We start from the raw sequence: 67,393 nt of genomic DNA, 5'->3' as shown, positions 1-67,393 counted from the left end.
GATTTTTTTTTCTTGTACTGTAGTTTATAATACACAGTTGTTACGGTTCTTTTTTATTCCTGTTTTACTGTTTCTTTGGATGACTGGCATACACAGTGGATAGACATCAATGATTTTTTAAAATGGATTTTTAAAATTTAAAATTGCCTTTTTAATTTAAATCAAAATTTTAATAGAATGCTTTTGAGAAAAAATCTATCACAATCACAGAACCTTTATTGGCATCTAAAGATAGTTTTCTATTATAGTCTAAAGGCTATTGATCATGAAATATGGATTAGTTTTTAATTATGTAAAATGAGGCTGCATATTTATGCAGTGCTGATATTTTGGTAAATGAATTCCATTAATCCATTCACAATGTCATGCTCTCCCAGGGATTTCTGTAAGTTTATTTTGGGCAACTTTTCTATCTAGAAGATATTATCACAGATACTTGGTTTTGTAGTTCTTGAAACTGTGAATTTGTGTCTGCAGAGATAACATGCCTCTTCTTCACAGCAAAAATGTAATAAAAGAAACATATAGACATCTCTCCCTCTGCAAATACATATCTCCCTCTGCAAATCTATACATACAGAATCAATCTTTTATCTCTTAAGTGCTAAGTTTCAAGAAGTTCAATTAATATGATTGTTTGGGATGGAATAAGAGCCCTGTGGCGCAGAGTGATAAAACTGCAGTACTGCAGTCGGAGCCCTCTACTCACAACCTGAGTTTGATTCCAGCGGAAGCTGGTTCAGGTAGCTGGTTCGAGGTTGACTCTGCCTTCCATCCTTCCAAGGTCAGTAAAGTGAGTACCCAGCTTGCTGGAGGAAGTGTAATGACCGGGGAAGGCAATGGCAAACCACCCCATAAAAAGGTCTGCTGTGAAAACGCTGTGAAAGCAGCGTCACCCCAGAGTCGGAAAGGACTGGTACTTGCACAGGGGACCATTCCTTTCCTTTGGGGTGGAATAGGTCTGAATAAGGAGTAGATGTAAAGAGCAAAGTGTGAGGAAGGAGGGGTAAGCAGTACACATGAAAGTGAAACCTTTTGAGCAGAATACTCCAAAAATCTTGAGATCTTTGTGAGCGTACCCTCATGGATGTTTAAGCAAATACAAGAATTCATATGCTATATAATGCTATTGTTTTAGTTAAATAAAACAATTTGAATAGTTATTGTTAATTTATTTTTCTCCCTCCAATAAAGTACAGCAGAAAAGTTATCAAAATATGAATGATTTAACCTATTAAACTGGGGATAGTTCACCGGCAATGATTTCATAATTATTTATTTCAACTAGTAAATAATGAATAATTATTTTTCTGTGATAGCTAAAACGAACCTGAAAAGGTAGTAAGTATACTAAAATGAAATCTTCTTCTGAGTTGTCAATATTAAGGCCAGCAAGAATAAGCCTTTATGTAGAACATCATGATTTAAATAGTCTTTCTAATTCTATTTAAACCAGGGGTGTCAAACTCATTTGTTATGAGAACCAGATCTGACATAAATTAGACCTTATCAGGCCGGGCCATTTTGAGCCGGGTCATGTGTGTACCTATTTAAGATTATGTAGCAGAGATATAAACTCTATAAAGGACAAAGATTTTTTTTTAAAAAAAAAAACCCTAAAACATCCTAAAAATATTAGCACTTATTGGTCTTAAAGGTGATTTCATTGTATTTCTCTCATGGGATCCAGGGAACTGGGCAAAGGAAGCGCTGGCTCTTTCCTTCCTTCCCTGGGGACCAGGAGGAGGAGGAGCCTCAGCCAGTAGAAGGAAGAGAGGCTTGGCTCAGTAGCTCTGCTGTGTGATTGAGAGAGCCTAGCAAAGCAAGCTCTGCCTCCCCCCCTCCTCCCCAAGGGAGGAGCCTCAGCCAATGGAGGAAATAGAGGCTGCTCTGTAGCTCCTGTGTGATTGAGCAAGCCTGGCAAAGCAAGCTGCTATGCAGAAGGAAGCAAGAAAGAGGGAGAAAGAAGTAGATGACAGCCAGTTGCTCGTGGGCCTAATAGGAGCCCTCCAGGGGCCTGATTCAGCCACCAGGCTGCATGTTTGACACCCCTGATTTAAACCATTACTTACTCAAAATCTAATTCATCCTGTTGGCACACATTGCTAAGTTTCACTCACCTCTGCTAAATGGTGCTTCATTTGAGCTGGGTCATTCCCCATTTTTTTTTTAAAAACTTTTTCAAAAATCTACAGCACATCTAATGCAAGTTTCGATTCATGAGCGAAGAAGCCAATAGGAAAGCATTTGAAGAGAAATGGGAAATCTGAAGGACCTGTCGTGTTCATGTTACAAGTCACAGGGTTGGTTCTAGCCAGGTTTTATACTCAGTCTCACTCAGTTCCTCTCCTTACTTACCAATTCCATCATACATAGATTTTTTGCACTCAGGTCCCATGATCCTCAGCATAGCCATTTTGTTTTTCATAGAAGACCTATCCTTCCTTTCTCACCACCAGAATAGCTGGTTGAATCCAACCCTTTGAAATATATGAAAATGTTACCCGATAAACCTTTGCTTTCACCAACAGGCAGACACAAGTTTTTTGGCATGATTTTCACTTTTTAAAACATCAGCATTAGCTTTACACATGCTTGAAAAAGAAATTTACTCCAAATGAAGAGGTCCATTTCATCACTGTGCAAAACCAAGAAATCTCCTGTTCTTACACATTTCGCTTTTCAGCCTCTAGGTGGCAATGTTGCACCATCCCTATGCCTGAGGAGGCATAGAGCGTCCATTAATGCTTTGTTTGTTTGTTCTTTTGAGGGATTTATTTCTTAATAAGAAACTGATCCTGCCAGGGTTTCTGCACGTGAGCGCTTTTATGCACATGAGCAACCTCACTGGGCTTGACAGAGCTACTCACGTGCCTGTGTTTTGACAGGATCCGAGTTGAAAGTTCTGGACTGGCAATCACGGAGGACTAAATCCTCTGTTTGCGCCTGGAGCAGGTGCAGAGGCAGCAAGAGCAGATGCAGCACAAGCGTCGTCTTCATTCTCCAGCAAGCCAAATACCGAGATTGCGGCTATTATTGTTTCGGAGTTTGGAAAGCACCCGAATGGAGGGATTACATGGCAAGAAAGGCAGGGAGTGAATGGCTAGGGTTGTGTGGGAGCCGTTCAGAGCACAGGGAGCTGAAATAGCCCAACTTTGAACAAGGTTAGAAAATAAAAATTGAGAAAAGAAGGCATAAAACACCAATGTGTTACTGATTGCTAAAGTGAGCAGGAGAAAGAGATGGAAAATTCTAAAGAATCTTCAGAAGAGCTGATAGAACAGAAACAAATCAAAGTATTTCAATTAGAACTGAACCAGAAGTCTAAAAAGTGGAAACTTCACAAGTTGACAGAATGTTGACAGAATGAATTCAAAACCAGTCCTGGTCCCCCCTGCCCAAGTTCTATCTACCTACCCAGCCACCCACCTCCGTAACACACACATACAAACAGATGAGTGCAAGGGGAGCTGCTGTCCAGCTTTCTGTGTCCTGTTACATGGGCTAACACAGAAGCGGTGGAGGGGAGAATTTAGATGGCTGCCGCATTTCACTTGCTTTCTCTCATACCAGAATTTCAGCTGTTTTCAGGCTGGTTATGAGAGGCCCACCTACGTCCTTTTACAGCCCCTCTTCTAGAACTAGCCCCATAGGCAAAGTATCAGTTTTACAGGTTAATGGCACAAAGCACTAAGGAGTCAATTAGCCCACCCCCTGAGAATTGGGTGGGAGAGGTTATTCATTTGGTGGTGGTGCAAGAAAGACCATCTGGCTGAAAATAGAGGTGAGCCTGTGAACAGAGTGTAAAGCTTGGACCTGAGGGACACTGCTCGACCCTGAATTCAACAGGTTAGCTACAAAGCCATTTTATTTTTACCCTAGTCCTTCATCTGTAGGAAAGGAATATTATTGTTTACTTTGGAAAATTGTTGTGAGAGGGAGGGAATAGTTTACGGTCCATATCTGTGTGCTGCCAATCGCTTTAACTGGTAAATAATGAAAACAATTATGGCAGCTTGGTATTCGATATGAAGTTGGAAGACAGGAGAAGAGAACCCAGGAGAAGTCAGATGCTGCAGTCCAGTGAGAAGGTACATTCTGGAGCGTATGGACAATCATTCCAAATTCAGACCAATGCTTTATATTAACTGCGCTGCTGGTCTGATGGCCATCACAAGTCTTGAAAATAAAATGCATTCAATATGAAATTGCTCAGTTCAGCTGCCTGTGGTGTAAGGTGACTAATTAATAAGTGAGGGCTGGACCAATGTAGTTGCACACAAAGAGAATTAATGTCCTGGAGATGTCTCCAGATGAGATGCAAACACTAACAAATGACAACCATCGTAAGAAAGAGTGTGTCATTTATGATCTGTATCATGATATGGCTATTAGCCCTTGTATTCTTCATGGCACTTTTTGCTAGACCAAGGATGTTAGATCAAGAGCCTTATTGAATTCTCCATGCCCTTTCAGTTGACTCTGGTTACCTACAGTACTACAACCATGAATTCGGGCTAAATTTCTCTGGAGTTGTGCTTTCCTTGTGGATGATTTGCTGCAAGCTTTTTGGATTAAAGCTATAATTAAGGTTTTGCTTGAAATATTTTCAGGATAAAATAATAGTATTTTGTAAGCCTATGAAATGCCATCCCTAGTACCTCTCAAAGATTTTCAAGGGTTAGGTCCCACTGATCATTTCCTCCAACAGAAATAACAGAAGGTGAGCAGTTTTTACCAGTTCCCCCCTCCTATGGCAGACTTCCAATTCTATCCTCATATTGTTTTTTTTGGGGGGGGGTCCTGTCACCCATGAGCAGCATTGCGGGGGGGGGGGATTGGGCCTGCAATAGGAGGGGAAAGCACAGAGAAGTTTTGTTCTACTGGTGGAAATCTTTCTGTCACTGGGAATGTTTGGCAGGAAGAGATCTAAGCCACTGTGCCCCCCTCCACTCCTTCAGCTTTTTCTTTCATACTCCCTAATTCCAACCAATTAGGGGAAAGGAGAGTGCTTTTTTGTGGAGGGGGGTCACAAAAGCCCATTTTGACTCAACTTTACTAAAGATTCGTGTCATTGTCTAATCAGCAGTCCTCCAGTGGTTTGACAGTGCATAAAATAAATGGCAAAAAACTGAATGAAGGGTGCCAATCTGTATGTCAGTGGGAAGCAACCCTCCCACATTCAATAGATGCTGTGTCAACTGCATTGGCTGCCAATAAAATTCTGGATCTGTTTCAAGGTGTTGGTTTTAAAATTTAGGGCTCTTGGCAGCCAGGGACCAACATACCTCTCCCCATATGATAGGATCCCTCCGGGGGCCTTGTGCTCTTTGGACCATCACTTACTGGAAGTCCCTAGCCCAAAAGACATCTGGCTAGCCTCAACCAAGGTCAGAGCATTCCTGGCCCTGGCCCCAACCTGGTGGTATCAGCTCCTAGTAGAGATCAGGGGCCTGAGGAATTTTTTACAGTTCCATAGGACTGTACAATGGAGCTGTTCCACCAGGCTTTTGGGTGAGGCTGCAGACTTCAGTCACCATCTGGCCCCTTCTCCCACAATCTGCTGTAAATTGTTGAGTCACTGGACTATAATGAAGAAGAAGATACTGGATTTATATTCCACCCTCCACTCCAAATCTCAGAGTGGCTCACAATCTCCTTTATCTTCCTCCCCCACAACAGACACCTTGTGAGGTGGGTGGGGCTGAGAGAGCTCTCACAGAAGTTGCCCTTTGAAGGACAACTCTGTGAGAGCTATGGCTGACCCAAGGCCATTCCAGCAGCTGCAAGTGGAGGAGTGGGGAATCAAACCCGGTTCTCCCAGATAAGAGTCCACACATCTGTTGGGCAAGGAAGGGGCCTGGTCCTTCTCAAACTGTCAGTACATACAGATGTTTTGGATAAAGATATGGAGCAGAGATCCATCAGTGGCTATTAGCCACAGGGTATAGATGTAACTCTCTGTCTGGGGCAGTGATGCTCTGTATTTTTGGTGCTTGGGGGAGGGAGCAACAGTGGAAGGGCTTCTAGTGTCCTGGCCCCACTGGTGAACCTCCCGATGGTACCTGGGTTTTTTGCTACTGTGTGACAGAGTGTTGGACTGGATGGGCCAACATGGTTTCTCATATGTTCTTATGTAGTTTTAGGGTTGCCAACTCCAGGTGTGGCCTGGAGATCTCTCAGAATCAGTTTCCCTGGCTGCTTTGGAAGGAAGACTCTATGGCAGGGATGTGAAACATGCAGCCTGGGGGCGATTCAGGCCACCAAAGGGCTCATATCAAGCCCCCGAACAACTGGTTGTCATCTGCTTCCTTCTTCCTCACTCTTGCTTCCTTCTGCATAACAGCTTGCTTTGCAAGGCTTGCTCAATTGCACAGGAACTACAGAGCAATACCTCTATTTTCTCCATTGGCTGAGGCTCCTTCCTTGGGGAGGAGGGATAGTTTGCTTTGCCAGGCTCTCTCAATTGCACAGCAGAGCTACTGAGCCAAGCCTCTCTTCCTTCTATTTGCTGAGACTCCTCCCCCTCCTCATCCCCTGGAGAAGGAAGGAAAGAGCCCGAGCTTCCTTTGCCCAGGTCTCTGGATCCCATGGGAGAAATACAAAGAAAGCACCTTTATGACCAATGAGTGCTAATGCTTTATGCATGTTTTAAAGGTTTTTTTTTTTAATTGTGTTTGTGTCCTTTATAAAGTTTATATCTCTGCTACCTAATCTTAAATAGATACACACATGGCCCGGTCTGACATGACCCGACCCAACATGGCCTAGCCTGACAAGATCTCATGTCATATTCAACCCTCATAACAAATGAGTTTGACACTCCTGCTCTTTGGCATTATATCCCACTAAGCTCCCGTCCCTCCCCAAATCCTGCCATCCCCAGGATTTTCCCAACCCAGAAGTTGGCAACCCAAGTGATTTTGAAGATACTTCTACATGGTGACCCAACACGTTCTTAGTCATCATTGAAAACTGTACATTCATAGGTTGAAGCATTTATAAAAGTAGTTCAGCTTCCTAAAAGTTTTCTTAAAATCAGTTTATCTTCAGCAGATAAAAAATACCATATATTTGCCTGAGCAGAGCCTTCATTTAGTAGAAAAGAACTTTAGAAAACACTCATTATATTTTGCCCTCTGCAAACTGTCCAGCATGACTACTTACTAAAATGACTATAAATCCCTGTTATCCTCAGAAGGTCAGTCTTTATATAAATTAATGAATTGTCCAGTAGTATGTTGTTAAATGAACTATTCCCCCTCACTTGTTGCTTTCCTATGCATAATTGATGTATAAATATATTAAATATATTTAAATTTTGTACAGTACAATTTCTGAATTGGTACTTAGAAGTGAAGCTGGTGTGACTGCTTCTTTCTCTCAGGAGCAGGGTGACCTTGTTGGCAGGGGGTGAGGATAGTTTCTGCCTGCTTATAAAAATTCTTCCTCATGATAACAGTGGGCTTTCACAAGACACAATGAGCATTGGTTGATAGGCCTATGCGTGGTCTCACAAGAGAACAGTGTTCAATAGGCTTCAAAGTGATTCAGCTGTGCCATAACTGCAGCCGTGGCCACATGCAACATAGCCTGTAGCTCTTTAAAGAGGATTAGCTTCAGATCAGGGGGAGTATTCATCCCTGAGTTTCATGTAAAGCAGAATATGCTAATGAAATGGAAATGTCTACTGCAAACATTGCATGATAACATAAACCCTTGAAACTGAGCTTAGTGCCTTGATAGTCCACTCTTAGAGACAAATTTCTTTCTCTTAATGTTAATCAGACAGGAGGGGGAAAGAGCAGAGAGGTTGTGGATTTTTTACAACAATACTTCTTTAGGGATAAATTACAGTAGCCCCCCCCGCCATCTTAAGAAAAGTAACTTATTGAATTTTTTGTTCTGTTTTACCTTGTAGTCAGTATAAAACCAGCAAGCTGTTCCTGTCTTGAAATAGCATTATTTTGGAAGTTCCTAGAGAGAGAAAAATAGCATGCCACAGTTTAAACAGTTGTATCCTTTACTTATCCATCTGAGCCAGGAAAGCCCCAGTTCGAACTGTACTTCAGTCATGATCAGAGTGCAATCCTGAACACAGTTACCTCTGACTGAGTCCGCTGAAGTCAATAGGTTTAGAAGAATGTAACTCTTTTCAGGACTGCACTGCATGCTACCACTTCAGCTCCGTAAGCAGATATCGCTGTGAGGATTCTGTGAGGATGTGTCAAGTGTTTGCATTACTCTGAAGTGCAATGTTGTTGCTTCCAATTGTACAGCCAGTTTTCAGCCAAGATGAAATGGAAAGAATCCCACACCAAGGGGAATGTCACAAAGTCAGATATAAAACTGACCATTATTCTCTCAAGCTCAATATTGTCTACTCTACTTGGCAGTGACTGAGGTCCCAGGTAGATGAAGGTTGCACATGTCCCCTGAGATGCTTTAACTGGCGATGTCAGGGGCTGAACATGGGACCATCTGCATGCAAAGCAGACTGGTCTCCATGGGGTATAATGGAGCATTAATCCATGGGTATCTGGGGCTGTGGGCGGGGGCTGTTGTTTGAGGTAGAAGCACCAAATTTTCAGCATAGCATCTAGTGCCTCTCCTAAAAAACCCCACCCAAGTTTCAAAAATATTGGACCAGGGGGTCCAATTGTACAAGCCCCAAAATAAGGTGTCCCTATCCTTCATTATTTCCAATTAAGGGAAGGTATTTAAAAGGAGCACAGATCCTTTAAATATGATGGCCAGAATCCCCTTCAGAATTCAATTGTGCTTGTCACAACCTTGCTCCTGACTCCACCCCCGAAGTCCCCAGATATTTTCTGGCAACCCTACCATCTCCTCCTGGAAGAGCATTACACTCTACTGGTAACAATGCTCTGGTGATCCCTGGCCATAGAGAGGTTTGGCTGTTCTCAACCAGGGCCTTTTTGGTCCTGGCCCTGATAGGGTGAATTCTCTGCCAGATGACATCAGGGCCCCATGGGGGATGTTCCTCCACCCTTGGAAAGGAAGTTTTTCCCAAATGCTAGATCGTTCTCCCCATGACATGCCCAGTGCAATAACGTCACTTCCAGGTGATGTCATCGCACCAGGCTCATTGCGGTACACTGGAGCTCTTCAAGGGCAGGGCTCCCCCCACTGGCCAGCTCTGTGCTGCCAGGTTGGGAGCCCTGAAATCAGGGGAAATGTCGCCCCTGGCAGGAGGCAGGAAACCCTAAATTGAGGGCAGCTGTGGTTTGTTCTTCAGCTGGCACCTTCCTTTCCTACACCTACCCCCAGACATTTTGTATGGTTTCCTTCCCCCTCTCCCAACATGATGCCCTGGCAGCCTAGAATGTAAAAAGAAATGTATAGGGAGCCATCTGAAATCTCTAAGAATTTTAATTGATCTGTTGTCTACTTTTAACATGTACATGTTATTTTAATCCATGTTGTACATCGTCCAGAGCCTGGTACAGGCCAGGATGGGGCAATTCAACAACAACAGCAATAATGTATGTTCTGTGTTGGCCATCTTGGTGGCCCCTGTGAGGGCAGAAAGGATATAAATGCTGTAAAATCTAAATAAATAAAGAATCCCAAAATACAGACTACATCTGATGGCTCTTTTTCATCTTATACCACTATAATACGCAGGGCTTTTTTTGAGCAGGAACGCAGTTCCAGGCGGCTTGGTGCCAGGGGGTGTGGCCTAATATGAGTTCTCACTGGGCTTTTTCTACAAAAAAAAAACCCTGTGCAAAACAATGGTGACATCAGGGGGGTGTGGCCTAATTTGCAATTGAGTTCCTGCTTGGCTTTTTCTGCAAAAAAAGCCCTGATGATATGTATAATATAATATCAATTATATTAAACACCACTCATTGTTTGCAATGCTCTTGCCTCTTATTATGAGACTGAGTGGGTATTTTGCTGTGCCAACAGACTTTAGTCACATGAGTAGCCCTATCCAATTAGATCTGCTGCTTAAGTGCACAAATTTGGTTTCTGTAACTTATAGCTTGGAAAATAATACCCTGTTCACCTTCATAAATGCAACTCAGTACTGGCTACATGTGCACTGAGTCTGGAGAGGCGTTTGGTACACATGCATGATGCTAGACCAATAGAATGCATAATAATCTCTCTTCCCCTGAGAGGTCATTGCAGGTTTTAGACATTTGCACATGAAGAGTTAAAGTGCTCTGTGGGCTTCATCAAATCCTAAGAAAGGTTCAGAACAGAGGGTTCCTCTGGTTCATTTTGAAAGCGTGAGCTCACATTACTTACTAGCATTTCATCTCTCTCAACCCAATAGGTGAGGATTTTGGTGGTTGGTTGGTGAGGGTTTTTTTTTTTTTAATTGCAGTGTTGAAGGGTTTGTCTCTGTAGACATGGAGGGCTGATGATACATATTCATGAAAGGCAAGTCTTCCCAGACCTTGTTAACATTGACAAAGACTAAGCTGTTTCACACAGCCAGTGGAAGGGACTTGCGGGTGAGGATGGCTGCAGGACCAGATTAGCACAAACAACAATCTTATTCCTTGTGTCACGTGGCCTTGCCTTCCTAATGATTCCCTCCAATTGTTGTTTTGTTACAAGGCTGTTATTCAGAGATAGCTTCTTCTGACCATATCCAGATAACAACAATTTCCTTAACTTCTGTTTTATTGGACACCACCAAGTAAGATCAGAACAGAAAGGAAGCAGTTTCTGCTTCTTCATAAATTAGAGTTTGGTCACTTCAAAGGTATCTTTGATCTAGAAATATGTGGTGTACCGAATTCATTATGTCTTTTTAACGAGCTTTCTAAAATTTATTGCTCTTTATGTCAACGATATTCCGTTTTTTATTAAGCCATGGCTTGTGAGTTGGGTCATATTTTAAAAGAGTCCAAAACTTGTACTTTTAGAAGAAGACAACAGGTGCTTTTGTTCCCTAAATTGTGACTCTCTCTCAAGATCCTGCCTTTGGCCACATATTTCTTACTTAGTAAAACTATCCTTCCCTAATAGAATTGCATTCTGAGGGGAGGTGAAGATGTGGAGCTTGTGGTGGAGTTAAGAGAATGAATAGAAGAATTCATCAGAATAGACATTGTAGGACAAGTGGGGTTTTCACATCAGGCTTGTGTACATAAATTCTTTCCACAAATTTGCCCCCTCCTTCTGTAGTCCACTGAGCCCCTCCCCCAAATTTTATGCCTGGGGGTCAGCGGAAACTCAGGTACAGCACAGGGGTCAAGCGGCGGGTTGCACTGGGACTGGGGGATCTTAAAAACACTTAAGTGCATGTACATCTTTAGAACTGTGCAGCTGGATACCAGGCTCTGCATCCCATGGCCAAATAGTGAACCTGCTGATTCATCTTCCTGTCTATTTGAAAACACCCTCCTTGGACTGAAGTGGAGCTATAGGCTTTGCTTCATAATACTAAGGGGGGATTTGAAGGGGACAGTCAATGGCAGATAGTAATGCCCCCACTGTTGCCACTTTTAAACCATTTCCCCCAGTTCAGCTTCAGGAACAGAAGTTGCCAACTGCCTAGCAGAAAGCATATGAAGAAGACACACTGCTTCCCATCTGCCAGGTTTCTCCTCCAAATGCTGCATCTTTTATTTGTGTTACCCTAACATTGCCTGGGTAATTAGTACTTCTGACTAGCGAGTGGCATACTACCACTTTGTTTTTGGTTGGGTACTGATTTTCCTTAAGTACTGAAAGCATACTTTGGGATGAAATAGAGTGAGGGAATTTGTCAGTAGGGATGGGCACAAACCAGCTCACAAACAGATAAATTTTGGGCAGTTCAGGCTTCACGAAGTCAAGTTTGTGGCAGATCATCTGGCACAAACTTTCCAGGAACATTCCAGCTGTTCATAAAGATGTGTGCCAGTTAGTGAATAGATACATTTCCAGATAGACTGTTTCCTCTCAATCAAAATGTTTACAGAACTTCAAAGCAACAGCTTGGAGGGCATGTAGAGGAGCATCTGGGGGAAATTCCCTATGACTTGTATGTCTCTCCCTTGCACAGAATCTGCTCTATACACTTCTGAAGCTCAGTCATTTTGATAGGTGCAGGTTTGGAAAGCTAAGGAGTTTATAGAATGGATACCTTGCAAACCAGAGGCACCAAACTTGCAGGAGACCTGCCCCAGATGCTCTTCTATATGCCTTCCAAGTTTAGTGAGGATTGGATTTACAGGTTATGCCCCCCCCCCAAGAAGTTGCCCCCATGAAAGTGTTTTCTGGAGAAATGAAATGGGGAAATGAGTTTGGTGTCTCTAGCATGTCAGGGCCCATTCTACCACCTCATGAACCTCAAAAACTGAACCAGTTTGTGAGGCAGCTAGACATTCATGACAATTCATGGTCTGTGAATGGGGCACATCACAAAACACAGACCAAACTGCATTTTCCTGGTTCGTGCCCACCCCTAGTCACTAACAGGAACTATAACTCTAGCTTATATTTTCCTGGCTTAGGAAAAGCTGAGGTTCACTTCACAATTCTTTATTTTGGTATTTAGTTTACCCTATATTGCATCTGACCACCTCTGTATGCAGCGCTCATTAAGAGCAGGTGATCATTATTCCCAATTCTTATTTGCAAAATTGTCGTCATCTCTTTGAATCTGCTCTATACCTTCTGTATTCTACTCTTCCTTTTTAAAAAGTAAAGTATGCAGTTTCCTTTCATGGTCAATAAGGTAAGCTGTGCAAAGTCACTGTGTTTCTTTTGGGGGAGGAAGGATTTTATCCCTTTCTAGATCTTGTGTGAGAACCTGTGGCTTCAAAGGACAGATGCCACCAGGAATGCTTTCTGCATTTGTTTGCTTGTGGAGAAAACAAGACTTGTGTAAAATCTTTCAGATGTATCTGTTCCTTTTGATGGGAAGTATATAGAAGATATTCTTGGTGAATGGTGTATAAAATGTAGAGAATGTGTAAGTATATACAATTTAATAAGGGTTTTTTTGTAGGGGAAGATCCCCTATTAAACCTCTAGTATTTAATTTAATCCATGAAAGGGCTATGGGAAAAAGAATAGGATGAGTTCTTAGGGGGGAAATACAAAGTAATGGTGCTGATTAATTAAAAATCTATAATCATATTGAAATTCCCTCCTGCTCCTCCATATATATTTAAGAATGTAATTACCTTCCCAATAGCATATGTAAGATGTGATTCAAGTGTACTTTATTCTTTCAAAAATTAACTCTATAATTCTGTTCATAATTACCCCTGTCCATAGTTCTCCTGCATATTACTCTCATAACAACCTTATTGGGGAGATTAAACTAAAAAACAGGGTTAACTAGTCAAAGGCCATCCAATGAGCTTCATGACTGAGTGAGGATTTGGTTCCAGGCTACCCCATACCTAGTCCAAAACAGGGTCCCTGAAGGAAAATGCCCCATCTTTTTTAGACAGGCTTTACGCAATGATATTTACCAGTTGATGTTTATGTACCCCTGCAATGGCTCTCTGGAAAACTATGCTAGAATGGATAAGTGTTCTGCAGGTGTGTCCATAAGCAGGACTGTACATTCCTGTTAGGGAAATTATAAGTCATTTGGGGACAAAACTTTTCTAATACTTCTAATATTTGCAAAAACTATTGCAAGAATATAAAGTATTGTTCCAAAATTTAGGAATCTTGAAGATTTTGCTTTTTATGTTCCCACGATCATACAAGGCAATCTAGATTCCATTCTTTATCACTTGTCTGTAAATCCAGAATAAGACTGTCAATGTACTGATATTATTTTTCCCTGCACAATTGCAGGGAATCTGCTTTCTAAAGGATATATTGTTTACCATGTGTACAGTGCTTTACTAATATCTAATACAACCCAAGTTCTTCCATAAAGCTTATCTCTATAGTTTCTAAAAACAATCTTCTCGCTGCTCCAGGCTATTCTTGATCTCATTTCTAAACACAAGCACTTCTGCTTCAGCTTTTGCCCGGGGTGGGGGGAGCTGCGCAGGGACTGGCCCTCCTCACCCCCTCACCCTTTTTCCCATTTTGCCTGTTAATTGGCTGAGACCACCAGAATTTGGAGGACGCAGATGTCACTGGTAGTTTGCCTAGGGAGCACATTCATGCCCATCTGTTGCAGTCTAGAAGGCTGTTCATATATCCACAAGGCCTTCATTTAATTCTTGTCAGAAAGTAATGTAAATCCCGTTTACCTCAGAGGTCGCAGCCGAGATTTATGCCAATGAGCCCCCTGCAATTTACACACACACACTGTAGTTGTATAGGAGAAAAGAGCCCCTTTCATGTGGGTGCATATTAACAAGAGAGCTTGCCTTAGGAGAGGCTTGCCTTGAGTAAGGGCTTTCCTGATTTTAATACAACCCTCTGCCATTTGGTATACTGAGCTTTACAAAAGAGAGAGAGAGAGCTTAATCTTTAAACCAGAAAAGTAAGGTGGAAATTGAGCCTCTTGCAAATAGTCACTTCTGTTCCCTTATTGTTATAAACCAGTATAATCTTTTGCACACAAATATAGATATTAACACTGATAGGATTTTTTTTTGGGGGGGGGGTGTATTTTGGCTTTAATTTGAGATAGCATTAACACCAGTAAATTTTTTTAGATGACTTGTACTAGACAATTCTCCCCACCCAACTCCAAGTGCTTGGCAGGTATAAAAAGACAGACAGTTCAGATAGCTGGGGCTATTGACAGGCCTGGAGAAAAATGTCCTGTCCCTTTAATAGAAGCTTAATACGTGGAGATGTTCATGGCATGAAGGTAAATAACATCACCCAGTAAATAACTTCCCTTAAAGCCTCTATTAAAGGGGCACGGTGTTTTTTTACATACGCTTTTGGCAGCCATAACCTAAGCAATAATAGTAGTCCTAACCAGGGCTTTTTTAAAAAGCAGGAATGCACAGGAACGCATTTCCAGCTGGCTTGGTGTCAGAGGGTGTGGCATAATATGCAAATGAGTTCCTTCTGGGCTTTTTCTACAAAAAAGCCCTGATTCTACCTAATGCCCCCACACCCCACAAGTTTTAAAAACCAGTAACTTGTTTTATTTTCTGGAATATATTTTCTAATATTTTCCCCAATAAATTAGAAACATACCAATTAATATAGCAAATTCATCTCTTTTCATTTTGAGACAGGAAAAAAATACCTCTATTATCTTGGCTCTAATCTGACCTTTTAAAAAAACATGCATTTGGTGTTCAGCCTTGCTGCTTTGTGTGAGGCCATTGGAGTCTTGCTACAGAATCCTAAAGGAAGCAAAACAGACACTTATAAAATCTGTACATGCAAAAGGTCACATTGCCTAATGACATGTCTCCAAAAGCACTGTAGAAAAGTACTACAAAATACTGTAGAGAAAAAGTTTTTTTGCATTTGACTGTACATTCAGGAGATAATCTTAAAATCCTTCTCTGATGCAATTCTAAGGACTTATTTGGTAGCACACCCCATTGAACACAGGGCAGTGCATCTAGAGATACTTGGTGATGGAAAGTTCTGTCAAGTCACAGCCGACTTATGGTAACCTCATAGGGTTTTCAAGACAAAAGATACCCAGTGATGGCTTGCCATTGCCTGCCTCCACTTCATGACCCTGGTATTCCTTGGAGATCTCTCATCTAAATACAAGCCAGGGCTGACTCTGCTTAGCTTCCAAGATCCAACAAGACTGGGCTAGTCTGAGCTATCCAGGTCATATACCTACAAAATTCTAGTTACTCTAGACATGGACTACTTGTTACTTATGGCATCCCTTTATCAAGTTCTCCGTCCTATCATGATAACATCCCTTGATTTTGCTGTTATAATACTGCAAATGATGCCAGTTTTACACAGCCATATGACCAATCAATCCACAGCTGTCTGAGTATTGCACTGTTGTGTCTGTCTACAGTACCCATGCAAGACTGGATCCAGCCAGCTTTTTCACTAGTTAAAAGATAGAGTGCATTCCCTTTGACCATTCAACAGCCTATGCTGGGGATCATGGGACCTGCATGGGCAAAAGCCATTTGGGTTGAGGCAGTAATAAAAAAGGGGGGGTTGGGCGAATTTGAGCAGGAAAGCTGGCTGGGTCTAATCCATACTGTCTCCTCAATGCTATTGTAGCATCATGGCTTGCATCATTGTGCTGGCACAGCAGGCAATATGTCCCCACCATTGCTCGCATGCTCTCTACGGATGCAAAGGTAAGAATTAGGATAAAGTTTGCCTTTGCCATGGAGATGCTTCTTGTTTCTCTGCAGTCTGGCAGTGAGGGAGTTCCAATGTGAGGCCACTGTTTTGGAATCACTACCCTTATAATTTGTGTCCTGGAACATGATAAAAGCATTAGATGAGAGAAAAGTGAGAAGGGGAGCTAGCAGCTGTTTGACAAGACTTCTGGGAAGTGCATGGATTCCCTGTGTGGGTAGCCACTGTGTTTATTTATTTATTTTATTGCATTTATATCCCGCCCTCCCCTAACAGGCTCAGGACAGCTAACAACAGTTAAAACAACATAATGTTAAGATCGAGGTACAATAAAATCATTAAAACATTTCAACAGTTCACACAATTCAATATATGTAGTACAGTTTCAGGTTCACTCGCCAAGATCCAGATGGCAGGTTTTAATTCTTATTGAGCATTGCATATAATGGTATTATAAGATGTTATTTGGCACTCTGGATTTGTACTGGGATGGTTCAGGTCAATGCTGTGGGATGATGGAATAGTGGTCACCTCCTCATTTATTAAATGCTAGTTTAAACAATTCTGTCTTACAGGCCCTGCGGAATTGTGGCAGGTCCATACATAGTACATAGGAGCTGATCTGGCCATATGAAAAGCACATGTTCAGATACCAATGCATGTTCTGTAGAATTGTCGTGTTGCTAGCGTCTGACCATACCCCAGTGCTTTCCACAAGTATGCTCTCTCTCCCTCCCCCACACCCGTTCCTGGATAGTGTGTCACAAGCAGACGACCAGGCAGGGCCTCTACAAGCTGCCACTACCCTGGTATGGATCTGTCTGGGAGGGCCCAGAGCACATACCTGACCTCTGTGTCTTCCTTCTGAGCAATTACCTTATATCCATGACCGAAGAGGTGCCAGGATCCAGGCAGTATAACAAGTTTATTGTAAGTGCTCAAGAAGAAACAAGTGGGTTGTAAAATTATTAGTGCAATAGTGGAAAAGGCAATAGAAGAAGGTAGTAAAAAAGAAAGATAGAGGCCCTGACACAACTGACTATACGTTCCCTCCTTCTGGTTCCAAACTAACTCACCCTCTCCCAGCTCAGTGTTTCTAGAGAGAACACTCCTCCCTCTCTAGCTAGGCCTTTTCTTGCTTCCTACCAAGTCCCACCCCCCTGTTCTCCACTGGGGAAGTTTTCCCTCCAAAATTTCTGCCCACTCAATCAGAGGGATAGAAGGGATCCTGGGAGATGTAGCCTACTAGTAACTTCTCCAGGCCCTCTAGGCCTTATGGCCTAGTTTCAGGGCATGCATGACAGTATGTATGACACACTCTTTTTTAAAATGTCTATATTGACATTTGCTCCTTGGAAGGACAGCTATGGTGTACCTAGACAGTATAATAAAAAGTAGAGACATCATCCTGCCAGCAGAAGTCTGTATAGTCAAAGCTATGGTATCCCCAGTAGTAATGTATGGTTGTGAGAGTTGGACCATAAGGAAGGCCAAGCGCAGAAGAATAGATGCTTTTGAGATGTGGTGCTGGAGAAGAATCTTGAGAGTCCCTTGGACTGTAAGAAGAACAAATCAGACAGTCCTAAGGGAAATCAACCCTGACTGTTCCCTAGAAGGTCAGATGCTGAAGCTGAAGCTCAAATACTTTAGCCACCAAATGAGAAGGGAGAACTTACTGGAGAAGACCCTGATGCTGGGAAAGACAGAAGGCAAAAGAAAAAGGGGACAGCAAAAGATGAGATGGCTGGACAGTGTTACTGATGTAACTAACACGAATTTGAGCAGACTTCGGAGGATGGTAGAAGACAGGAGGGCCTGGCATGACTTTGTCTATGGGGTTACAAAGAGTCGGACTCAACTGTGCGACTGAACAACAACAACAACAAATTGATGGGAATGCATTGAGGTATTGCTTTATGGAAGCAGATGACTGTTGAATATTCATGGTGGTCAAAGCAGGATGTCACACATTCCTGACCAAGCAAAGGAGCCTGTCACACCTTCCCTGCCATTTGTAATAAAAGACAGTCAACTAACTAAAATTGGCTAAGTGCAAGTTACCTATATCCTGGAATTACCACTGATCTCCAAACTGCAGAGATCACTTCTGCCTCTATGGCATTCTACCTCATTGACATCCTTCCTCTCCCCAAATCTCGCCCTCTTCAAGCTCCACTCCCAAATCTCCAGCAATTTTTCAACCCCGTTGTTAGCCATATGTAACAACTCTGTTTTGAAAATTAGGCTGACAGAGAGAGACTATCCCCACATCCCCCAGCAAACTTCTGTGGCAGGGTAAAGGTTTGAATCTGGATATGTCCCAGATCTGCCCAAGCCTTCACATTCCTGTGTTGTAATGCTTATATTCATGATCCATCTTCCTATGGATCTTTTCAGGAAGTGAGTCCAATGGAACATACCTCCTAAATCAGGGCTGAATGATAATCTTAGAAATAATAGCTCTATATTGTTCTTTGAATAACTGTTCCAATGTCTCCTTGGCATTTCTTACAGTAATCTTAATATAGCAAAATCCAAGCGGGCAGCCGTGTTGGTCTGAAGCAGATGAACAAAGCAGGAGTCAAGTTGCACCTTTAAGACCAATCAATTTTTATTTAGAACATAAGCTTTCGTGGCTTTTAAGCACACTTCATCAGATGAGGAATCCAGCACAGTGAGCAAAGCCATACTTAGCTGAGCAGAGCCATACATAGCTGGTAGGCAGTGGCCAAGAATGCAACATGGTACAGATTTAAGAATCAATGACAGTGAAGTAAAATTATCTGGTAGGCAGTGGTTTAGAATGTAAAATGATACAATGACATGCTACTCAGATCAAAGGTTTGCTCAATTTGTTAATCTTTCTATTCTGTCATTGTACCATTTTACATCCTCGTCTGATCCTCGTCTGATGAAGTGTGCTTAAGAGCACACGAAAGCTTAAGTTCTAAATAAAAATTGATTGGTCTTAAGGTGCACTTGACTCCTGCTTTGTTTAATATAGCAAAAGATACATAAGACATGGATTTACATAGAGTGCATGTGGCATAGCAGAACTGTGAAAAGATTTATGAACTTAGTTGATGAGTGCAGGTATAGATGCATAATGCAGGACTCTAGATTTTGTATCATTACTAGAGAGTAGGCAAAAAATACTGGTGAATCCAGAAAAACAACTCAGTGTGGTAAAGCCTGTGTACCTCAGTCTTTAAATTATTTGTTTTTGGAGGCTTATGATGTAAGGGTTTTTTTCTGGCATTCGTTTTTCTCATGTACTTTAAGGGGAGCTCCAATGGGAAATAAGGGGAATTCTTAATGAGGTTCAAGCTTTCTGTTAGCCCTCAAGGTAATTCAAACCTCCCTCATTCCCCACTCAGCTTTCCAAATGGTTCCTAACATGAAAAAATATATATTCGTATAATGCCCACTGCATCGATTCAATATCCACCATGGATTTCCACCCAGAGAAGGGCAAACTTTCAACATAGCACTTAAAATAATTAAAATGTTTATTTGAAAGTCAAAACAGGTCTACCCATAAATAACAATTTTTCTTTCAATTGACTGTGCTAAGTCCCCATGGAACACTCCTGGGATGAGCTTTATTTGTTCCCTGTTGGGATTAATCCATAAATGGCACTTCCACATGGAACTCATCCAGTCTTTGCTTCCCCTTCATTGGTCTCCCTGGAATTGTAGCATAGCCTGAAGATCAAAATTAGAATAATACCGTCCTTTGAGGGAAACGGCTTAGGGGTTTTAATTGGTTGTTCAGAATTTTATATTGTGAGCATTGCTCTGATTATGCATCCAGTTACTCAGATTTATGAAAGATATAAAAGCAAATGTGTATACTTGTTGCTTTTAAAATAAGAAAGAAAAAGGAGAAGGAGAAGTATGAATTCCTCAGAACCAAATACAGCAACCCATGTAACATGATTCAGCCGGAATCAGCTTCATTAAGGTTTCTAATTAACTTTTGCTGATCCTTCATCTAGTTCAGAATAGATAACGTCTGACTGGAAAAGTGAGAGCCTGAATGGTATAGTGGTTAGAGTGTTGGAGTAGGATTTGGGAAGCCCAGGTTTGAATTCATAATCTGCCATGGAAGCTTGCTGGGTGACCCTGGGACAGTCACAGACTCTCAGCCTAACCTCCTCACAGGGTTCTTGTGAGGATAAAATGGATGAGAAGAGAATGATGTAAGCCACTTTGGGTCCCCATTGAGGAGAACAGCATGTTACAAATTAAATAAATGCAGTTGCCTGTCTGACAGCGAAGTCAATGCAGTGACAATTTCATGCACATATCAACTGCAGCTATTGTTTTGCATGGTGGTTGCATTTATCTTATTTGTTCGTTTTAGGAATCTAAAGACAGATGCATCTCACAACAATTAAAAGAATACAAGTAACAGGAAGCAATCAACAGTCTCCACTCATCAGCTACCATAAGCTTGTCAGAAATGCTCTGCTTTACAGGGCCTCCAATATCTGTGCAAGATGAGGGGCTTCCTTCCATTTTTGAGAAGTCCCTTCCATAGCATATATACAACTCTCAAGAGAGCACAAGCCTGAGCAGAAGCAGTTCTCACTGGCCTTGGTGAAGGACCTGCACAGAATCCTTGGGTGTGATTCTTAGAGCTACCTTGCAGGCATCTATGAATGGAGGTGGTCCTGCAGGTATGAGGGGACCAAGTGCACCGCACACGGAGAACAGAAGCCATTTGGCAGCCCATATTGCAATCTTAAACCCAGAGTCATCTGTTCAGCACCCTGATCTGGATGGCTCAGGTTAGCCTGATCTCATCAGATCTCAGAAGCTAAGCAGGGTCCCCCCTGGCCAGTATTTGGATGGAAGTTGTACTACAGAGGAAGGCAATAGCAAACTAGCTCTGAATGTCTTGTGCCTTGGGAACCTTACTGGGTCATCATAAGTCAGCTGCAACTGATGACCAAAAAAGAATCTGTTCAGAATACATATGACCATCCTGATTCATGCAAACCTTTGAAAAATGGTTGAGTGGTGGACACTGAAAAAGGAGTCTTCTGATTGCATTATCTGGCACACAGAATACAAATCAGCATACTACTGCACACCCCAAAGGCCGCTGGACTTTAAAAATGTATTAGGGAATCATCATGTAACCAGTCCCCAGTTAGTTTGGATAATAATCAAAATCAGGTTCTGTGTGTTGTTTTATGGTATTATGGAATAAAAACATCATTTTCAGACTTATAAACAATGGTTCAGAAAGCTTGTTTTTAATTAGCAAAACAATGGAAGGGAGTTAAAAATCCTCCTTTCCCTTTTCTGTCATGAGTAGAGGATACAGCCAATGATGAGTCCATTGCCACAAGGCCCTGGGGTCAGTTGAGGGAAATGGCTGGGTTTTTTAGTCAGTTGCTTTCCTGTTCAATTCCTTGTGGAGTTTGTCATGACTGGCTGTTTGGGTATGTTGTCAGGCTCAAGCTCTAGATATAAAGAGGAAGCCTGAAGAAGTAGGGATCCTTCTGGCACACGTCACAGGAGAGGGGGAAATCCAAGGTGTTTCCCCTCCTGTAAATAACACGCCTTGGTGGTAGCAGGTAGGTTTGCCATCCCTGAAGGTGGGGGCTGGGTTTAAAGGATATCTGGGGCATCCCCTCTGAGAGGTAATGCTGTACACCAGGATACATCCTCAGAGTAAGTTTGGTATACTTCCCAAGCAGATGTAATCCATATCATGGCAACCCATGATCTCTGTTACACCTGTTCTGACCCCCATTGATAAAAATGCAGAGAAGGACTAAGCTGAAATGGCCTTCAGACCTGGCAATGTTGAAAACTCTAAGCACTTTTTCAGTAATTATGGTTTTCTAGTGTACAGAAGTATGAAAATGTGACTGCAAACATATGTGTCATGCAAACACTTGCTGGAGAGCTAGGATGGCCTGTTGACTATATACTTGAGGGGGAAATCCAGTTTGCTGATAAATAATGTATAAAGGGGGGCATAAATATTATGAAAAGATTTCTACCACTCTCATGCTGCAATATGTTTTAAATCTTCTAGCTATCAAGATGTACCTGACTTTCCCTCACAAACTGTGCATGCTCATTTAGCCTATAGATAGATGGATGACCTGGCTGCTAAGTCAGTGGTATCTCAATACAGACATTTAATTTCATTTCATTTTTCGATTTATACCCTGCCCTATCTTGCAAGTGGGCTCTGGGCAGCTTACAACATTAAAAAACTTACAGAAACATTAAACAAATCACATCCACAAATTGTGCTTGTAAATGAGAGGGAGGAAGTCATATTGCAATAATGTTTTTATATTATAGGTTATCATTTGATTTGTTTGGAGGAAATTGTTGAAAGTAGGGAATTGATAAGGAGAGATAATAACTCTCTCCATTTATCAGAGAGGATGTGGAGAGAGATAATCTTGTCAAGTTACAGATACTAAACTGACCTCTCTTTGGCAGAAAATGATGTGTTCCTGAGATCCTATGAGCATATTTGCACTGCTTTCTTTGTAATTTCATATGTTCTTAGGACAGAAGTAGCCAGTACAGAAGTCCCTGAGCAGTCACCAAAAATCACATTTAGGTGTTTAATCTTCTCCTGGTTCCACAGAGGATCTAGGGAAATTTCCCCATGTACCATGATGTCATGAATTTCTCAACAGGCTTTGGCAGGGGAAAATATGGCATGATGATATGTCTCACAGAGAGTTCCACTAACATTATGGGGAGAGGACTAACCATACAGATTTCATTTTCGGTGAACCCCCATGCCATCCTTACTCTTCAGTTCCACCCACAGACTTTATCTCAAATCTCTGAAATGGAGATGCCAAGGAACTGCACCTTCTACATGCATAGAATGTGCTCCAACACTGAACCAGGGGCCCCTTTATACAGGTCACAATAGCATGGCAGAGAAACTGAGCAGAGTTGGTTTGTTGGCCAGGGAGTTACCAAGGAATCTCTTTGTTCCATCTCCATGTTGTGTGCAAAATTATCATAACGTTCGTTCCCAGGTGCTTCCTGCTGTCTCCCAAAAGAATATGTGATGTAATACAGCTGGTGTTCCTAAAATCATGGTGCTTCACTGCAGTTTGAGGTTTATTTATTTATTTATTTGGTCAATTTATATTCCACCCTTTCCCGTATGGGCTCAGGGCGGATCACAGTCGTAATCCAGAGGTGGAAGTTAAAAGTTCTAACCATTAGAGTTCTGGCTTTCAGCAGTTGTCTGTGTGTGCACACACACACAAAGGATTTTTATGCAACCCCTCCTCCGTTGGTCACTGTTTGGGACTTTACAGCTGTATTGAGAAGCAATCCCTTTCTCTCTTCATGCTCTGGTCTCTGAGAGATGTTTGTCCTGCACAGATTGTCACATCCCATGGACCCTGGAGTAATTTCACACCCTTCTCTAATAAAGTCCTCGGAGGCTGTCATGTACTTCCCCTATTATCCCTCCCTGCTTGAGCCTCACAGATAATTGATGATGCTTTCGTTAATCATCTTCCCCCTTTCTTTTGTTCTCCAGGTAGCTCAGCCTGGAAAAGATCCTTTTCATTTTGAAACTGTGTCTTCTCCTAGGTAATTGATCACCACATGCCCAGGGGTGACCTCCCTCTTCCCAATTCACAGCAGAGTGGGAGCAAGCGTCATGAATAATCAAAAAATGGTGGCCATCCTATTGCAGGAATGCAAGCAAGAGCTGGATCGGCTCTCTCCAGAGGTGGAGGACCAATCCAAGGAAACTGCAAACAGGCATCAGCAGAATGGAGGTGAGGGCCCAGTGAAGGGTGCCAGGTGCCAGAGAGCTGATGGAGTAGAGCTTCCGCCATCCCCACCATGCCCTATTTTTTTTTTGTCTCCTAGCAGACAAGTGTCAAAAGATTACTGGATTTCTAGGACATGAATGGGATGTGAGCTAGAAGGCAGGCAGGGTAGGAAGCCTACTTTGTACCAGTGAATTGCTGTCACTTCTCATTTAAAGCTTCAGTAAACATGAGGCTGTGAGGAGCGGTTTTCGTTTGGGAAAAACAATGCTCCCAAAGTTTGGCGATGCACATAAATTTCAGTTATAAAAAAAAATTAATGCAACTTCTGAATGCTGGCTGTTATTTGTTTCCCTTTTGCTGAAGTCCATCCCCATCACTAAAGGTTTTGACAGTTTCTCCCAAACACTTTTTTGGTATATGTAGAAGACGAAGATTTTAAATCTTTTAGCACCTTCAGAACATCGTTTTTGAAACTAAAATGTTTCAGTGAGTGTGTTGAAGGAACACTCTCTGGCATCTGATAATTTGAACAAAGGTTTGTAAATGTCAGGGGTGCAACAGGGAAAAATTGGTTTTTAACTATGCTGTGAAAAAGACTCCATTACAAAAAAATAAAAGAATGAACACCTTATATGATTTTATAGGTGCTTACCTATGAAAGGTCACCACACAATAAATACCCTCATCTTTATGGGGCCTCAAGACTCTTGACTTGAGAAGAAGAATGCCATGCCTGCAATTCTAGAATTTATTACTCATGTATTATAAAGTTTTCATGACATGATAATAGTTGTTAACATGAAGTTCAGTGTACCCTGAACTGCTTTTTGAGTTCACTGGGTTGGATCCTGAGGATTCAGGCCGCTAATGGGGGTGTTTTCCTTGTTTTTTAAAAGGGTGTATCACCATTAGTGCAAGAGATCCATAGGATCCAACCTTCACAATCTTTTCTGTCAATATTTTGAATTTGTTATGTATTAGGTTGTCAGTGCTTTCACTGATTTCCCCATCAACCTTTTTCTTTACTGCCTGGGTAGTTCTTTGTTAAGAAGGTTATTATATCTTTTTAAAAAATACATCTGAATGTTGTTCTCTGGATTGCTAAAAGCCAGCCTGAGAAACCTGAGTTTCCTTTCTGTCAGGCAAAGCGAATGATGTTCCTTACCCTTACTCTTGATGGTTTGAATCACACATGCCTCTTTCCATGGGGACATAAATCCTAATAAACTCTGAGTTGTTCACATTGTCTGCATTGGGATGTGTTCTGCTTATGCCCCGTTCTCTAGCCTTCACTGTCTACGCCTCTGATGTTTGTGAATATAGTTTATATGTGAAGGCGGGTGTGTGTCTTTTTTAGATGTCCATTCATTTCACCCCACAAAGGACACTTTTGTTTCCTTGTCACAAATTCCTTTCAGCTTTATTATCATTCTTTAGAATGGGCTGTTGAACTTCTAATCAGGTAGCCCTTTCTTCTGCTTCAGTTTCTCCTATTAAACGCTGCAGAGCACGATAAATAATTGGTTTAGTTCCAGATAAGGTGCATCAGTGCCCTAATAATCACTAGATTAGCCATGGCCCTTCAGGTAAACTGCTTCAGGAAGTAAAGGATCAGTGGCTTAGGGTTTCCCTAGGATCCCCTGTCTTTAGCTAATGCACAGGAATGAAAAATCCCTCTGCTTTTAGACAGTGAGGGCCATAATATTAATAATATCACAATCCATGAAAAATCTCACAATTTATGATTATTCTGTAGGGGGTTAAGAGAGTGCACTAAGTAAGATGCCCTTTTCCATGCAGGTGCTTTTTAAAAAGCCTATCAGAATCACCAAAGCCATGCATGCTTGTGACAGTGTACCAAAAAGACAGAGATGGTTATTGTAGGCGTTCAAACCAAAGGAATTTTTTTCCTCATGAAGCCTGGAATGTGGCCCTGTTTCCCAGACTCCTGTCTTTATCAAATTATAAGGTGGTTTCATCACAAAAATACTGAAAAGCATATCCAAGTAATTTTATAGATCCAGGTGGGGTAGCTGTGTTGGTTCGAAGCAGTAGAACAGATTTTGAGTCCAGTGACATCTTTAAGACCAACAAAGGTCTATTCAAGGTATGAGCTTTTGTAAACTTTTGTTGGTCTTAAAGGTGCCACTGGACTCAAAATCTGTTCAAATAATTTTGTGTTTGTCCATTGCTGATATGTCTGCACCTCAAGGTGATTCATACCATCCTGGTTTGATAAATGGGTTTGCACACTTCCTCTTTGCAGAATGTGTTTTAGCATGAGGAGTATACATCAGTTCTCCTCCTTAATACTACTAGCATTACTGATATATACTACAGTGACATGTACTACTTACCACTACCACTTACTGCTCAGGTGAAAAGTTCACCTGATGGTCTTGTTCTAGTACTATAAGAGCATAAGGACAATCCTTCTGGATTAGAACAGAGGTCCATCTAATTTTGTATTCTGTTTCCAACAGTAACCAGCCAGATGCCTCTGGCCAAGCAAAAAGAGAAAGGGTTGCATCCAGCCACTGGTTCCACTTAATTTCCCTCCTTACTACAGCCTCTGTCCCACAGGGCTTTTGTCCATGCAGGTCCCATAACCCTGCTCATAGCATTTTGGATGGTCAAAAGAGATTCCCCTCTTCCCCATTTTACCAGTGGAAAAGCTGATTGGACCTAATCCAGCAACCCTCCCTCCAGCATTTGCTATTCAAAGGTATACTGCCCCTGGACTGGAAGGTTCTAATTAGATGCCATGGCTTAAAGCCCTGGGATAGATTTATTCCTTCTGGCCTTAACCTACTTTGTAAGGGCATTGTGGTGCCAAAATAGTGCTAAGGGTTCCTAAGAGGAAATGTGGGAGATGTAAGAAATAAAATTCTCAGCATTTATTTTGTGCCAAGAAGAATCAAGTCATTACATTGCTACTTTTTGCATGCACACTCAGCCCCAATTCCTAGGAAATGCATTTCTTCCTTTCCCTTCTGCCTCCTGCTTTTCACAAAGCAGTTGTAGTGTCCCCCTTCTTGCTAAACCCCTTATTTTCATGGCAGACAGCTCCAGTGTACCTGCAGGCAGAACACAGGCAATTGTCTGATGATGACCTGCCATTATTGCTCTAACTTTGGGAGAAACAACAGCTTGTAGCCACTGAGAAGCCAAGTGGGGAAGAGAATTCTTGCAAGGGAAGGGGGAGGCAGGTTGGGTGCCACCTTGTAACCTTACCGACCAAATCACTTTATCTGCACTTTGACCTTTGCAGCTTTGCTCCCTGATGATCTGAAGACCCTCATCGAAGAGGCAAAGGAAATGAAATGGCCCTTCGTGCCAGAAAAGTGGCAATACAAACAAGCCGTCAACCTTGAAGACAAAACAAACCTCAAAGATGTGATTAATGCAAGACTTCATGAATTACTGGTATGACGTGCAAGACACATACCCCTTCCAATCTGCATTGGGATGAACAGTGAACTAACCAAAGGCAGGCTTCCTTGTTACATAAATGGCCCCCCATTCTTTAGCTGTTGCTTCTGACAAAGGACAGCTAGTTACACTGAGGTCAGTGGTTCTATTCTCTTTATCATCACTGAAACGGAGATTAAGACTGCTTCCACATGGGCCTTGAGCTTCACTCCACATTCTACCCTCGCCCTAATTGCAGCGGGTTCTTCATTTTTTTAAGGTTTCACACAACTTCCTCATACCATTGTCCACCTTTCAGGTTTTTCCCTGTTTCTTTAACCAACTTCTGGTTGCTGTATCTCAAAAAAAGGATATTGTAGAGTGGGGAAAAATAAAAAGAAGGGCAACCAAGATGATTAGTACGGTTGTCAGGCCCCTTTGGACACCAGCAGAGGCTGGAGGGTAGGATTCCCAGATGCAGACTGGGAAACTCCTGGAGATTTGGGGATGGATCCTGGGAAGGACAGACCTCAGTGGGGTCCAATGCCATAGACTCCACATTTCAGAGCATCCATTTTCTTCAGGTGAACTGATCTCTGTAGGCTGGAGATGAACCGTAATTCTAGGGGATACCCAGATCCCACCTGGAGGCTGGCGTCTCTAAGGAGGTGAAGTACATTTCCTATGAAGAAAGGCTGAAGACTTTTCAGTGTAGAAAAAAGACAGTGAAGAGAAGGCAGGATAGAGGTTTATAAAATTACACATGGGATGGGGAAAGTGGACAAAGGGAGCTTTTCTCTCCCTCTTCCATAATACTGGAACTCAGAATACTAGGACTTCCATAATACTAGAACTCATAATACTAGAACCCGCCATTTTGTTCGCATATTACAAAATGTATGTCTGATCCAGAGTGCAGTGTGTGCGCTAATGTGCACATGTGGGGGGGGGGCTCTCATTCAGGAGCATCATGTGCATTGCAACCTCCCTGAGTGTTTCAAATTTTAATCATCTGGCTTGGCTCAAAAGTCCATCAGCACTCTGTCTGCAGTACACCCAATGAAGAGGCAGGCACCCAAGGAAATTGTTGAGAAATAAGTTCAGGACAAACAAAAGGAAATAGTTTTTTTATCCAACAATTGATTAATTGTGGAATTCACTGCCAATTGGGGTAGTAATGGCCATGAGCATAAATAGCTTTAAAAGGGGGTGAGACAGATTCATGGGGAGGGGTCTATCAGTGACTACTAGCCATGGTGACTGAAGGGAGCCTTCCTCTACAGCAGGGGTGGCCAATGGTAGCTCTCCATATGTTTTTTGCCTACAACTCCCATCAGCCCCAGCCATTGGCCATGCTGGCTGGGGCTGATGGGAGCTGTAGGCAAAAAACATCTGGAGAGCTACCATTGGCCACCCCTGCTCTACAGAGGCAGCAAACTGAATACAAGTGCTAGTAGGCAGCAACAGAAAATGGCCTTTGCCTGTCTGTCTTGTTTGCTTGGCCCTCAAAGGCAAATGGTTGGCCATTGTGTGAAGCAGTTTGCTGGACTAGATACATCAGTGATCTGATCCCACAGACTCTTCTTATGTTCTTATATACTTTGGTATGATCTTTTGGGACACATTGCACTCAAAGTGAGTTCAGTCACTGTGTAGTTAGGAAACTGACCTCTTCAACCAAACCCGGCAAAATTTGTTCTCTATATCCTCTCACAGCTGCCATTTCCCCACCACCACCAGCAGCAGGCTTTTTACCTGGATTTTTTGTTTGTTTTGGTTTGTTGTAACTAGTGGTGCTGGGCACATAGAGGTACCACAGGGTATACCCCCATGTGAACCCTCTGTTGTTACTGTGAATGTCTCTGTATTTGCAACAGAATTGAAAGCCCTATGTCAATCATTCCCATGTGGAAGCCGCCATTTTGTTTGCATATTACAAAATGTATGTCTGATCCAGAGTGCAGTGTGTGCACATGTGGGGGGGGGGGCTCTCATTCAGGAGCATCATGTGCATTGCAACCTGCCTGAGTGTTTCAAATTTTAATCATCTGGCTTGGCTCAAAAGTCCATCAGCACTCTGTCTGCAGTAGACCCAACTAAATGCTCCTGCAAAGCTGATGAACTGGCCATAATGGCTCATAGTCAAAATTACTAAAGAATATAAATAAAGACTGTTTTATAGTAAAGAGGAGAAGTGTTCAGGAGAAGACAGCCTAAATTGTTTGATTCATAGAAAATGACAGGGGTGACCAACGGTAGCTCTCCAGATGTTTTTTGCCTACAACTCCCATCAGCCCCAGCCAGCATGGCCAATGGCTGGGGCTGATGGGAGTTGTAGGCAAAAAAACATCTGGAGAGCTACCACTGGCCACCCCTGGAATATGAGATATTCTATGAATGGATGGTGTTAGTCTTTTGGGTCCCTGGTCCATTCACCTGGTGAAGCAAGCATAAAATGGCTAAGCACAGCTAGTGGTCGAGTATCAAAACACACGGGGACACCAGAGATCATTTCCAAGTCCACAGGAATGTGCAGAAAAGAGTGTATCTCTAAAGAGAAAGACTTTCACTCCTGTGTGACAATGAGTTTTCCTATAAGAAATTTGTATTGAAGACACATACCCCAGTTTGTGTATGGGGTCTTATTTTTCGAACCAATTTTTCTGTATGTAATTTGGGAGCTGTACATCGATATGCCTTTGTATGAACTGTGCGATCATTGCTTTTTGTCTTAAAATTCTACATAGACCATTTTGAAATACATAAACTTTATTTAGTCTTTAGTATAAAACAGTCTTTATTTATTTTATTTAGTAATTTTGGCTGTGAACTTTGGTGAAGAGAAGTGCTACAAGCATGAGGTTTGTGGCGCAGCAGCTGGGGGAGTTGCTGAAAACTTCTGAGTTCGTGTGAATGGCTGAAGGTGAAGGTGATTGAAGGTGATTGTTGCTGATTGATTATGAGTGGCTGTGTTCCCCACCCTCTGCATTATTAAGTTGCGCCTTGCCAGAGACGGAGCACATTGTAGAGAGCTCTAGGATAGAGCAAAGAAGTGCTACAAGCATGAGGTTTGTGGCGCAGCAGCTGGGGGAGTTGCTGAAAACTTCTGAGTTCGTGTGAAGGGCTGAAGGTGAATGTGATTGTTGCTGATTGATTAGGAGTGGCTGTGTTCCCCACCCTCTTTGCATTATTAAGCTGCACCTTGCCAGAGAGCTAAAGGGCTCTTGGCCTGTGGCTCTTAGCCTGGGGGCTGTGTAAGGACCAGGAACCCAGATTCCTTGTGTTCCCATTAAGGTAAGTAGACTCTCCAGGTGGGGAGCCACATAAACAAACAGGGTTTAAAAGGGGACTGTATATTTTTTAAAAGTTATCATAAAGATAGAATGCCAGCAGAGGGGTGGGGGCTTTCCAGTGTTTTGCACTGAGTGTCACATGTATGACTGTCTGCCCACATGACAGAAGTCTTGGGTGTGTGCTCGATGCAAGGAGCTCCTGGTCCTCAGGGAACGAGTTCATACCCTTGAGGCTGAGGTGACTAACCTGGAGAAGCAGAGACAGTCAGTTAGGCACTCGGAGAAGACTCTCGGGGACGTGTTAGATGAGCCCCGCTCTGAACGTGGCAGCCCCTTTGCTGCCAGGGAGCATGAGGGTCGAGAGGGAACAGAGCACCGGGCTGAGGATAAGGGGAATGCACTTTCAGAAGGGACCTCTTCTTCAGTTGGTGAGCGGGAATCCTTTCACACCAAGGAACCATCCCTGGGCAGGGAGAGAGGGGGGTCTTGGTAGTTGGTGGTTCGATCCTTAGGCAAGTAGACAGCTGGGTGGCAAAACCGTGTACTGACCGTATGGTGACTTGCCTGTCTGGTGCAAAGGTAGTGGACGTTACGTGTGTAGTAGATAGGCTGATAGACAGTGCTGGGGAGGAGCCAGTGGTTGTGGTGCATGTTGACACCAACGATATGGGGAAATGCAGTCGTGAGGTCCTGGAGGAAAAATTTAGGCTGCTAGGCGGGAGACTTAAGGCCAGGACCTCCAAGGTAGCCTTCTCAGAAGTGCTACCTGTTCCACGTGCAGGGCTGGAGAGACAGGCACAAATTAGACATCTCAATGTGTGGATGAGACGATGGTGTAAGGAGGAAGGGCTTAAGTTTGTTAGGCACTGCGATGCTTTCTGGAACAAGCGGGAGCTGTACGAAAAAGACAGTCTCCACTTGTCCCCAGATAGAACCAGGCTGCTGGCGCTTAAAATCAAAAAGGTGGCAGAGCAGTTTTTAAACTAAATCTTGGGGGAAAGCTGACAGAAGATGAAATGTCTCTAGTTCGGGAGGACTCATCTCAAAGAGATGAAGGGTTAGCTGTTACTTTTCTACCTGGTAATGGATCAGAGTTGTCCACTGAGATGGTGACAAACAGAATGGACTGCCTGCCAGAGTCTCAAGGCGGCAGGAGGAAGGTGGCGGGCCTAGCTTGCCTGGGAAATTATAGATGTTTGTACACATATGCTAGAAGTGTTCAAAGTAAAATTGGTGAGTTGGAATGTTTAGTGTTGGGAGAAAACATAGACATTGTGGGAATTTCAGAAACTTGGTGGAATGAGGAGAATCAGTGGGACACGGTGATTCCTGGATATAAGTTATATCGGAAGGATAGGGAGGGAAGGGTTGGAGGTAGGGTGGCTCTGTATGTCAGAGAGGGCATACGGTCCAGTAAGACTGAGGTCAGAGAATTAGATTCCCTTCTAGAAATGCTTTGGGTTGAAATAGAGGGCCCAAAAGGAAATTTAACTATGGGAGTTTGTTATCGCCCACCAAATCAAAAGATAGAGGACGACTATAATATGAAGGAAGGCTTAAAGATAGTGGCTAGACATAAAAACTGTGTTGTAATAGGTGATTTTAACTACCCACAGATTGATTGGGTCAATATGTGTTCTGGTCGAGAGAAAGAGATTGAATTTCTAGATGCTCTCAATGACTGTGCTATGGAGCAGATGGTCTCTGAACCTACCAGGGGTGGGGCGATCCTGGATTTGGTCCTAAGTAATGCCCAAGACTTGGTGAGAGATGTAAAAGTGATCGCACCGCTTGGGAGCAGTGACCATAATGTTATTGATTTCACTATTTGTATAAATAGAAAGTTGCCCCAAAAAACCAGCACAACCATGTTTAACTTTAAAAGGGGTAAATTCTCTGAGATGAGGAGGCATGTGAAGAGGAAACGGAAAGGAAAGGTAAATACAGTCAAAACCCTTGGGGAAGCTTGGAGGCTATTTAAAACTACAATCCTAGAAGCTCAGATAAAATATATACCACAAGTTAGGAAAGGCACAAACAGGTATAAGAGAAGGCCTGCATGGTTAACAAACAAAATAATGGAAGCTGTAAAAAGTAAGAAGGACTCCTTTAAGCGGTGGAAAGCTAGTCCAAGTGAGATTAATAAAAGGGAACACAGGCTGTGGCAAATCAAATGCAAGACTGTGATCAGGCAGGCAAAAAGGGACTATGAGGAGCATATTGCAAAAAACATAAAGACCAACAATAAAATTTTCTTCAAATATATTAGAAGCAGGAAACCAGCCAGGGAGGCAGTGGGGCCCTTGGATGACCAAGGGATCAAAGGATTACTGAAGGAGGATGGGGAAATGGCTGAGAAGCTGAATGCATTTTTTGCCTCCGTCTTCACTGTGGAAGATGAGAAGTGTTTGCCTGCTCCAGAACCACTTATATTGGAAGGGGTGTTGAAAGACCTGAGTCAGATTGAGGTGACAAGAGAGGAGGTCCTATAATTGATAGACGAATTAAAAACTAATAAGTCCCCAGGTCCAGATGGCATACATCCAAGAGTTCTTGGAAACTGAACTTGTGGATCTTCTGACAAAAATATATAATCTTTCATTGAAATCTGCCTCTGTTCCTGAGGACTGGAAGGTAGCAAATATCACCCCCATCTTTTAAAGGGTTCCAGAGGAGATCCGGGAAACTACAGGCCAGTCAGTCTGACTTCAATACCAGGAAAGTTGGTAGAAACAATTATCAAGGACAGAATGAGTAGGCATATTGATGAGCACGAGTTATTGAGGAAGACTCAGCATGGGTTCTGTAAGGGAAGATCTTGCCTCACTAACCTGTTACATTTCTTTGAGGGGGTGAACAAACGAGACCCGATAGATATTGTTTACCTTGACTTCCAGAAAGCTTTTGATAAAGTTCCTCTTCAAAGGCTCCTTAGTAAGCTCAAGGGTCATGGAGTAAAAGGACAGGTCCTCTTGTGGATCAAAAACTGTCTCATTAATAGGAAGCAGAGAGTGAGTATAAATTGGCAGTCTTCGCAGTGGAGGACGGTAAGCAGTGGAGTGCCGCAGGGCTCAGTACTGGGTCCCATGCTCTTTAACTTGTTCATAAATGATTTGGAGTTGAGAGTAAGCAGTGAAGTGACCAAGTTTGCAGATGACACCAAATTGTTCAGGGTGGTGAGAACCAGAGAGGATTGTGAGGAACTCCAAAGGGATCTGTTGAGGCTGGGTGAGTGGGTGTCAACGTGGCAGATGAGGTTCAATGTGGCCAAGTGCAAAGTAATGCACATTGGGGCCAGGAATCCCAGCTACAAATACAAGTTGATGGGTTGTGAACTGGCAGAGACTGACCAAGAGAGATATCTTGGGGTGGTGATAGATAGCTCACTGAAAATGTCAAGACAGTGTGCGATTGCAATAAAAAAGGCCAATGCCATGCTGGGAATTATTAGTAAGGGAATTGAAAACAAATCAGCCAGTATCATAATGCCCCTGTATAAATCGATGGTGCAGTCTCATTTGGGAATACTGTGTGCAATTCTGGTTACAGCACCTCAAAAGGGTATTACAGCACTGGAAAAACTGCAGAAAAGGACAACTAGAATGATTAAAGGGCTGGAACACTTTCCCTATGAAGAAAGGTTAAAACACTTGGAGCTCTTTAGCTTGGAGAAACGTCGACTGCGGGGTGACATGATAGAGGTTTACAAGATTATGCATGCGATGGAGAAGGTAGAGAAAGAAGTACTTTTCTCCCTTTCTCACAATACAAGAACTCGTGGGCATTCAATGAAATTGCTGAGCAGTCGGGTTAGAACGGATAAAAGGAGGTACTTCTTCACCCAAAGGGTGATTAACATGTGGAATTCACTGCCACAAGACGTGGTAGCAGCTACAGGCATAGCCAGCTTCAAGAGGGGGTTAGATAAAAATATGCAGCAGAGGTCCATCAGTGGCTATTAGCCACAGTGTGTATGTATATGTGTGTGTGTGTATAAATTTTTTGGCCGCTGTGTGACACAGAGTGTTGGACTGGATGGTCCATTGGCCTGATCCAACATGGCTTCTCTTATGTTCTTATGGTGTAGTGGTTAAGTATGTAGACTCTTATCTGGGAGAACCTGGTTTGAATCCCCACTCCTCCACTTGCAGCTACTGGAATGACCTTGGGTCAGTAATAGCTTTCAAAGGGTCATAGCTTTCAAAGGGTAGCTTCTGGGAGAGCTCTCTCAGTTCCAACCACCTCACAGGGTGTTTGTTGTGGGGGAAGAAGGTAAAGGAGATTGTGAGTCACTCTGAGATTTTGAGATTCAAAGTGAAGGGTGGGGTATAAATCCAATATCATCATCTTCTTTTTCTGTCACAAGAACTTTCATCCCCACTTTATCCTCACAACAACCATGTGAGTTAGGCAAGACTAGGTGTGAGGGACTGGCCCAGGGTTACCCAGCAGGCAGGAATTTGAATCCAGGCCTTTCAGACTAGCACTCTATAAAAATGCTGCCAAAGAAATAAACAGAAATGAGAAAACTAGTGAAGAAAATGGGAGTGGCACAAAAAAATCCCACAAGGAATTCATTCAAACACTAAAACAAACTCAAAAGGGACATATTTGGACATCCATTGTTAATAGGTGACAGTTTGGATTACTGTCAAGTGCTTTTTGCCCCAAGTGCAAAATGGCATATAGAAACATGACCTGGAGCTTTGTAAGACAGCTCTTCTTTTCTATTTCTTTGCTTGCCCTTAGATAAAGTGGGGGGGGGGGTTGTTTTTATACAAATTCTAACACTAAGTGGAGTTTTATTGTGATTCTGAATTTGTTTTGGTATATTTTTTCCCTCCTCCTCTCCCCTCCCCTCCCCTCCCCTCCCTCCCCCTTCCTTTTTCTTTTTGGTGTGTGTGGCCTCAGACAGAAATTTATGGTACAGGCTGACCCCTTTTACAATCCCCACAAAGCGTGCAGACTACAGCGCATTTGTCTACTCTCTCCCAGGATAAACACCTGCAGTAAACTCCCCAAGAAACCTGGATAGATGGGAGATTAATGTGGCTGTAATAGCAAAGCAGTGTTTGCAAGCTTTATCCCCTCACCCCAGGTAGATGAGCCTTCTCTGAGATGATACCAATTATTTATTGCCGAAACATCTGTTGATAACTGCAGCTGCCCCGGCAAAACAAAGCATATCATGGGGTCACAGACTATAGGGCCCTACAATCCTACCTCATGCTAGTTTGAGACTATTCAAAAACACACCCCAAAGTCCATGGGGTTACTCTTATCTTCAATGTTTCATCGTGCCATAAAAATACTTTCTAACTACGACACTTGCTTTCCCCCATGTGCTTTGAAGTATTATTTCATCTTCCTTGGTAATTTATATTCCTGTTCTATTATACGGTGGGAGTTTGGGGAGGGCTGGGTTTGGGAGAAAGGGATACCACTTGTTTTGTTTTCCATTTAATTGTGGATTGACTGACACTTTGACCCATATTATTAGTATTAGTCAAGAAAAGGGTTACCCTAGCTCTCTTTCTCCCACCCCGCTTTTTTTTTTTTTTAGGAAAAAAACTCCTAAAATTTCAAGACACAGTAAAAACTTTCTTCACTACTTTGATCAAGCTGGTGGAGGGGAAATTATGCTGAAAAGTTTGAGGATTGGTGGGGGGAGGATAAAATTCTGGATGTTCTCTTTTCACCAGGGGGAAGGGGTATAGAAAGATTTATTTTAATTCCCTCTGAAAGAGGAATAAGCCTTTGTTGATATTGTTTAGGGGAACTTTTAACATGTTTCATCTGAGTTTATTCTAAAGTGGTGAGCTGAGAATAAGCACTCCAGTGGAATGAGCCTGTGTTTGTAAAGCTCTTTGGGATCCTTTAATGGAGTGTTTATTATTCAGGCAGGCCAGATTTTGTGATCCTTATTCACAGTGTGCAGCATCTTTCATATGGAGTAGTTTCACTGATCTCCAAGTATCTGTACGAGAGCACTTGGGTCCCCGGTCTGGAAGTTTGACTTAGTCTCACATTGTTACAAGCCATGCTTTGTTTGCAGGCGGTTGCTCTGTTGAGTATGCAAAACAACCAATGCTGCTGACATCATCCTTTTAAACAACTCAGCTAAACATTGGCTGGTGGAACCTATTGTGCAAAAGAGCCAAAAGCAAAAAATGCACATAAAAGAAGTGAATGATGGGGAGGAAAAATAAATTCAGATCTGCCAGATTTAATGGGAAATTCAGTCATCTCACAGCAATGCAAAATATGCAACTTGAATCATCATCATCATCACCCTCTTCAATTATAGCCAGAAAGGGGGCAGGCGGAAAGACCATGGAAAGGAGGGTGCACAGAGAAGTTGAAATCTAATGAAAGAGGAGTTTGGGGGCTTGCAGTTTAGAGTTGTCAACTCCAAGTTGGGAAGTACCTGGAGATTTGGGGGGTGGAGTTTGGGGAGGGCTGGGTTTGGGAGAAGCAGAACCTCAATGGGGTATAATGCCACAGAGTTCAACCTGCAAAGCACCCATTTTCTCCAGGGGAACTGATTTCTGTCACCTGAAGATAATTTCTAATTCCAGGAGAACTCTAGGCACCACCTGGATGTGAGTAACCCTATTTGCAAAGGCCACAGTTCAAAGGAAACAGAAGGAGAAGGATTAGATTCAAATCCAGTATCACATTATTAGGGAAGGTTAGAGTTTGGAGGGGGAGGGATCAAAAGAAATGAGGTGAAAGGCTCAAGGAGGACAAGTCTGTTAGGGATTGAGGAAGGATAAATCTGGATGAATCAAAGAAGTAGAGGATAGCTGCTTGCTTGAGGGTAGGAGTTTTCTTGTAACAGTGCTGACTGGGTTTTCTTTTTTTATTCTTCCAAGTTTATTGAGAAAGGAGGGGTTACCTTTCAACTCATAAAGCTTCCCTGCTCCTCCTGAGAGGACAAAGAAAACCAAGCATTGAGAGTCAGCCCTTTAGGCGGTCCAGCCTCTTCTGCCTGTTGAGATAGTTGCAGGAGGGGAAACTCCAGTTTCCAAACAGCTGGCCACTTCCCATGTGAGCAGCTGCAATGGAGAATAGAGAAGAAAAGCTAGAAGAAAATGGAAAAGAAAAACTAGGAGAGGAGGGCATGGCAGAGGTAAGGAAACACAGGCTGGTTGGAAAGATCCACTGAAATCTTGGGCTGCTGATCTCTACTTTGCTAGTAATGAACAGCTGAGTTTTCTCCACATCTAAAACCAGCAAGAATACAGGTTTGAACAGCTGAGTTTTCTCCACATCTAAAAACAGCAAGAATACAGGTTTTGGCTCATAGTCAAATCAGAGTATCTTTTCTCTGAGCAGTTGATTGGCAGTGTCAGTTTGGACAATGCTGATCACCCTTCCCCATAAAAAGGTATGCTTCCTTTTACATCAATAGTGTTGATGACCTGTTACGATAAATGAGTGACATGTTGGGCAATTGATCTCAGTTTAGTGCTAGTGCACAGTATTATTCATGTGCCCATAAATTTTAAAAAATGGGAAGGCAATCTGACAGCAGTGATGAGGACATCACATTCTGCTTCAAAATGTAAGGACTGCCAATGTCAGTGGCGTCAGCAGCCCTTACATTTTAAAACTGAATGTTGTGACCTAGTGTGAACAGGAAAACAACAAATTTAAAGCAGGAAATGGTACAGAAAACAGGATAAGATCTGGAGCATTGTATTCCAAGCTGATTTAAAAACATGGAAATTGACCTCACAAAAGACCAGGAGTAAGATCAGTCTGTGGAACAGGTCCATATCACAGGCTCCCAAGCCACACTGTTTGCACAAAGGAGCAGTCGCCCATCCCCTGACTACTTCATCCCTCATGTGGTATTGGAAACTAGTTTAGTATAGTTCCAGCAGGTAACTCAGCTGATCTACAGTAAAGGAGCTCAATTCAAGTCCAGGAGCACCAACAAAATTTTCAGGGCACAAGCTTTGGAGTGTCACAGCTTCCTTCTTCAGACACCTGACAAAAGAGAACTTTGACTCTCAAAAGCTCATACTCTGAAAATCTGGTTGGTTTCTAAGATGATCCTGGACTCAGATCTAGCTCAGTTTAGTACAGGTCACAGGACTGAACTAGGAATGGGAGATCTGAGTTCACATCCCTCACTGCTGTGACACTCATGGGCAGCCTTCAGCCAGTCACCTGATCTCAGCCTCACCTGCTTGTTGTGAAAATAAAATGGGAAGGGAGGACCATGTACCTGAACTCACTGAAGGAAAGGAAGGAAAAATGGGACAGGTATTGCATTCCAATGCTGTTTCTTTGAAGCCCAAGGACTCTCTGAAATATTGTCTTCCTGGTAGTGTGTTGACTGATTCCTCGAGTCTTTTTTTTTTTAGCAGGAACTCCTTTGCGTATTAGGCCACACATCCCTGATGTAGTCAATCCTCCTGGAGCTTACAGTAGGCCCTATAAGAAGAGCCCTATAAGCTCTTAGGGATTGGTTACATCAGTGGGTGTGGCCTAATATGCAAAGGAATTCCTGCTACAAAAAAAGGCCTGCTCCTTCTCATCTCTGTTATCTAACAAAATTATAATTGGTTTTGCTTAAATATTGATGTGCTCAGAAAGTGACAGAACTAGGATGTTTCTTATTGAGTTAGTTTCCATGAAATGCCAGCAAAGCATAGTTGGGGGAATCCAGCTGAGATGCTCAGAAAGGGACTGCCTGGGTCAACTTCTTGTCTCTCTGTTCAAGCAAACTTACTCCTGTGTCAAACATCCTGCACAGAATGTTACTCCATTTATTTCCTTGCAGCACCCACTCAATTATATACATTGTGTATTAGAAGTATAAGTCACCCAGGAAAATGTAGAGTCAGATCCAGTAGACAGTTGTTTTTTCAGCAAATGCCAACAGAATCCATAGGCTCACTTACTGACTGTACTAATTCTGGCTTATTGCCAATTCCTCCACCATCTTCTGTTTTGGTCATCTTCCTAAGCTGATTTGTGCAAGCAACTTCCTACTTGTACATTTTCTATCAAACTCTAGCAGCAGATGGCTCCAGTAAGGAGTGTCCTCTTTCTTCCCTGGGAGCAGCTGCAGTTGTCAGCAAAGCAAGGTGTCCTGGCATTGAAACTAATGCTAGGACCCAAATGTAAGGTGTAATAGTGGGAGGAGCTTGATCACTAATACAGGAAACCATGAAAACAGCACACCCATCCACTCAGCACTTCTAAGTAGAGGCCTTTCAATAAAAGCTATTTTGAACCCCATCCCCCTACACCCCCTCCACCCTTTAATTGGTGTATAGAAATCCATTGCAAATTTAATTCTGTCTCCACCTGACTCTGTTTCCCAGCCATGAAGCTCCTTTTGTGCCCCTAAACTCAATTACACATACACATTTGACATCATGGAAACAGATGTTCAGGCAAAGTACAATTTTTTTTCTCTCTTTCCCTTCTTTCTAGACAATTTTTCTCTTTCTCACCTTCTTTCTAGACAGAGATATTCCCTAAAAATATGTCCAAAGCAGAGAGGGTTTGGGGTGTGTGCAAATCTTTTTTTTTTTTAGATCCATGCTGTCCCTCATTGTCCCTAGTTGTGCTCCATAGCTTTACATTATATATGTACATTTATTTCTCCAGATTGTTGGTTTTGGTTGTTTTATTTTAAATAATGGTAACTCAGGGCAGATGCATCTATGCACACTTATACAGACAAACGGTTCTTCCATTGAAAAGGGTGACCTTGGGACACTGAAGAAACTGGAGTTGTGCAAAGCTTGAAATTCATAGTATTTCAAAATAGAAAACAGCAGAAGAATAGTGCGATTCTCTAAAAGACAATAGCAGATTCAGTTTTTCAATATTAAAGGAAAAGAACCATAACAATACAAAGGAAGAATGGGCCTTTGCAGATATGCAAACACAAGGGACAAGAAATACTAGCTGTTGCACTGAGAAATTTAGAAGTGAATCAGGAGAGGCTTCATGATGATGTGTAGATATCATGCCCTGTTTCTGATAACCCCAAGTACCAGTCACCAAGAAACTAGCCAATTGAACTTAATCTGCTATGTGGGAGAGACTGTATCAGTTTTTTTTTTATTTTTTTATGTAAGACTGTGAGAGTAGTATACACTTTTTGAGATCAGAATTTCAAGTTGATCTTGGAGCTCATTGGCACTTTTCAAAGAATAGCTTTGAATAGGCACTCCACACAAGGCTGGTCTTAGCCATGGGCAACAGGAGCAGCTGCCACAAGCCACACACTGAAGGGGGGCTTAAACTTACAAGCAGCATATATCTTCTATGCTCTGACTCATATGCTGGAATACATTTTGTTGGTCTTTAAGATATCCCTGGAATTCAGATAGATTTTGCTGCAGCAGACTAACAGAGCCACCCAACTGGTATTATGGTCAGGGGTCATTTCATAGAAAAACAGATGCCGGAGCTTATTAGCACAACTCTTTTGTATATGCCACCCACCTCTGACATCATCAGCAGGTGAACTAAATTATATCAGCTCTGCATCTACCTTAAAATGCTTTGTGAATTATAATTGTCATAATAAAACCTTACTCCCATCATACTTTTTAAATTACTTTCTTCTATGTGGCCACAGTGGCATGATAAAGATTTCCATCTGTCTGCTTTGCATGTTTTGGTTATTTTCCCAATATTGGAAAGTTTGTCAAATCTTAGATTTCAGCAAAATTCTCACAGGGGGTTTGAACAATGGAGCCCAGAAGCAAGTATTGGGGGGAGGGGGATATTTAGGAAAGAAAGAGCATAATAAAATTCAGAGGTTCCAGAGCTCTGCTCCTGTGAGCTCCTGCCCAAAATGAGGCCTGATTATGGTTATACCTTGGAGCATTCAGGAATTTATTCTACAGCTACAGAAATTACACCATCTTCTTGCAGTAAAACGTGTTGCTAAAGGAGGTTAGTTCATTTTACATTAACACAACAGTATTTTTGCTGGCTAATAACAGTAGTTCTATTTGGCAGCCAGTGAAACATTTTGGGATTATTTCTCAGAACTCTGTTAGAAGGGAAGAAGAAATAGGATTGTAGCTGCAGCAGTTGACACCAAGTTAAATTTATGAGTGCATGACACAGCATGCTGTCCTCTTTTAAGGAGAAGTAGGGGGGGGAAGAAGATGATATTCTTGCCCTGTCTTGACTTTTCTCCATTTTGTGTCCATTTGGTTTTGGAGAGGGACACAAGAGGTTTCGGTATTGAACAGAGAGTTAAATTATGCAGCTGCCAGGCCCTCCAGAATAGGATACTTGGTTTAGATTTTTCACAATGCTATTGAAGTGCTTATTTTCCTCCTGAAGAGACACAAACAGATGCAAACTTCTGTAAACACTTTAGAAATGAATTCAGTGAGTTTGGCCTCTCAGCGGTGCTCAATGGCTGACAGAAAAATGTCTAATTAGTGCAAGTGGAAATAATAGGGCCACTTGGATTCTTTCCATCCTCCTCCAAGTCTACTTTTCCGAGGGACTCAAAGGGTCTTTTGTTCAGCGGGTCACCCTCTCTCATGTTTTGTGTTCCAGTCTCTTAAAGGAAGACGAAGCAGAGGGGAGGGGGAAAGACATTAGGCAATGGCTCAGTGCTTAAATATATGGTGGCTTCAGGAGCAGTGAGAAGGATTTGTAGCTGGCCGTGATAGTTTGCAGGTGCTTAAAGAGGAGGATTCCTCCATTGTTGAGAAGCTGCACAGAGAATAGGAATGCCTTTCAGAGGCTGTCCTTTCCAAAACAACATCCTTCAACCAAAAATGAACACATTTTTGAACCAACAAGTCAATTGAAGAATATTGTGTTAACAATTAAAGATCTTCTGTCTTGCATAGCTAAACATATATTTCAGATTACCACCTGCAGAGCAAATTGTATGGCTGTGTCAGTTTCTGAGAGAGGCAGGCCAAGCTGTAATGGTTTGAAACAAGGCACATACTGGTGATCATTTCTGTCTCATGTTAAACAACTTTAGTTCATTTCTAATGCTGTGATTAATTATCTCCAGAATGTTTTCACACATTTATTGGTTAAATCTTAGTCATTTTTCACTTTCTTGGAGAAATCTGAGTGGCAGCTCAGCGATCAAGCATGCATGGCGTGTTGCATCCTAGATTTGTAGGGCCATCCTAAACTGAGTTGCACCCTTCTAAATTCTTTGATATCAATTTCCAGTTTAAAGGGCTTCAAGTAGCAAAAGTTCCAGCCAGTACTGAGTGAGATAAGCCAGGCCTAACCCTATTTATCTAAGTAGATATAAGGCAGTTCCTAATACTTTATTACACAGTATCAGAGATTAGATATGCCATGTGTGTGATTCACCACCTGCTTATCCAGAGCAAGGAACCACAAACAATCAGTTGCCAGAAGTTCAGTTTGATGTCTAACTGGAGTTATCTCACAGCCTCCTGGCTACTTCCTACTCCCCAGAACAATGGTTCCCAATGTATAAGGCAATCTCAGGGTCTTGTTGACAGTGAAGGCCTAACCCCTCAGTACATGTTTTGACTGACCTGATGACAAAGTACTGATTAGTCTTTCTTGATAAGTACATTACCAGGTGTGTGCTCCACACTTTGGGAAGGGGTTGGTGCTCAGGGTCAGAGCACATGCTTGGCCTACTAAAGTTCCCAGGCTCAATCCCTTGTAACTCCTGAATCAGGGCTTTCAATTTTGAAACAAGACATTTCTGATGAGGAGACCTGTTCTTAGATCACATGAGGACTTGTGCTTTAGAAAACACTCAGAGGATCATTTAGAAAATGTTCAATGGGCAGACTCAATATATGAACACAGGCTGAAGACTTGACAGACTAGTGATGGAAACACCCCATATGGAGATCAGGAAGAGAACATGGTCTTATTTGTTCTTATATGATAGTTTGTTCCAGATACAGTTGCTGCCACACAAACCAGCCTTTGCAATGTCTGCACTATTATAATTGAGAAGCGGTTGTGCTGAAATCAATTGAGTTACCCTTGAATAAAATCCATTTTCTGGATTTGATTCACTTGATGACAGAGAAATTGAGAGAGAAACTATAGATTAAAAGTAACCACCCAGCCCTTTCTCTTTTTTTGCCTGGATGTTATTTTAATTTCAGGTAGTTCTTTCTGTTTGCTGCTGGTTTAGACATCAATTTACTAGGGATGTCAATCTTCAGGTGGGCCCTGAAGATTTCTTGGAATTGCAGTTGCTCTCCAGACTATAGAGATCAGTTCCCCTGCCAAAAATGGTTGCTTGAGAGGATGGAATTTATGATTTTGTACCCAACTGAGATCCCTCCATTCCCCAAACCCTGCCCTTCCCAGGTACTGCCCCTAAATCTCCAGGAACCCCCACCTTGAATTGGCACACGTCTTTATACCTTTAATATTACTGCTATTGTCAAGAGGCATCTCTCCTGTTGAGGGCCCTCAAGAACTCAGAAAAGTTTTTTGGCTTTCTTATAACAGTTTAGAATAAGCCTGACAAAAATCATCTCTACATCAGATCCAAATTGAGCTGATTCAGTGCTTCATGAAAACAGACATTGCAGTTTATGGCATGGAAGATAGAAACAAAATGATTCAAAAAAATGAATAAAACTTAATCAAAGCCATGTGTAAAGATGATGGGAGGATGGGTAGTGTTTTCACTGTCAGGAATGTGAGTCCGGTAGGCTTTCAGGTCCAGAGTGATAGGCTGTGAGAGCTGTGATCCTGTCTGTAATCCAACGAGGTTCTCAGGGCTAGTGCCCAGGTTCAGCAGTGTCATGTCTAGAATCCCAGTGGACAGCTCCTTGTTCTCCTCTGAAGATTCTGGAGCGTTGCTGGTCATACTTCACATGGCAAAAGTGAATATGTAACTAAGCATGAGATATTGCAAACAGCTGTGGCATGGACACAGGCCTGAATGCAGAAACAAGATAGAGAGAAAGTGTGAATTTTCAAATGGAAAAATTCAATTTTGTAACAAACTAACTCTACCCCCAACCCACCACTATCTTTACAGCCCCACTCCTCTCTTTCATTCCCCCACCCCACCCCTTAAAGCCATGAAAAAAGGGTGATTCCCCTCTCCTGCACTGGCTAAACTCGGCTGGGCTGCAGAGGGAAACTGACAAGTGTTTTTCCTTGGCTTTAAGGGGTGGGGGAGCCTCTCCCCCACCCCTTAAAGCCAAGGAAAAAAGGGCGATTCCCCTCTCCTGCACTGCCTGAACTCAGCCCGTGCTGCAGAGGGAAACTGACAAGTATTTTAGCATGTTCAGGTGAACGATTCATGTTCCTGGGCCTTGCAGAAAATGCCTTTGGTTCACCATTGCATTGGCACAGCCCTCAAGTGACTTCCTGAACTGATTTCCAGGCTCTTTTCTTTTACTTGTTACTCTGCAGCGCCTGCCAAGTTCAGTCAATGCTCTAGTAGCTGCTGCCCTCCCTTCCCCATCATCCAAATCAGGGCAGTTTTATTTGAAGAGAGTGGGAGAGAAAGCTATGGGGTGGGGCCTCTAAGTGCCCCCTGAAAAATGTATAGGCCCCTCAACTTTCCAAATCCTGGCTACGGCCCTGTGTCCCCCTCTCCTGTTGAGACAATATAAGTAAGTGCCTGAACTGGTAGTGCCTTGCAGGTGCTCCATTGCACAAAGAGGCATGGAGTTCCGTGTTGAAACAGTTTTTAGGGGTGCAGGAGTCCAATTCAGACTGCAGTTACAGCATGTATGGAGAGGCAGCTTAAATCTTTTTCCCTGAACCATTTACCAGGTCCTAAAGGGCCTTAAGGAATTGCTATTTGATCCACTGGGAAAACTTGCAAGTAGCCTATCGGGGACTATTTCCAAATGGGAAAACAGCCTGGAGGAAGAAGCTAAAGCACTTTTTCTCCACATGCCTTGGTTCTTATCTGAATGGGCCCTATGTCCCTAAAAAAAATTTTTTCAAAAATTTCTGGGAGTTTCACATTCAGAACATTTTATTTGAACATATGAAGCTGCCTTATACTGAATCAGGCCCTTGGTCCATCAAAGTCAGTATGTGCATTGTCTCAATGCATTGTCTCAATGCAAGGCAGCCAAGAAGGTCTGAGCACCTGCTCCGGCTGCAACGCCTCTGAGGATGTTCTCCGCAGCTGAGAACGAAACGTCTGGAAGGAAAACTTTCTCCAGTAAAACACGGCACTTGATTCCAAAAGATTCTACAAACCCTAATGATGTTACCAGCCGTGAAAACCTGAAATCTTTGATAAAGTCAGTATTTTCTACTCAGACTGGCAGTGGCTCTCCGGGGTCTCAAGCTGAGGTTTTTCATACCTACTTGCCTGGACCCTTTTTAGTTGGAGACGCCAGGGATTGAACCTGGGACCTTCTGCTTACCAAGCAGATGTTCTACCACTAAGCCACTGTCCCTCCCCTATTTGACGGGACCCAGAGTGAATTGGAAGCTGGTTGCATGTGCATCGAGGCCCTTTGTGGGCATGGAACCTGCTATATCCATTGAGGGGACTGGGAAGATCTGCTTTCTTATACAGCAGCTTCCTGGAGGGTTTGTCATGGTCTGAGAAAACCTCCTGTTACAACTACCACAAATCATTAAAATGACTGTTTCCTCCACGAAATACAGTTATGAACCCTTGTAAGGTTTTAGCAAAGAAAATCTTGGGTTCCACCTTTCCCTTCAATGAGGAGGAGAAAACTGGCAACCACTCACCAATTTCCCCGCCCCCCCCCCCAGATAAAGAGGGGCCGTTGAGACAGATGTCACAACTTCTGCATGGATTTCTGGGTACCAGGAAGTCAGAGCTAACCTGCTGCCTTTCCTTTTTCCTAACTGCATGTTCCTTCATAAGCTTTGCTTGTTCTCCATGCCAGTGAGAGGGATCAGCCCCTGAAGAGGCTACCCAGGGAGTTAATGCCACTTTTAAAAATCTTTACAGGCCACCTGCAAAGAGAAAACATTGGATTGCTGACCTAGTTGCTTCTCTGTGATGTACAAAGGAATGTTTGATCTGGTCTCCCTACTGTTATATTAATGCAACTTGTTGATGTTTAGAGCTTGACTAACTCCAGGGAAATATTGGGCTCCTTTGGGAATCAAAAGGAAAAGGACAATGATACCACCATTCCCTTTGAAACAAAAAAAAAATAAATCTAAATGTTGATAATTTCTGAAAATAGAATGAATACTGGTGTACTTTTTAGGAATGCCTTCAGCAGGTAAATTTCACGTTGTCTTTTTTCACCAGACAGACAGGCAGATAGATAGATGTATACATACATGTATGCAGGGCTTTCTTCTGAAGGAACTCAGCAGAACAGAGTCCGGGAACCTCTTAGTGGAAATAAAAATCTCAATAAATGTTTAAAAGTTCATGAGGGGCACCCATGTGTTTCTCCTTCGTTTCCCTCTTGAGAGTTCTGGCACCTCTTTTTCCAGAAAAAAATAAAGTTCTGCATTTGCATAGGAAAAATCCAATTCATAGTTATAGGATGGGGGAAAACTTGTCTTGGCAGTAGTATGTGTGAAAAGGATCTTAGTGGACCATACGCTGAACATGAGTCAACAGTGTGATACAGTGGCTAAAAAGGCAAATGCAATTTTGGGTTGTATCAACAGAAGTATAGTGTCCATATCACGTGAAGTGATGGTATCACTTTGCTCTGCTCTGTAAGACCTCATTTGGAGTACTGTGTTCAGTTTTGGGCACCACATTTTAAGAAGGATATAGACAAGCTGGAACGGGTCCAGAGGAGGCTGGTGAAGATGGTGATGGGGCTGGAAACCAAGTCCTATGAAGAAAAGTTGTAGCAGCTGGGCATTTTTAGCCTGGAGAGGAGGCGACTGAGATTATCACCATCTTCAAGTACTTGAAGGGCTGTCTCATAGAGGATGGTGCAGAATTGTTTTCTGTTGCCCCAGAAGGTAGGACCAGAACCAGTGGGTTGAAATTACATCAAAAGAGGTTCCGGTTTAACATTAAGAAGAACTTCCTGACAAGCAGAACAGTTCCTTAGTGGAACAGGCTTCCTTGGGAGGTAGTGGCTGTCCTTCCTTTGAGGTTTTTAATCAGATGATAGATGGCCATCTGACAGCAATGCTGATCCTGTAAATTTAGGGGGAAGTATTTGTGAATTTCCTGCATTGTTTAAGGGATTGAACTAGATGATCCTGGAGGTCCCTTCCTGCTCTATGATTCTACATGCCATGAAACCCACTGACACATATCGGCAATTGGATGAAGGGCTTTCACACCAGTGGGCACAAGTGGAGTTCTGAGTAGCAGTCTGCAATATAGCCCTAGCAACTCCTTGTTCAGAAACCAAGCATGAGTAAAAACAAAGAGATGTAAGAAAATGTTGTGCATTGCGTAACAGGCTAAAAACTCAAGGCAGAATGCATCAACCTAGGGCTCATCTAGAAAATATATCACACTTCTAAAAGACCATTTTAAATCCCCCCATTCATCCATGTCACATACTGCACTGCCCCCATTTTTCACAGATGCTGCATCCCTCTTTTGTCCCAGTTTTGCTATACCCTCCCTTCCCTCCATTTGATGAGCAATGTACTTTATGGATGGTCCATTAGAAACAGTCACAATTTGGGGACTGCCTGTTCCTCACAATCATGTGTTTGTGGTATTCTTTCCAGGTTTGTTTAAAAAGCTCCATTACTGTCAGGGACTACTCGACAGCCGCTGCTATTGTGTTCCTCATTGACCGATTCTTGTACTGGGTGGATGGCTCCAGCCAGCTCCTCCAGATTGCCAAAAGGCTGCACAAGCTTCAACCTACAACACCAATTGCCCCTCAGCTGGTGATTCGCCAGGCCCGCGTCTCTGTAAATGCAGGTAATGAAACACTCCTCACAAGGCCTCTCAGCTGAATTCCAATTAGGTACTACTTGACTTTCAAGAGGATACTTTGTCCAGTTCCAGAAATGACATTCTTGTGATCCTGGCTGGTACCATCTTTCTAAACTGAAACCCTTTTCTCTCCCTCCCTGAAGCCTCTCACCCCCCCCCCTTCAACATCCCTCCCACCTCTTCTTTCCTGCACAAAGTGCCCGGCATAAAAGGTTTCTGAGGGAAAAGCAGGAGAGAAAATTGTGAAGGGGTGTGGAAAATACTAATTGGCGCTCTTGTCTCTTAACAAATCTGCCCTGCTGTTTCAAACAGGGATATGTGAATTGCTGTACTTCCAAAGCAAAAGCCTCTAAACAGTAGCTTACAATCCTGGCATTTTCTATGCACAGTCTCATTTTAAAAAATTAAACCCTCTGGCCACTTGACCATGCAAAGAATACATCTTACAGACCTAAAGTTTTTCCCCTTTTGTTTTATTTTATCCTTCTCATTATATAAAAAGCATTGTTAGTAATGGACTATTTTTAAAAGTCCAATGTTTTATATTTCTGATATTTAGGAATGACAAGTTAAATCTAAACTGCTATTAAAATACAGTTAAATGGGGGGGGGGTGGAGCTTGAACAAACTAAATGAAATTACTATCTACTTTTGATACCTATGATGTCTCAAAATGTTAGGCAATTCCGAAGTTCTCATCCTCATTTCTGGACACTAGTAACCTGATCTTGCAGTTACTTGTTGAATCATATAAAAATGGAAATTGATCCCAGGTTCATCATTTTCTCTGATAACTCCAAAGTCTGTGGATGCCTGAAACATTTGGAAGTAGCTTTATTTTTGACTCATGTGTCCCTGGGGCAGAGTGCTGATATGTATCCATTAAATTCTACTCAAGGCTTCCTTTTGGTTAACTATCATCCTGGAATTCAGAGCAAAACCAGGCCTAAGAGATGAAGCCCAGCCTGTGCAGATGTTTTCTGAAGTAGCTATGTATAACTCACCAAGTTGTACTAACTATATAAATATTTTTCTTCAGGATGTAATCAAAAGAAAGGGGTTTTAGATATGAGGAATCAAAGCTACAGTAGAGACCTTTTGTGGAGTATAGCCTGCATATCACTTTTTTATTTTTAAAAAATGTCTCTTTCCTGTTTCCAGGTAAACTATTAAAGGCCGAATATATCCTTAGCAGTCTTATTAATGACAACGGTGCAACAGGTATCTGTTATGGTTTCTACTCTGAGCTATGACAATTAAATGTACAGTTTCATTCAACTTTTCAATTAAAGCTATTTCTTGTTTATTTTGTGCCTGGGGGGGGGGGGGGTAGCCTTTAGCCATGTGGAAGTATTGGTTTAAAGGAACATTCCTAGATTGTAGTGCCAGTTGATGGACATTGAAGTAAGGATGACTTCAGAATACTTGCATCAATTCATTTGATTTCATGTACACAATGGTTTGAGCATTCATTATGCAAACATTATAGATTGTGTGTGTAAATTACTAACAGTTGCTTGTAAGTTAATGGCTTGCTGCATATCCCCCCCCCAAAAAATTTCATCATTTGGGACCACGTAAACTAGCTATATACCTTCAAACTGACACTTTCTAGTAGTAAATTTTCCAGCTTGGTCAATAAATTACATCAACAAACAGCTAATCTAAAAATATATACTTTATTGAAGTGAATGGTATTTAACCATCCTAGTGGTTGGATGGTATTTAACCATCCAGTTGCCTGCAGCAACAAATTGCTAACTAATCAGCCACAATGGATCTGTTAAAGATAATGATTTTTCAAAAGGTTGTTTAAAGGAAAGCAGCTTCTGGATCCCTTATGTGACTGATTCAGAAATCCATGTGATGGGGTCTTCTGGGAACTAATTTTGTATCCTTATCATTTTTAGCCTTGACTTATGGGACAGCTATTGTATGTTTGCTGCCCTTCTGAATCATTCTTGAGTCTCCAAAAAAATGCAATGACCCAAAATATTGCTATTATCATTACCAATTATGAATACACAATGTATGTCTACAGTAAAATAATACAACGAAACATATCAAACTAACTTCAGTTAAATGTATTCAACTGGTCTTTTCCTTTTGTATTTCAGGAGTGTGGAAGTATGCTCAGGAAAGTGATCGGATCCTTGTTCAGTCAGTCTGTATGCAAATCAGAGGACAAATTTTGCAGAAGCTGGGTAGGGTTTTCCATTGGACTCACATTTCACCTAATCTGTCAGTGGCACCATTACCAGCCTTTTCTGCCAAATAAGGGGACCCACTATGATTTGAGAGAATGAGATTTGTGTTAAAGTGTAAACCTCAGTTACCAGAAGCTTTTAAGGTAACAAGTCTTTGGGTTTGCTACCAAGAGGTAAGCTTTGTGGCGAGCAAGCAGAACCGTCCTAGACCCACACCAGTCCAGCTTTCGCCCGGGCCATGGGACAGAGATAGTGCTAATCGCCTTAGTAGATGATCTCCAGCGTCAACTGGATCGAGGCAGATCAGCAATGCTGTTGTTGTTGGACCTGTCAATGGCGTTCAACATGGTTGACCATCAGTTGCTGGTCCACCGCCTTGCCAATGCAGGGATTCAGGGGTTAGCCTTACAATGGCTTTCCTCCTTTCTCTGTGATTGGGGACAAAGGGTGGTGATCGGGGGACGATCGTCCCAGAGGCATCCACTTAATTGTGGGGTGCCTTAGGGGGCGGTGCTTTCCCCGATGTTATTTAATATCTACATGCGCCCCCTTGCCCAGATTGCCAGGAGATTCGGGCTGGGTTGCCATCAGTATGCAGATGACATTCAGCTTTATCTGCTGATGGATGGCCGGCCTGCCTCCACCCCAGAAAAACTGGCCCCAGCATTACAAGCCGTGGCGGGGTGGTTCAGGCTGAGTCATCTGAAGCTGAACCCAATGAAGACAGAAGTCCTTTGTCTGAGTCGTGGTGGCCTGGGAAGGGAAATCCTTTTACCAGCCTTTGATGGGGTGCCACTGATATCAGCGCCTAAAGTCAAGAGCTTGGGGGTGCTACTGGAGCCCACATTGGCTATGGAGGCCCAGAGAGCAGCCACTGTGAGATCCGCTTTTTCCATCTTAGGCGGGCACGACAGCTGGCACCCTTCCTAGAGCACAGCGACTTAGCAACAGTGATTCATGCTATGGTCACCTCGACACTAGACTACTGTAATGCCCTCTACATTGGGCTGCCCGTGTCTCAAATCCGGAAGCTGAAGTTGGTGCAGAATTCTGCAGCCAGGCTGTTACTGGATCTCTCTATTCGGGATCATGTGCAGCCAGGGCTGCGGAGACTGCATTGGCTGCCAATAGTATTCCAAATTCACTACAAGGTACTGATTATTACTTTTAAAGCCCTATATGGCTGAGGTCCTGTCTACCTTAGGGACCGTCTCTCCCCACATATTCCCCAGAGGGTACTGAGATCTGGATTACAAAATCTATTAGAAATCCCTGGGCCGAAGGAGGCGAGATTGAAGGCTACCAGAGAACGAGCCTTCTCTATTGTGGCCCCCCACTGGTGGAACCAACTCCCTGATGATGTTAGAGCCTTGCGGGACCTTGCCCAATTCCACAAGGCTTGTAAAACAACACTTTTTCGAATGGCCTTCAACTAAAGTACAGAGCTGCTTAACATCATGGTATGGAACTTAGCACCAAAACTGTTTTAAAAATTTGTTCAATATTTAAAGTGTAATTGTTAATTTTAATTGATCTTATTGTAATTGCTTTTATTGCTTTATGGTTTTATTGTGGATATTTAATGTTGTTGTTAGCTGCCCTGAGCCTGCTTTGGCGGGGACGGCGGGATATAAATGCGAAAAATAAATAAATAAATAATAAACCCAGAAGTTTCTGAGGCAGGAACTGTGTTAAACACAAAACAGAATATTTATTTATTTATAGGTTAGCGTAAAAGAACATATCAGCAGCACAGGTCTCCAGACAGTTAAAAGAGTAGCCTGACTGAGGCACATAAATTTAAGCTAGTGATGGCTTCAGAGTGTGGTTTAAATTCTTTTTAATGCTTTCAGGCACAAATAGGTTTTTCCTGACTAGCCACAAGGGCTGGATCCTTTTACACACACAGGATTCCATGCACACCACATCAGCCTGCCCTCTTCCAAGGGTCAGACTAAATGGTACAAGGTCTGCTCATTACCAGAGACAGGCCTAACAATTGGGTACTCTGTGATTTGATCCTGGAATCTGCTCAGTCAGATGAGGTGAAAACTACAGGATTAAAGTGTATAAGACCATTTATTTATTTCTAAGCACTGTTGACCCCACCCCTCTTGTATTGCAGGAATGTGGTATGAGGCAGCACAGCTGATTTGGGCCTCAATTGTAGGTTTTTTCACACTTCCACAGCCAGATAAAAAGGTAATGATTTCATTTTTAAAAATTAATCTTGTTTTGCTGGTGTACTGTTTATAGAATTCATTTTGAGAGCAATCCTAAACATGTCTATTCAACAGGGCTTACATCTCTGGAAAGATGTACTAAATCCATATAATATCATTTTATCAACACCACCCAAAATGATGCAAAACAGTGTACAAGCTTTTAAGTTCTCCAGAGCTTTTCACCGGGCTGAAAAGCAAAAGTGGAGTGGTCGTTTCAGGCCATAATCTTAAAGTTGTTTTGTCTCTTCATGTCCAGAGAGTCCACCAAGGCTTGGGAAATGTGGGGCACAGGGTGGAGTTGGTGTCAGGAGCTCATATTCTTCTCAGAAGAGGGCTGAAATGACAACAGCCACTATTGTGGATTTTAAAAGCAGTGGCTAATCAGATGTGTCTCTGACACCAAGCAGAATGCACAGGTCTCTTAAAAGCTAAGAGCAGAGTTTAAAATATAGCACTCCATATATTAACAATATTTGAGCAATTTTATTTGATGGTCTAGTTAAAGAGTTGATGTGAGCCAAACTGGTAATGTTAATCTAGACATCATGGTCTTTTCCCAGGTCATCTTCCTCCATACAAATATGTTCTCTCTCTCTGTCTCTCCTTATGTGTTTTTCTTGCAGGGGATTGCATCATCCTTGGATATTTTAGCTGACATCCTTGTCTCCATGAGTGAAAATGATTATGACAGTTTTAAAATCAATGCTCAGGTTGACCTGGTAACTATTCATGTATTAGACATTCCTAGATTAGCATAATTTAACTAACCCCAAATTGCTTATGTGACTATGGCTCTTTTCCTGGGCCATTTTTCCATCCCAGTCCAACCTGGGGAGGGGGGGCATGAGCTTTAACTTCCTTAAAGGCTATGCTGTAAATAATGGGACCTGCGTGGACAAAAGCCATGTGGAATGGGTGGCTGTAGGAGCAGAATTGGCCAAGATTAGGGTTGCTATGGCCTGGCAATTGGCAGGAGATGGGGAAGGTGGGTACTTACTTCCACAGCATGATGAAGTCACTTCTGGTGTGATCTGGAATCAGTGGCATCATGCCAAGGAAATACTCTAGCACTCATCCAAAAACAGCCCACTGACCTTCAAGGCCCTGTATTGCCTTGCCCTCCGAGGTGTCTGGGCACCAGTGGCTGTCCAAGATCTCCATCTGGCATGCGCTACCCACTTGACATTTTCATCCCTCTGAGGAGCTTTTCTGTCCTCCTTTTGGTTCCCCCACTGCCACCATCTGTCCTTTGTAGGAACTCCTTGCTAAGAGGACCAGGGCTCCATTCCCCCTTCCTCATTTGGCTAACCTGCTTCCACCCATTGATCATCAGTGGACATGGGCCAAAACTGCCCACCGTTAGACATCTGGCAAGCCAAGGCAAAATTCTGGGGGCAAGCTTGCTGGATCCACCCCATTATTTATAATTTGTTTAAATTGTTCCCTTCTATTCTACTCCATAAGCTACTTGTGCATAACAGGAATAAGGTAAAAGGAGGGGGAAGTAAATGTTTTTATTTTGCTTTCCTCTTGCTGTTTTTCAACAGAACCTTCTTAAAGAGTTTGACCATCGTTTACTGTCAGCTGCTGAAGCTTGCAAGCTGGCAGCTGCCTTCAGCCAGTTCACACCACTGTTCGTGCTCACAGCCATGGTAAATATGATATGCACTGTTTGCATTGCTTCCTAGCTGTTGGAAATCTTTTTTGTCTATGGCTACAATCTGTTGTCAAGTCAGCTTTGGAAGTCTAGATTCCAGTTTTAGATGAAATACATGAAATCAAGTGGTCAAGTAAACTATAATCTAGAGTTCACTCTTCTGGATAGGTTAGATAGGATCTGATGGGTCCAGTTTTGAATCCTCACTCTGCCAGAAACATTTGCTGGGGGACTTTGTTTGCTCTCTTGTCAGCCTCACTGTCCTCAAGTGTTGGTGCCATGTAGACAAAATGGAGGAGAGGAGAATGACTTAAGAGCCGTGAATGAAAAAATGAGTGAGTGAGAGAGAGGGGTTTTGCAGTTGGTAGGAAATGTTAATTTATAAGATTATCATAGTAGTTCACAAATACAAACAAAATAATTAATTGAAAGTAATTGTGAAACCAAAGGTTTCCAGTGGTGTGAATATAATTCTTCAAAAGCATTTGAACATCAAATTTGACACATGAAATACCATATTTTATTATTTGTTTTCTAGAATATTCGTGGAACATGTTTGCTATCTTACAGCTACTCAAATGCATGCCCATCAGAGAAGCAAAAATTCTATTTGTTAGAGGCCAAGGAGTCCTTTGAAATTGGCCTCCTTAGCAAGAAGGATAAAGAGCTAGTTACCAGCAAACTGGAACTTCACAGTTTTGTCAAAGCAGCTTTCTGCCTAACAAAAGTACATCAGAAGTTATATGGGGAAAGCATGATACTTAATCAAGTCAGCCAGTTATGCCAGGAAGCCTTGGAGAAGCTGTATAGGTATGGTCATTCACCACACCCCAAAGACCAAGACAAGGAAATGTTTGCCAAGGAGATCATGTGGTTGATTATGTCTGTGAAGGACCAACTGCAAGTGCTGGCTTTCCCAAATTCAGATGCCAAGTCTTATGTTCCCGATAGCTACAAAAAGGAAGTAGGGAGGCAGATTGTGAATGGTGAACAAAGCTTTCAGAAAATCCTCAAAGTGTATTCCCAGCATCATGCATCTATCTGTGAAGTTTTTGAAAATACTTGCAAGAGCCATAAGATGAGAAAAGGAGAAGGCAAAATGGGACCCTGTATTACAGCCTTGAAAACTGAAACTAGAAATGCAGACACTGTGTGTGCCACAGAAGAAAGGTCACATCATAGGAAAGACCCTGTGAAGATTCCAGATTCCCAAAAGGCAAGGAAAGGTCATGAGGGTCTGAAGAGCCCAATGCGAAAGAAATTATCTCGAGTACCTGTAGTGGATCTCTCCCTTGATGAAGAGATGGAGAGTGAACCATCTGAAAGAGCTGAAAGCAATGTTGATGGTGCTTCAAGCCCATCCCCAAGCAGAGGTGAAATGACTAGTTCCCTGCGATCTTGGAGCAAATTATCCAAGTCTAGTTCCTTTACTAGTTGGGAAGAGGTGGATAACAATAAAAGTGAAATACCACAAGAAAAGGAAACAAAAATAAAAGGCTTCACAGGTAAGAGTCAACATCACTCAGCAGTCTTGACTGAGGTTGTTGAAGAAAATGCTGAAGATTGCAACCTTGATTTGTTGTCTTCCAAAACTCATAATCTCTCTCTTCAAGATACTCAAAACAACTGTACAAGTTCTTTAAAACATCCCTTTAACAAAAATACAGCTTTAGCTAATAAACAAGCAGAATCATACTCACTTTTCAAAGAAGGACATTTCAAGGGAACAGAACATGAAGAGAATGCTTCAAAACACTCCCTTACAGAAGCCAATAGTGCTGCCAACAAGAATGGCTGTGATTCGTCAAGTAATTGCATAATTCCTTCTTCTAATGGACTTTCTTCTTCTAAACAAGATCAGTTTGGAATGGTTATCTCCTCTTCAGTAATGGATTCCAACAGTGGGGGAAAAAGCACAGAAGATCCTGACAGCAGCAAACAAGTGATAGAACCAGGATCAAGAAATCACTGGCCATTGGTTGACCCAGTAGAAACGGTAGACATAACCAAAGATGCACCAGTGAGGCCACATCTACCTAGTAACAGCATGACATCTGCTTCCATGCACAGTGCAATCAAAGCAGAACGTGACAATTTTGTACAAAATTGGCTTAATAAATCTGTTGCAACAACAGCTGCAGGGGCCTCATTTGAAATGCCTGCAATTGACTCCCAAGCAGATACAGTAAATGACTTGGAATTTGTTTTTGGCAGTGAAAGGCAGTTTGTAGGTAACCACACTGACATGAACATAAGAAGGGATCAGCCAAGTCAACCAGAGACTCCATCAGGGAGGAACAAATCATTAGTCAATCAATTTAGTGATTGTGCTACCACTGAAGAAGCTGAAGGTGAAAAACGAAGGCCCTTTTTGACCAGCCATCACAGCTCGAGTTCCCTGAAATCATGGTGTAAGTCATCCCAGTTTTCCAGCAGTTTTTCCGAACTGGAGAATTCCTCATTTTTGAACTCTAGTGGGAGTTCTTTCTGCTTTATAGGAAAGACCAAAGAACAAGTCCTCCAAGCTCGCAACTTGAGCAACGAGGACTATGAGAGACTTTTGTCAGGAGCAGAACATACTTGGCTAGTGGAGAGACTGAAGAATACTGGTCTCTTTAAGCCAAAATTTCTCCATAAAGCATACTGTAAGTACAACTTTATTTTTAAAATATACCTTTATATATAATATATAATTTTTGTTGCTCCTCAAGCATTCAGATGTTTTAATTAACAGTGAAGTGCCTTAATGTCTCCTAAGGAGAAATGCAAGAATTCTCCATTTACATCTTCTAGTAAAGCACCAAAAGAGGATGCTGGTGTCAGCTGTGCTTCTTTGCAATATGCAAAGTCACCCCAATGATACTGTTTAGCAGGGCCAGCCCTGCCACTGGGCAAGTGAGGCCTCCCATCTCAGAAGCGAGATTTTGGAAGATGGCAGTAATGGTCAGTAGTTCTGTAGGGGATAGTGGGGATAGATTTGAATCCAGCGGAGTCTAGTAGGCAGCCTTTGCACAAGAGTTTTCCTCCATCCTGGCTTCTAAAATGGAGCACTTTTTTTTTTTGAACTTCCACAAAGTGTTGAACCATAATTCCCTGTTTCTGGGTTTCTTCCATTCATAATCCTTTCTATCCAATCCCAAAACCATGATGACCATAAGCCCCAACAGCAGAGCACACATGGAAGAGAAAAGTCAAAAACAAAGATGAGGAAAGGGCCCAGGAAATTTTCATGTGGGACAGCTCTATCACCAATGTCTCCTGCGTGTCTCTGCATTCTCAGGGCCTGGGCTTTTTTTGAGCAGGAATGCACAGGAACACAGTTCTGACTGGCTGGGCATCAGAGGTGTGGCTTAATATGCAAATGAATTCCTGCTGGGCTTTTTCTACCCCAAAAGCTCTGAGTGAAACAATAGTGACATCAGGGGGTGTGGCCTATATGCAAATGAATTCCTGCTGGGCCTTTTCTACAAAAAAAGCCCTGCTCGTGGGTGATGAAAGCAATACAGAGAATCCTCACTATGTGGTGGCAGCCCTGGCATTGTATCTTCCACTCAGCTTTGAAGGTTGCTAGGTGTACTTGGACCCCTTAGATGATGAAGAAGAAGAATTGCAGATTTATACCCTGCCCTCCTCTCTGAATCAGAGACTCAGAGCAGCTTACAATCTCCTGTATCTTCTATATGCTGTATCCAATATCAGCCAGTTCACTCCATAGATGGATTAGGGATCCAGTGCTGCATATTTCTCACATATAGCCCAATGCCACACAAGTGTTTTAAACTTGTCATTTTCTCTTGGAATTAGCAGTGTCTCCTACAGGAAAGCTCAGAGTCATAAAAGTATTATTTATTTGTTTGTTTGTTTATTTATTGGATTTATATCCCGCCCTCCCTGCCGAAGCAGGCATAACTGTATGAAATGTTTGTTTACAAACCTGAATTTGTCACCTTCCCATGGGTGCAGTCAGATGTACCATTAGTGGCGACACAGCTCCATCTCACCGACGGATTAAATATGTTCATCCAGACATCCACATCTGGCAATCAAGCGTCATCCAGGGTCATCCCAGCTTGCTGTGAATAAATGCCTCATTAATTTGATAGCACAGAAAGTCCGGCCCTTTTTCAAAAAAGCGGCACAAGATCGGTTTTTTTCCTGTTTGGACAGCTCACACATGATACTGCCCCTTGGAATGTTTACCGCCACTCCCACCTTTTTTTTTTTTAAAAAAGCCCCAGCAGACATGCTCATTGCTAGATCATCCGGGAATCTGAGGTGACGCTTCTGCTTCTCCAATCAACACAGGATCGGGGTGGGGGGGGGAACGTTATCCCACTATTCAGAACAGGAAAAAAATATCTTTTTTTTCAATTTGGAGGATTTCCAGATATCATTGTCACTGTCAATTTCTAGGAAAGTAATTCCTGGCAGTTCCCTGGTTTGAATCGGCAATGTTAATTCCGGAAATTTTCCCCCCTTCCCCCCCTCCCACGTCTCTGAAGCAACATTTGATTTCCCACCCCCAAACAGTTGGGCGCATGTTCAGTGGACCCCCCCCTTCCAGAAATCACCATCTGCTTGATCACGCATGTGCCAAGAAAAGAGTGTGATAGTATTGGATGTCTGATCGCTCAACAACAGAATGAGTCACATTCTTGGATGCTCATCTAATCAGCCCTGCATTGAATCAATATTCAGCAGTTCAAATTTGAGCACTACACACCCACTTTTAATGTGATGTGTGACCGTACCCCATGTTTACATTTTGAGTCACACATCCAGCAAAAATTCTTTGTGATTTACAATATGATCCTAAAAAGAGTTACACTCTTCCAAGGCCAGACTTCAGTGAATTTGGGGAGGTGTAGCTGTACTTACTGCAGTTTGCTTCAAACTGAGAGCCAGTTGGGTGTAGTGGTTAAGTGTGGCAGACTCTAATCTGGAGAGCTGAGTTTGAGTCCCTGCTCCTCCACATGTCACCAGCTGGGTGACCTTGGGTCAATCACAAATCTCTCAGAACTCTCTCAGCCCCACCTGCCTCACAGCGTGTCTGTTGTGGGGAAAGGAAGGGAAGGACATTGTAAGCCACTCTGAGAATCTGACTGAAGAGCAGGGTATAAATCTAACTCTTCTTCATTGAAAGCAATAGGATGGGACCACGAGCAGATTGGATTATTAAAACGGCTCAGTGTTCTTGTCATTACCTTATTTTAAATGACTTTCCGTTTTGGGTATCAGATGGTAGCCCTGTGGGTCTACTGTAAAAAAAAAAAAAAGATTCAAGTTCAGTAGCAATTTAGAGACTGACGAATTTTTCAGGGTATGAACTTTCAACAGTCCAAGTTATCTGTTGAAAGGAGTTCTGACTCTTTGCTTGCTAGTCTCTAAGGTACTATTAGACTCCAATCTAGTCTTGGGTTTGCCATCCTTCTGGTTACAACTTTTCTTATTAAGCAATGTATAGTTGAGAAACATCTTCCCACACTGCACAGCTCCAAAGCAAATTCACAATAAATAATAATAAAAATTTCCCTATCCACAGTTTAGGTTTCTCTTTGTAAGTAAAGCCTATACTCTAGAGATGAATGCAAATTCTTTGGGGTCAGGGTGTGAAAACACAATGTCAGTATCCTGGGACTATATTTGAGGAAGGGCATAAATCCTAAAAGAGAACACATTGACATGCTATTCCTGGTTACTGATATAAAACTATGTTGTAAAAAGTGGTTAATTCATTTGTCTCATTTTCCAGCTGCTCTTCTTTTGAAATACTCTAAGAAATCTGGCTTATGGACAGCCCAGGAAACAGCTGTATATATTGGAGATTATCTAAATGTGGCAAAGAAAGGCAGGCAAAGGAATGCTTTTTGGATACACTTTCTGCACCAAGAAGAGACTCTAGGGAGGTATTTCTCTAAGCCAGTGTGAAATAGTAATCATTCCAGAAGCACAGTGAACATTGTGGAAATTGTCCCTTGACTATCTCTCTTGAAGGAACTGATGGTCATGCCTATTTTTGCAGGGTGGGGTATTCTCAGCAATGGCTCAAATGATCTGAAATGCCCCGTGGAGGCCCACCAGGCTACATCTTCACTAGATTGTTGTAGTCTGATTAAATCCTAGCTGCTTTGCCCTCTTTCATTATAATTTAATAATAATATAGTCAAAGTCATTTATTTATTTATTTATAATATAGAGATGTCTTCCACCTGGGAACTCAAGATGATGACCAGGTGGCTTTCCATCAAAACACTCACCAGACTCAGGCCTGCTTACAGTAAGGTTGCTGTATTGTGTGCCCTGAGGAATAATTTTTAAGGCTGCCATCCTTACAGAGAAGAAGTCACAGTGAACATATTGGAACTTACAGCCGAATATACATAGGGTTGGATCCAAAGAGGCTATTATGCTGGCATAAGGCTGGCCCTAAATAGACTGGGACAAACACACCATCAGGACTGACCCCAAAGAGCATTACACTCTAGTGATCATAATCTGCTGGTGGTCCCCGGCCCAAAGAGTGTCCAGCTATTCCAGCCTGGTAGAACACTCTTCCAGAAGAGATCAGGGCCCTGAGGGACTTGTTACAGTTCCACAGGGCTTACAAAACAGTTGTTCTGCCAGGGTTATGGTTGAGGGCAGTGACAGACTTCTTTCTGATGGGTCTCATCCAGGATTGGCCTCCCCCTCCTCCTCTCTCCCCTCCCCTTGTCCTTCTCATCAGTTACATATTGCATCTGCATAGGATTTTCTCCACCAAGCTCAGAACAATTTTTTAGCTATATGGTGGATGTATTTGATGGATCCTGTTGTATTTATTGTAGTTATTATAATCTTTAGTGTGTTTTTGTATTTCTTAATGTTTTAGAATGTTGTATGTTTTCTAAATTGATGTTACCTACTCTCAACCAGTTCTGGGGAAGAGCAAGTTATAAACCCAGTGAAATAAGTAAATAATGGTACAGGAGGAGTGGCAATTGTTGCCCATTCACCTTTCCCAGTATAGACTCCCACTTAGCCCCAGGCTGTTCTTAAGGGTCCCTTGAGGTACAAGGGTCCCAGGTACAAAATTTGAAGGGTCAGGGGATGGCAAGAGGAGAGAGGAGGTAGGGAAGTCCTGTGCTGTTAGCTGTGTTCTGTGCTTGACAGTTGTTTGGAGCCAGCCTTTATTTGATCTGTTTGTCTCATTGATTTCAGTAGTAGTAGAGTGCAATACAAAGAGTTCAATCCAAAGGCAGTTTCTTGCCATGTAATTTCTTGCCTGGGGAAGGGGTGTGATTTCCTAAAGTTTCCCAAAGAAGTTACACAGGTGTGTGGTATGTTTTCTATTCTGCATAGGTACGTTGGGAAAGAGTATAAAGAAGAAAAGGAGCTCCTTCACCATTTCAGTGATGTAGAACGGCAAATGACTGCCCAGTATTATGTAACAGAGTTCAATAAAAGACTGTATGAGCAAAACATCGCCACACAAATCTTCTACATCCCATCAGCAATACTGTTGGTAAGGAGCTACAAGGCATTCAGAGGAACCTATCAGGTGAAAAATGGCCAAGGGCTTAGTTTGCATATAATGCCAAATCATGGTTTGGTATCACAAGTGAGCCCCAGCCTCTCACACTACCTTCTCTACTCATGCTACAGTTCATTCCCTTTTATGAAATTCCCTTCCAATGAACTCTAACTCATATCCAGGCTAGATATTTCCATAGGCACAAATATTTTCACCCAGAGAACATGTCTTTCTTTTCTCCCCCCCCCTCCTTTTATGGAAGCCTGTTATGCATCCCAAATTCTGTTCCCAATGGTTCCCTCTCCTTCAGGAATCAATAGGGAGGGGTATTTGGGTCTGTCATGGGAGAGGGAGGGGCAATCATGTTCAACAGACAGAAATCCTGGCACCCATGGAAATGTAGTGTAGATCCAACCCTGTGGCTTGTGCTTGCCTTTCAAATCAGAATGGCAAACCATACTCATACACTAGGCCCCATGTCTGCTTTGGACTAAAAGCCCATCTCCCGGTTCTTCTGCAATAGCAAACCGTGGTTACCACAGACCAGGGGGAAGGAAGGAAGGGCTATTGTTATTTATTGCCTTCCTATCCACTTTTCCTTCTTTATTGTACTAAGGGCAATTAACATAGGATTGTCAAGGCATCCCCTATCAAGAAAGGGAACATGCCCAGAACTATGATTTTTCTTCTTTTTTTAGCTTAGCTTCAGCATGGTACTGTGAGCTTTCCAATGATACCTTGAGTGAATGAGCCTGGGGCCCCTCCCCATAATACTAAACCATGGCTTAACAAAACATTGAAATAACAGAATTTTTCTGTCCTCAACAATGTAGAAGGCAACAAAATAGGAGTCAAGTTGCACCTTTAAGACCAACTTAGTTTTGTTCAGAATGTAAGCTTTCGTGCACTCTCTAAGCACACTTCACCAGATGAGGAATCCGGTACAGTGAGCAAAGCCACACATAGCTGGTAATCAGTGGTTCAGAATGCAAACTGGTACAAATTTAAGAACCAATGACAGTATAGTAAAATTACCTGGTGGGAAGTGGTTTAGAATGCAAAATGGTAAAAAAAAAATTAAGATTCAATGACAGAATAGTAAAATTAACAAATTGAGCAAACCTTTGATCTGAGTAGCATGAGCATGCAAAAGCGATAAAACAGTAATATGTCAAAATGTGAAAGTGTCTGTTAATGACTATATTGTATTAAGCTTGGGTCAAAAGGAAGGTATTTATATCTCAGAATGTAGAAGGCAGATTATAACCTGAAATGCTATTCTAATTTTCATCTTTTGTTCCCAGATACTAGAAGGTAAATCTATACAAGGATGTGTGAGCGCAGAGCCTTATATCCTGGGAGAGTTTGTGAAGTTATCTAATAACACCAAAGTGGTAAAATCTGAGTACAAAGCCACTGAATATGGACTGGCCTATGGCCATTTCTGCTATGAGTTTTCTCATGGCTCAGATGTGGTGGTTGATTTACAAGGTTTGTCCTGCAAGGCATGAAATATTGAAATGTCATCTTTTATTGGACTAATGAGTGGTTCTTCTAAACCGTAGAAAATTCCCCTTCAGGACATGTTTACATGGTGCTGAAGTTATAAAAGGCTGAAAAGTGCTTGAAAAAATAAAAATGTTAACTGAAAATGCAGTGGGTTGGATGTCATGATTCACCAAGTGGAAGGCACAGAGATCTGCTGATCTCCTCCCAGCAGTCCTTCCCAACCCCAGGAAGGCTTAAACTCCGGATCCACATGGAGCAATAGCCACACAAATTGGAAGGCTGCAGAAAGAAGGAGAAAGAGTGTAGAATAATTCCCTCTTGCCTTTTGCATTAACAGAGCTCCATTCATGAAAGAGAAAGAAGGGAGCAATTTTGCCCCCTTCCCCACTGCATCCACCCCATCCAAATGGCTATGGCTGCTAACAGACTAGCATTTGGGCCGACACAGGGACACCTATGAAATCGACCCAAAAATTCCTCCACATGCAAGCATCTGCTACTCTTCCTCATCCCATATTCACCCTGTCCTCTAGCCTCTGCAGTGTGACTGAAAAAGCTACCACTTCCAAAGGGGTAGCAAATTTTTGAGCCACACGACAGTCACCTCCTTGGCATCTGGAAGCAGAAGGGCGCACCTTGGTGGTGTGAAACCACCAAGATACCCCAAGTCACATCCATTTTTTTGTAATTAAAACTGTTCAGTGTGCATGTGTGCATGAGCTTGTATGCACACTTATGCGTACTTATGCACACATGTGCACTTATGTGCGCACATGCACGTGACTACTGAAAATGTATGGGGACAGGAATGGTGCACAATGGCCCTCTGAACATGCCCATGTCACCCCATGAATGGGATGGGGACGGCTTGCGGGGGAGCATGTGGAGGCTTCAGGATGGCTCTTTTTGAGCTACCTGATTTGGGATGCCTCCCAATCACCCCAAAATGCCTGTCTGTTATCAGCCTATAAGTCCCAGAATCACTGGAATGAACTTTCCAAGGGTCAGAATAGCTGGCAGGCAGAGGAGAGCCAAGATGAACCATGGTCTTTATCTCATGAAGGGAACTTTGATTCCCAAAAGCTCATAACTCCAAAATGTTGTTCGTCTCTTAAGATGCTACTGGACTAAAATCTAGCAGGGTCTTTAGCTATCCTTGCACTGGATCCAGCTCAGTGATATTTTGGTTAGTTGGGTCCCTACAAAAACATTTGGCTCCATCTGTACTACAATGTAGTTTCCTTTAGAATATAATGCTTTCTAAGAGATCAGTCTTTAGCCCATCAAAGTGTCATTACTTAGACTGAGCAGGTTTAGTTGAATTTAGTTTTCATTCCTTAGATTCTTGGTAAATGGTTGAAAAAAAGCACTTATATGAAACATTAAAGCAGTTATATTTAAATACATCTCATTGCTTTTTAAATCCGTGAGACTGAATTGATTTAAATACAAGTTCCTTTGATGCTTCAAATCTGTTGCCTTAACGAAGTGACTGCAATCTGAATGTGAAACAAGTTCCTGTAGGCGATTTTTCAGAATTCTCTGTGTAGAAGCCTGCTGCATGAGGAAGCAAAACCACATCAGTGGAATCCTGGCAGTGATCCTCAAAGTGGTGCAGGAAAAAGTGTGAATCCATAAATTGCAGCAGCCTTCGTGCATTCTGCTTATGTGTTTCTCTGGGTTGAATTAAGTCTGATGCTTACTGAGATATTATAGACATGGTTATCTCAATCCACCAACATATTATAAACTTCTACTGTGTATCCAGTTTCCTGGACCAATCCAGCTGCCAGACAAGTAAAAAAAATGAAGGAACAGGAAATAATTCCTCTGCCTTTCCATACAAAGCAGTTGGTTTCTGGGATTCAGTCTTTTTTTACTTAGCTGCACACACGGTTGAACTGGGACTTGAGTGTAGTTGCTGACTGCATTTTTAGGAGTGTTTTTGTTACACCCAGCTTGCAATAAATGGATTTGCCAGCTTGATAATAGCATCCTAGCAATTTGCAGTAACCCAACAAATAGTTTCTGATCTGTAATGCAGATTTGCTAATTTCTACTCCTCTTGTGATAAACAGAATTTTTTTAGTCAGACCTTGAAATGATTACTTCAACTAATGGAAAAAAAAATGCTTTAATTCTGTTCTTTCTTTTCTTTTCTTTTCTTTTGCATTGGTACTTAAATTATAGGAATGTTTTCTCTGCAGTTAGTAGCTCTATGAAAATGACCTATTTTGTTTGCAGTTTTTGATCAAGATTAATTGTTTGTTATTTTGACAGGTTGGGTGACCGGCGATGGAAAAGGCCTCATCTATTTAACTGATCCCCAGATCCATTCCCTTTCTCAGAAAGAGGCATCATGCCTGACAAACTTTGGGAAGAAAGGGATTTACTATTTCTTCAACAATCAGCACACAGAATGCAATGAAATCTGCCATCGTCTTTCATTGGCAAGACCAGTGGAAAAGCCAAGTAGACTCTGAATAAAGATCAGGGCCTTTCCCCAAGAAACACTTCAGTCACATTTTGTACTTCCTGCATCTACACCATGCTAATCAATCAGAGCCCTCTAATGTTCTCTAATGTGTAACATTGTAATATTCCTAGCAATACTACCCTTTACCATTCTTGAAAACAGTAGAGACAGCATCCTCAGGAGCAAAATCTACAGGATATAGTCCTCTGTAAAATAAAAAAAAGTGCAAACATGTTATGTATTTCAATGTGTCTAAGTAAATCTGTCCTAATAGTATACTTCTCTGAGTTCAAGCCAAATATATTGATAAAATGATGAAAAAGTGAGGAGGGAAACCTTTTTGACATACAGAATCCAAAGTCTGTGGAATGGATCGTGAAACTCATGTGGATAAACATGTATGACAAGGGCTGAAGTGAAGATATGAATCCAGTGAAATCAGACGGAAGAGTAGGTATGATCCAAGCAATGTTCCCTCTAAGCTGCAGAGTCTTCTGAGCAAAAATTCTACTTTGTGAGGTACTGGCATTAAAGTTGTGAGCTACTGCATAAATTATTGTGCTCTGGGGCTATTTTTCCTGAGCTAAGACAAAAATGTGTGAGCTGGAGGCTAAAAATCTGTGAACTAGCTCAAGCTAACTCAGTTTAGAGGGAACATTGGATCCAAGTCTATTGCTGGTAATGTAGGATCTGCTATTCTATCATATCTACTAGTTTTATATAGTCTTCTTGCAGAGCTGGCCCTAGACTGGAACCCTAGGCAAGGCACCCCCCCCCTGCACAATGATAACATCACTGGGTTACATCTTGGGGGTGCCCAGTTTGGCACCCCCAGAAGGCCAGCGCCCTAAGCAATCGCCTAGTGGCAGGTCCAGCCCTGTTTTCTTGCTAGGCAACAAGTATGCTTTTTAAATAAACTTCTCTAGTTTGTGTATGTGTAAGCGTAATTGTCTGTGTGTGAGTTATTAGCATAATTGTCAGACTGGTATAGTTCAGACTTAACAACAAACTGTGGTTTGTGCTAACCGCTCTTTAGGTTTCAAACCATTGGTTGGATCCAGACTAAACTCTTTGCTCACACAAGGCACTTTTGTTAATGGAACAATATCCCTGCCTCCTCTTTTCTGCTACAACCCATTAACCCAAAATTCTATTTCTAGGGTACAGGAGACCCTCCCAACACTGAAGGGCAAATTGCAATAGGAAAGGGGGAAAAATGGAGATTACCTGCTTCCCTTCCATTAGCAAAAAATTCAGTCTGAATCTA

At 42.3% G+C, this 67,393-nt stretch overlaps 1 protein-coding gene across 1 annotated transcript; it reads left to right on the top strand.

The window, feature by feature from the left end:
• The first annotated feature begins 23,800 nt into the window (after positions 1-23,800).
• On the top strand, positions 23,801-66,355 carry ALPK1 (alpha kinase 1). Its single transcript, XM_060246918.1, has 13 exons — positions 23,801-23,987; positions 27,256-27,410; positions 48,329-48,527; positions 49,704-49,763; positions 50,660-50,746; positions 52,875-52,951; positions 53,598-53,693; positions 54,522-54,626; positions 55,170-57,276; positions 60,384-60,537; positions 61,970-62,132; positions 63,446-63,632; positions 65,931-66,355. Exons 1-13 carry the CDS (start codon positions 23,867-23,869, stop codon positions 66,131-66,133), a joined length of 3,714 nt encoding a protein of 1,237 aa, XP_060102901.1. The 5' UTR covers positions 23,801-23,866; the 3' UTR covers positions 66,134-66,355.
• The last annotated feature ends 1,038 nt before the right edge of the window (positions 66,356-67,393 follow it).

This window comes from Heteronotia binoei, chromosome 9, assembly GCF_032191835.1.
Source record: "Heteronotia binoei isolate CCM8104 ecotype False Entrance Well chromosome 9, APGP_CSIRO_Hbin_v1, whole genome shotgun sequence".
Taxonomy (NCBI): Eukaryota; Metazoa; Chordata; class Lepidosauria; order Squamata; family Gekkonidae; genus Heteronotia; species Heteronotia binoei.
The sequence above is the reverse complement of the archived record's forward strand: the minus strand, read 5'-3'. Positions and strand labels throughout refer to the sequence as shown.

Excerpts from the sequence above, each read along its gene's own strand:
- ALPK1 (XM_060246918.1), top strand. The coding sequence starts at position 23,867 with ATGAATAATCAAAAAATGGTGGCCATCCTATTGCAGGAATGCAAGCAA. Across the intron at positions 57,277-60,383 it reads ATTTCTCCATAAAGCATACT|CTGCTCTTCTTTTGAAATAC; the intron begins GTAAGTACAACT and ends CTCATTTTCCAG. Across the intron at positions 62,133-63,445 it reads TCCCATCAGCAATACTGTTG|ATACTAGAAGGTAAATCTAT; the intron begins GTAAGGAGCTAC and ends TTTTGTTCCCAG.